Source organism: Nelumbo lutea, chromosome 1 (assembly GCF_056320005.1).
Source record: "Nelumbo lutea isolate HS-2025 chromosome 1, American lotus-T2T, whole genome shotgun sequence".
NCBI lineage: Eukaryota > Viridiplantae > Streptophyta > Magnoliopsida > Proteales > Nelumbonaceae > Nelumbo > Nelumbo lutea.
Window position 1 is genome coordinate 12471315 of NC_142684.1, and position 71693 is coordinate 12543007.

General features: G+C 38.4%; 3 protein-coding genes across 7 annotated transcripts; all 3 read left to right on the forward strand.

Moving 5' to 3' along the window:
* Positions 1 to 2711: 2711 nt before the first annotated feature.
* ACDO1 (Protein kinase superfamily protein) lies at positions 2712 to 38044 on the forward strand. Of its 2 annotated transcripts, none has more exons than XM_088965819.1 (14): positions 2712 to 3191; positions 3316 to 3522; positions 3626 to 3715; positions 4585 to 4731; positions 11116 to 11280; positions 11532 to 11672; positions 11852 to 12031; positions 22453 to 22648; positions 25600 to 25727; positions 27860 to 27931; positions 37014 to 37126; positions 37217 to 37367; positions 37455 to 37524; positions 37653 to 38044. In XM_088965819.1, exons 1-14 carry the CDS (start codon positions 2859 to 2861, stop codon positions 37715 to 37717), a joined length of 2058 nt encoding a protein of 685 aa, XP_088821945.1. In that variant the 5' UTR covers positions 2712 to 2858; the 3' UTR covers positions 37718 to 38044. The 2 variants fall into 2 exon arrangements, with proteins under 2 accessions (XP_088821945.1, XP_088821946.1); XM_088965820.1 differs by having other exon boundaries at positions 2768 to 3191; positions 22465 to 22648.
* A 12244-nt stretch (positions 38045 to 50288) lies between these two features.
* Positions 50289 to 58109, forward strand: LOC148873556 (ATP-dependent DNA helicase pfh1-like). Of its 4 annotated transcripts, none has more exons than XR_016105554.1 (3): positions 50289 to 52095; positions 57154 to 57213; positions 58047 to 58109. XR_016105554.1 is itself a non-coding variant. In XM_088966154.1 (2 exons), the coding sequence occupies exon 1, from the start codon at positions 50512 to 50514 to the stop codon at positions 52081 to 52083; it is 1572 nt and encodes a 523-aa protein (XP_088822280.1). In that variant the 5' UTR covers positions 50289 to 50511; the 3' UTR covers positions 52084 to 52095; positions 55508 to 57044. The 4 variants fall into 4 exon arrangements, 2 of the variants coding, with proteins under 2 accessions (XP_088822280.1, XP_088822279.1); XR_016105555.1 differs by having other exon boundaries at positions 57160 to 57213; XM_088966154.1 differs by lacking the exons at positions 57154 to 57213; positions 58047 to 58109 and adding an exon at positions 55508 to 57044.
* A 1864-nt stretch (positions 58110 to 59973) lies between these two features.
* On the forward strand, positions 59974 to 64966 carry LOC148873557 (uncharacterized). The gene is made up of 4 exons (XM_088984485.1): positions 59974 to 60004; positions 60120 to 60179; positions 61013 to 61071; positions 63109 to 64966. Exons 1-4 carry the CDS (start codon positions 59974 to 59976, stop codon positions 64690 to 64692), a joined length of 1734 nt encoding a protein of 577 aa, XP_088840611.1. The 3' UTR covers positions 64693 to 64966.
* The last annotated feature ends 6727 nt before the right edge of the window (positions 64967 to 71693 follow it).

Here is a 71693-nt window from a genome sequence, read left to right on the forward strand (position 1 = left end):
ATAAGACACCACCCACTCTAATCCAAAGACACATAGGGAGAAGTTGGTTAAAACATCACAACCTTGTACCTTGACCCCTTATCCAGATTTCAATGTGTTTTTGATGTAGTTGTATACATAACAGTTAACTAAAAGCTAACATGAAATAATTGGCATTTTCACCACTCAAACCCAATTAGACTCATAGTAAACCCATTTGGGGTGGATGAGCTTTCCCAACTAACTTGCTCCATCGACATCACTATCAAGAGGTAATTAACTAATAAGATTGTATGCAATGCAAATATGTTTGTTTTCAAATTGTTGTTGCCAAGGATGGGTCGAGGGCAACAAAGTAAATTTGCTCCCTTTAGCCGAGGGCTGGCAAGTCAGATGGATGATGTGTTCGGAGGCTGCAGTGTCCGATTTGAGGATCATAGAGCACGTCAGAGGCCCCAGGTGTTATCCCAGGGGTAGAGATTTCGACTGTCAAGTTAGTCAAGTGCGTAGCAAGGGGTAAGACGAGGCATGAGTAGAGAGAGCTCATACGAGATCACCATAGAACTTAGGGAGCTTAGAGCATAAGAAGCCAAGATAGTTTACCTAGGGAGTGACACAATTATTTATACTTGAGCCCGCTAGGGATTGGTTGGAGGTTGTTAGCAGTGGACGACCAGGATTGCATCCATCTGATGCCACATAGTGCCATCATAGCATGCCACATGCACCTACATCACAAATCATCATCATCATCCAAGCCTTATCCTAAGTGGGGGTTGATTACTTGAATAATATTTGGTCATTCCATTTTGTTAAATGTCACATCAATCAATGTTCTACCCCTTAGTCCTTTTAGCCCCTTCAACTTGCAGCAATGGTCTTATATACATGAAACCAAACTAGTTTAATCTATTTTCTCACATTTCTAACCCTATCACTATACACATTTATGCCATTTCTAACCCTATCACTATACACATTTATGCCACATTTGTTTTTAGGACATGTTACTGAATTACCAAACACTACGGATCCATAGAACATAGCCGGTCTTACATATTTGATATTCACCTATATATCTGAAAATGACTTGTCCATCCTTCTTTAATTATAGGTCTATGACCCACCTCATCCTTTGCTTGTTTCAATTTTCAAATGGGTAAATTTCTTAAACTATCCTTATGGTTTAGCTAATTGACTAAGTGTACCATTATTGTTTAAAAATTGACTAACATTACCCCTAATATTTTTGACAATTGACTAATACTTCCCTTACCTTAAATATACCATCACCTGATTGTTATAACTTCCAAATACCCAACTTACCCTTTTATGTCTCCAGCACCAGCACCAACATCTGCATCAATCATCAATGTAGATGCACGAGAATCGTTCGACGAGGAGGTCCTCTTGGAACTTGTTCAGACATTAACGATGCCACCGAAATTGACCATGGGCTTAGAGACATCAGAGATTTCAATTGGAGAGAAATATTCGACTTTGTTATGGGGTGAAATCTTTGGCTTTGTTCCAGAGTGAAATCTAAGATTTTAATTTGAGAGAAATCTTCGCTGGTGATTTCAACTTTTGCAAGAGCGGTCTTCACGAAACATATAATGCTCTTCACTCTCCCCTCTTATTCGACAACCAATAATACTGTGTTTTCCACAACCAATATTCGGTTCTATTACTGGTCACTTTTTGCAAGGCTTTTTTATATTACCCAATAATACTGTGTTTGTATCTCCTTTACATTTGGTAGCTTATTGGTCATGGCTTTTCTTGATACGAAGCTTTTATTGTTTTATTTTATTTTATTTTTCTGAAAAAGCAGAGAAGAAGAACGGTTGGTATGGAAGCTCTAGAAAGTAATTCTATAGTGTTTTTTTTACTCGATACTCAGTAATCAGCTACATTTGGTATTTTTTCATCTCTTGCTTGTTTTCAATATATAATTTGGATGTTAGGGATGACAGTGATGAGGAGGTACTACTTGCCCGCTGCCATTATACACAAGTAGAGGTCGACGACTGCATTTGGTTATTCAGAGACGACAGAGATACGTGGAATATTGGTTGCAGAAAGTGACCAGTAACTCTCCCCTTCGGAAACACGGTCCAAGTGACCAGTAACTCAGTAATCGCTGTCCTTTGTATGTTAACAGTCGCATGAATCTCGTTCGGTCTCATCTCTAAGGAAGTGGGATTGCTGGTTTTGATCTAACTAAGCGGGCAGCCACCAGTGACGCTACGACGGAGATTAACGAACAAGCCTTTCAAAGAGAGAAGATCGGCTTGACGGATTTGATGAAGGCCAGGATGGTGCTCAGAAATTGTAGCAGCCGTTGTCACCTACGAAGACGATGGTGCTTGGTCTATGTTTTCGGGCATTAAAACAAGAGAGAAAAAGGTAAATTTAGCTTTGGTCTTAAGTTAAAAGGGACATTTTAACCATTTCGTTCATATTTAAAGATGCTTTAAGATTTAATCAATTGTCAAAAAACAATAAGATGGTATTAAACAATTTTCAAACAGTAAGGAAACACTTAATCGATTAACTAAATCAGTAATTTAAGAAATTTACCCTTTTAAATCGATACGATAAAAACGAACAACAGCCATGGCAGGGAGCATACCTCGTATATTCATGCATTTGAATATACGACTGTGGGACACCAGCCAAGCCATGCCACGTAATCTAGAAAGCATTTGAGTAGCAGAGCATTCACATCCACACAACCAATAAGAAGAACAGACGTGTTCCCTCCCCCTTCCTTCTTCAGTATCACATATAATTTTCGTTGCTCGATCATTGCTGGCAAAGAGCATTAGCAGTCCAGTCCGTCTAGAAACTGGAGTAAAAATCCGGGTTTTACAGTTATGGATCTTGCTTGCAAGGTGGCTTGTGCTCGGCCGCCTCCGCCGGGTTCAGGCTGGCGTCACTCTGGTCCATCTCGGTCATCGAGTAATAAGCAACAGATTTCAGCGGCACTCAGAATCTCAAATCTTGCTTCATCTTCTTCTAGCACTGGCTTGCGGCAGAGAGCGGCGTCTGCTCCGTTGACGACTACGGCGACAAAGGGGGCTGACAATTCCAATGGTAGCTTACCGATACAGAACGGTGGATTGTCGGGGAAATCCAGTAGCGCCATGGAGCAGCTTGATATTGAAAGGGGTGTTTGTATTCCGTTCCGGAAGTACTCTCCTGAGATTGTATGTCCTCATTTCTTTATCTGTTTCAAAATAAGAATGTCGTGTGGAGTTTTATGAATGATCTCTCCTTTCGGTTCCCAGATTGAATTCTGATATGGTTGGCTCCGATATATCTGTTAATTAGGTCAGGAATACAGTTTTGGAATCTAGAGGGGCTATTCTGTCTCTGGTGGCTCGAGGGGTGGAGATAGTTTGGAACTTGGGGCTCTATTGGTCTGGCCTTACGTACGACTTCTTTGTAGGACGGGATGAAGAAGTGGTGCCTTACCGAGCCAGACAGCTTAGGAATCTCTTGTGTGATTTGGGGCCTTCCTTCATCAAAGCTGGGCAGGTTATTAATGTTTGCTTTGGTTCCATCCCTCTGTTGTCTAACTTCTCTCTCATGCTTCTGAAAAATTAATTGTTGATTGTGTGTTTTCCATCCTTTTTAATAGGTTCTGGCCAACAGACCGGATATTATTAGGGAAGATTACATGAATGAACTCTGCATTCTTCAAGATGACGTTCCTCCTTTCCCTAATCAGGTAAAATTATATTCTTATTCAGAGCAAATCATCTATGTTTCAGAGACGGAACGCTTTCTGATATTTATCTGCCCGCGGTCGTTGATGCCATAAAACAAATGTGTCTCAGAAACATTTGAGCAAATTTCTTTCTGGAGATGCAATCTGATTTTATCATTTATGTCTTGTTTTTCCATCATGCAACTTGAAGTGAGAATTTGGGTTTCCATCTGGGTCAATTCAATTTTAAGATGGGGTGGTTTATTTAGGGTTAAGAAACATCAACCAAGCTCAATACCAGGTTTAGGACATGGGTAACATAAGTCAGTATGGACTTTGATTATATGTATGTTTCTGTATTTTGAAAATAAATCTTTTTTGGAAGAATAGGAACATCAAAGAGGTTGGCAGTTGCGCTAGTGCAGAAGCCTTGTATTGAACCAAAGGAAGTGCAAGTTCAAATGATACTAATATCTCCCTTTTAAAAAATTTTCATTCCCATATATGGTGTATGAAATACTCCACATAGGCAAAGTTTTGACAAGACTTAATTGAAGAGAAATAAAACAGAAAAGGGGAAACCACACTTATACTTATATGCATCTATACAAGTAAAGCACCTAGGAATGTGAAAATTTAAGAACACCATCTTGGACATCTTTTTATTGCACAAATACATGAACCGGGGAATCTGCAAGGAGGTGTCTGCTTTTAGGATATTTTGGATTTGCTTCCCTAGCATCTCATATCATCTGAAGACTTCTAAGTTCCTCTTTAGGGAAACATCTCCATTTCATCAACTATTTTTTTTTGCAACTAACTGTGTTCTTATAATTTTGGCAGAATGAAAGCTTTACTTTGGGCAGTGAATTTGTTTGATGCTTTTATAGGTTGCCTTTGCCATTATTGAAGAGCAATTGGGCCAGCCTTTAGAAGCAGTATTCAGCAAAATTTCATCACAAACAATAGCAGCTGCAAGTTTGGGTCAAGTTTACCGTGCTACTCTACGTAAAACAGGGGAGGATGTTGCCATTAAGGTTGAGTGTATAATATATGGTGGTAACCTTCTTTCTTCTTTTCCTTTCTATCTTTTCTGCAATCATTTTCATTAAATACAAAAACTTATGCCTTTATATAGTCTCCATTTATTCAACATCTTAATTCTTGAGACAACAGTCTTTCCAAGATAACATTGTCATAATCCATACCTAGCTGAAGCTTACTGCTTTTACATGTGTGGAGGCACCATAAAACTGTAAAGCTTTCCATTTATCTGCAGTAGGAATAATGCCTAGTAAATCTGACACTATGAAAGAATCAAACTAGTTATGCATAAGGGACTTCAGTCTTGGTTAACCATGGCAATCTTAAAACACTTTCTTCCTGAAGGTGCCAGCTAGTCTGCTCCTAAAGTCTCTAGCTGGTTGTAGTGGAGACCTTGTATCAAGCCTTGCCTTCACTTGGGTTGGAGGGCCTAGGGGTTTTGGGGGGAGGGCTACCCTTGTTGTGTAGCTCATTACCGAAAAAAAAACTTGCTTCCCAAGCAACGAGACCCCTTCATTGGCTCATTTTGGTTATCACACTGTTTTGTGTCCTAGATGAGAACATTTAAGCTAAGCTGCATGCAATGCAGAGTTGTTTCCTGTATACTGTAGATAACAGAAATATTAAGGAACCTAAGAGTAGCTTTAATAGGTGATAAAATCTGAGAAAGTAGACTAAGGTTGTTTGCTCATGTGTGGGGAAGACTATCTACAGCACTAATGAGAAGTGATCTGTTACAAGTAGAAGGGTCTAAAAGAGCTAGGGCAGGCCAAAGAGGACATGCCATTGGGTTGAAGTGGTTGTAAATGATTTAAGGACTCATTGTTTAACAAAGGGCATGGCACTGAATGGAGCAAAATGGTAGAGCAGGAATCATATAGCTGATTCCATATAGTTGGGCCCAAGGTTTTAAAAGCTGACCCAGAAACAGAACTGCTTTGCAGTGGTCGCCGGCAAGTTGCGGTTGAAAGAATCTAAATTTTGATGGTAGCTGTGTGGGCAATCAGGGACTATCAGGCATTGATGGAGTAATAAGGGATGAGAGAGGAATTATACTCTCATTGTACCCAGATCCAATTGGGCAAGCTGATGTACTCAGATCAGAATTTTTGGCAACAGTTTATGGGTAGAGGTGTAAATCAGGCCGGGCCGCGGCCCGGCATGGCACGACAGCCCATAGGTCATGTCAGGCCCGACACGATGGTCCGTGCCGTGCTGAGCCTGGGGTTTGAAGTCCATCGGCCGGCATGATCAAGCGGGCCGTGCCGCCCGCGACTTGCGTGGTGACACGGCCCAGCCCATGACCCAGCCCGGCATGGCCCAACACGACCCATATATACTATATATATATATTATATTTATTTATATATATACATAATATTTATATATTTTATATATTTATATATATAATATATAATATATTATATAAATTATAATTATATAATAATATATAGTATATAGTATATTAATAAAATAAACAGAAATTTCAATTTTATTATACTAATTTATTTAATTATTGTATATATAAGCAATTGTATACATCAAAATTCATATAAAATTAAAAATTTAATTTTATTTTTTAAATAAATAGGCAAAAATAGCTTTGGCCCGGTCCATGGCCCGACTTGGGCCAAGGCTTGGCCCATGGGCCAGCCCGGCCCGCGGCATCGCACGGGCCCCCGCGGGCTTGGGCCGTGGGCCATGCCGGGCCAACCCCCAAAATTTTCACCGGGGAGGCGGCACGGCCCGTGATGGCCCGCGGGCCAGCATGGCACAGCTTGCACTTTGCACGGGCTGCCTGCTTTACACCTCTATTTCTGGGGTGGAGAAAGCAAAACAATTGGGTATTGAAAGACTGATTATTGAAGGGGACTTCAGAACAATTATGACTTGGCCGAAAAAGGTAGAAGGAATAACTTGGAATTTAAGGAATGATTATAGAAAGTTCAAATGGCTATCTAAAGAAATGATGGTTCAAGTCAATTGGGTTTGAAGATCTACAAACTGTTTGGTAGATGGGCTAGCTAAGCATGGGGTTCAGAAACAGTCTATGTATTCAGCTCACTTGTAATTTTCTGGGTTAAATATGTCCTCTTGAGTCTGTTATATCTTTTCACAACTTCTCGTTGTATTTTTATCTAATTTTAATGAAATTTGACCACCAGTTTCCAGGTCAAATGGATCAACCTGTTACAATATTAAATATTAAAATATAAAATTGACCACAACTTCTTGTTGCTGATCGAGTCGATGTTTTTTTTGGAAAATTCCAGGCTAGGTGGAAAACGGAACTGCTGAGGTGACAATATTAAATATAAAATTGACCTGGAAACCGGTTCCCAGGCTAGGTGGAAACTTCTAGGTTGAATGGATCAACCCGTTACAATATTAAATATTAAAATATAAAATTGACCTGGAAACTGGTTCCCAGGTTGAATGTTTCAGCTGTTCAACCGTCCGGGTCAGAAGTTTGCTGATTGAGTCAATGTTTTTTCGGAAAATTCCGGGCTAGGTGGAAAACGGAATGGCTAGGTGACCGTTTCATGGGTCAAACTGTTTGACTGCGTAGATCAATGATGTTTTGAAAACCATGGTTGGGACAAGGCTTAGTTCAGTTGGGTTTAGTAGCTTCAACCTGTATATAGTGTCAACAATAGTTATTTTCTTGTGCATTGATATTCAAACTAGGAATTATATTAGATATCAATCATATGGGTATTATTGCCAGTTACATGTGAACTGGAATTCCCTCCTGAATATAACATGGTTTATGTTCACTGGAATACTATTACAAGGTTGACCTCTATATGGTTGTTTCTAGAACATTGGAACTGATATCTAGAAGGCCTTTAAGCTATATAAGCCTGTATAATTAGGTCTGATGGTACTTGCATTTAGGAACATGCATGCTGAAGTGGGAATAGGAGATATAGTGGCTGACTGAGATGGTCCAGTAATACCAGTGTCACCTTCCAACTAGGTCAAAACAACTTTGACTGCAGCTAAAGCATCTAGAGAAGTGGATCTAGTTGTTGAAGAAGGTGGAGCATCTGTAGTAATGACCAGGTTGGCATTTCCCTTCTTATTTTTGAGCCTTGCTGGAATAAGGTGAAGATGTAGCCTCCAACAAGTGTTCCTAGTGTGCTTCAGCTTCTTATAGTAATTACATAACACCTCCCTCTTCTCTTCATTCTTCATATTCTTCTCCTTATTACCGCCAAGCTTAGGCTTTACAGCAACTAAGGTTGATTCCATGGGTGGAATCTGTAACATAACCTTCCTCCAACTTTTCTCACTGTGTAGGGAATAAGCCTGAGATAAAGTGAGTCTGTCTCTAGCAAATAGTTGCTTCTTACAATGTCATATTTCTAAATTTAGTCCAACAAGAAACTCAAATGTCCTATTTGTCTTAACCAACTTCCTATATGTTGTTGCATCCTTTTTCCTTTCTCACTCAATTGTCTCCAAATGATCAATTTCATGCCATAATGATTTCAAGGTAGAGGAGTAAAGAAATACTGGTTTCTCCTCCTGCTTAATATTATTCACTTGATTCTTCAACTCATAATCTCTAGCAACATTAAGAGGTTGAGAGTAAGACTCCTTCAGTAGAAATCTGCTGAATTAAAAAAAAAATGAAAGAAAAAAGTATTTTCTTGAAGAGAGAAGGAAGAGAGAAGAAGAAGAGAAGAAGAAATCTTGTAAAGAAAGAGAGCCAATGATCTGGCCGCCCTCTTCACTTAATATTTATTATTAGAAATATAAGAGGAGTACAAAGACTACTATGCCATTATAGGGAAAAGGCATATAAAAGACTCAAATAAATAATAAAATTTGGACTCTCACCACTGCTGTGGTCCCCACTTCCTATCTAACAATTAACATAAAACAGCTACTCTTAAAATAACACAAAACTGACTAATCTTCAACAAGAGTAAGTCTTCTTCATGTTCTCCCAAATCACCTTAGCAATTTTCATCCATAGTTTTTTTTTTTTTTGATCAATAACAAAAGATTTCATTAAATTGTATTAAGTATACAAAGGGAAGAGATAACCTCTCTTATCTCACCAACAAGAAACAAACAGAGTAAAAACATTATAGTTGAGCCCAAAACAAACTAACAAAGTACCCATTAGATAATTCCTACCGATATGTGGCTGCATAGAATTACATAGCCAAGTCATTACCAAATAGTTTTCTTGAACCCATTTGGCATGAGATGCATCCTTCCTTGGCTGGTTTCCTTGTGTCTCTAGTCACATATCCTAGTTTTCCCCTTCCTCCACTGGCCATCATGGCCGATCGAGACCATTCCAAATAATTCGTGCCATCAAGTTTAACAGTAGTGATCTGAAAATAGTTGTTTGACACATTTTTAGCCCCCATAGATCCTTCCCCATGTGATTTCATTTCATTCCCTACCATCTTCATGCTAAACACAACACTAAAGGTTCAAATTCCTAAAGGGAAAAGACCTAGAAACACACCTTACAAGGCTAAAAAAATTCTGTACAGTCACCAAACACCTGCAACAGTCCTCCAATAACTCTAAGAATCACAAAAAGGACTAAAAAGAAAGGACTGATCACTCTCCAGTGAAAAACCCTTAAATCAGCCCTGGAGAAAGATAATTTCTATCAGCCGTTCCCTCCAGTTAGTTCTAAAGAACTCCTGTAAGCTGTCGATTTGCAGAGAGATTAATTTTCTACCCAGAAAACATTGCGCGCCACTTCTAATTGAAGGTTTAACCCCTAAACCTTGAATCGTCTTGAATTCTCTGATTCTTCTTGGTCACCAGGCAATCTCCAAGACCACAAACACCTTGGGCAACAACTGCCAATTGGACTCTCCAATAACCTCCAAGAATCAGGCAACAACTGCTGAAAACTCCGGCCCTAGAAAGATCTCCTGTAGTTGGCTAGATCAAGTCCACATGAGACCCCTACTCAAACTTAGACCTAGTGTTTTAAAAGTGCAAGGCGCAAAAAAGTGCAAGGGGCAATTTGCACTTGGGGTGCAAGGCGAGGCATGTGCCTTTTCGAAGCAAGGCATAAAATACAAAAAATGCCAAAAAGATTCAAAAAGCCAAAAAATTCAAATGAAAATGCAAAAAAAAAACATAATATTGATAAAAATATAAGCTTAAATTAAAAAAAATATTATTTAAAACTTAAATGTATAAACATAACATGTAAGATGTATTCAAATGAAAATTTAAAAACAAAAGCAAACATATAAAACATTTTCAAGCATGTAAAACTCACAATTTCTTTTTTCCTCAATTGCATTACTTCAAATAGCTAATGTGAGGTAAAACATCTTGCATTCTTGATTCTACGAGCCACCTTTGGACCAAGCCCCTTGAGGCAAGCCCAAACAAGTCCATGTTAGGGTCTTAAATTCTTAATCTTTACACAAAAAAATGATTTTATAATTTTAATTACCTTTTAAGAAGATACTTTACTAGGATGAATGAACGAACAAAATTACCAAATAGGGGGTTTAAGATCCTGTCAGGGACTTGTTTGCGCTTGCCTCGAGGGGCTTGGTTTGTGGTCCAACCTGGTCCAGCCGCTAGGTTCGAAAAAGAACAAAAAGTGCAAAAAATAAAAAAGGCGCATGCCTAGGCTGAAGTGCACACACCAGGCACACTAGGCGCATGCCTTTTGAAAGTGCTGCACCTAGGGCCTAGGTGAGGCACATACCTTAAAATGCACCTCACCTGAGTGCCTAGGTGTGCCTTAGGCAGACCTTTAGATCACTGCTTAGACCTCAGGTTCCAGCAAGAAAAATAAAAGAAAAGAAGAAAAAGAGAGCAAAAGAAAGGGAGAAGAGAGAACTCAGAGAAGTGAAGAAACAAGGTGCGGATTTCTTATGTTCTGCCGCCCCATTCACTGCTATTTATACGAGTAAAAATAAACCAATGTACAATGACCATAATACCTGCGCGGCCTAAAGAATAAAAGAAAAACAGCAATAACAGTAGTAAAAAGCCACAAAAAACAATATGGGACCACTAAAAATTAATTCTGATCTGCTGTATCTCTACAGTAATAAATGATTTAAGCACTACTAATTTAACAATGGATATGACATTAAACAGAACGAAATGGCAAAACAGGATTCATGTAGCTGACCCCATATAGTTCGGATAAGGCTTGGTAGATGATGATGATTGTTTTATTTGTTTTTTTGTTCAACAAGAGAACAGTTGTTTTATTTCTTTTTATAAGGATATCAGTTCAAGTTACTCCTATTCTTTATATGTAGGCAGAGTTGTTTTTTATCTTTTGGTTTATGGGATTTAAAAACTTAGATTTTACAAGGATTCAAAAATAAAATTTTGATATTTCTATATCTCATGTTTATTTATAGGTCCAAAGGCCTGAGATAGAACCTATAATCTACCGAGATCTTTTCCTATTTCGTACTCTTGCGTCATTCTTGAATGGCATCAGTCTGCAGAAGCTGGGGTGCAATGCAGAGCTTATTGTTGATGAGTTCGGTGAGAAGCTTTTGGAGGAACTCGATTATACTCTGGTAATTCATAAACTTTTCAGTCTCTTGGAGTAACAGTAGTACAGTATTGTAGGAGAAGCTATTCATAATAGAAACTAAAGGATAGGACTGCTGCTGGATACATGTGTAAGGGCTACAGCTTTGGCTTGTTGTCCATGTATGCATTACATGCATGCCACTTATTAAGTATATATTCCTAATAACATGCTGATGAAAATGGTTCCATTGTTATTTTAATCACCTGATAGTATATTGTTTCTATTGTTAACCAGGAGGCTCGAAATATTGAGGATTTCATAGAGAACTTCAAAGATGATCTTACTGTCAAGATTCCTCGGGTTTATAAAAGTCTTTCAGGTCCACGTGTTATAGTAATGGAATGGATTGATGGTATTCGGTGTACTAACCCCCAGGTGAGTATGCCAATATAGGTTATGCCATCTTTCTGTGTGTGTGTGTGTGTTTTCTTTTCTTTTTCATTCCATATCTTCTTAATCAATGTGATCTGATATTTCTCCTTATGTATTGGACTTGACTTATATCTATGGATTACTAATTTACCTTTTTTTTTGTGTTTTCTTGGGTAATATAGGCTATTAAGGAAGCAGGCATTGATATAGATGGGTTTTTGACAGTTGGGGTTAGTGCTGCTTTACGCCAGTTGCTAGAGTTTGGGTTGTTTCATGGAGATCCACATCCTGGAAATATCTTTGCCATGCGTGATGGTCGTATTGCATATGTTGACTTTGGTAATGTTGCTGTTCTCAGTCAGGTAAATATACGGTTCAAAGATGGCCAAGATGCACACAGTAGATGAGGATCCCTCTTTTTTCCTCTGTTGAATATAGTGATAGATACTTGCATGTATACAACTGTGTTTATATTATTTATAAAAAAACTATGTTTATATTTATTTATTAAAACATATAGAGAAGTGCAAAAGCTTTTGCTTGATGCATAATTGGTTTTATGGTATCCATTTCGCTAGCACAAATATGCAGTGAAGACAGACAGTATCACACAACGTATTATGCTGTGCCAAAGGAGTACCAGATGGCATGCTTAAGTGTAGCTGTTATGAGGAAATGCTGGATTTATATATGGAGGATAGCTTTGTTTTATTATTTTTTATTTTTTATAAGATAAAGAATAATATTTCATTAATAATAAAAAAAAGCCCCTGCACAACAAGAGGCTGTGCAATGGGAGAGTACAAAAATGACTCTCTGAACTTTATATGATCATTACCAAAAACGGTTTTCATAAACAAAAAGGGACTTATAGTCTGTTCATATAGATTCTTTGTGTAGCACTAGGTCCACTACCCATGAATATAATTTCCCTACCATCTTTGAATACACTGATTCAGCTAGACCGTTCTTTTGAAACACTCTGTTGTTCCTTTCTTGCAAAATCATCCAAAAGAATGCTGCTGGAACTGTGTTCCATATAACTTTTCCTCTTTTGCTTAAACCTTCCAATCTCCATCCGTTTAAGAAGTCCTCAATGGATGCAGGAAAACACCCTTTGGTGGCAAATATCTTTATAACTATGAACCAATTAGTGTAAGCAAACACACTGAATAAAGATGTGATCAACCGACTTCCCATGCTCTTCACACAACTCACTATCTGCTCTATCCACTACCATCCCCCTTTTCAACAGGTTGTCCCTAGTTAATTTTATTTTTGAAGATAGGATTGCTATGAAATAAGGGGGGATCAACTGATTTGGTGTCCAAAGTTTAGAAGGCTTCTTCTAGATAGAGAGGTGGAGGAATGTTTGCACCTGCTGGAGAAATTAGAGGAAATGAAGTTATCGCGTCAAACAGGGATGAACTGTGGTGGAAGGAGTGTTCAAATGGGAAGTTCTCTGTCAAATCCTTTTACATGGCAATTGCTAAGGATGATTCAGATCAAGCTTAGATAGATGGTGTTTGGGGAAACCTAATCCCTCCAAGGTTTGAGGCTTTTGCATGGCTTGTGCCAATGGACAGTATTCTGACAGTGGATCATCTGAAGTCCAGAGGTTTTTGCATGGCCAATATGTTTTTTCTCTGCAAAGAACAGGAGGAAACTGTTACACATCTTTTTATTCATTATAAGGCTGGTGGCTTCTTGTGGAGTTTCTTCACCTCATTGTTTGGTGTTAGAGCTAGCCGAATAAGGGCAGATTAGTCATTTTATTTCTGTTAAGTTATGTGCTTATGTGGCAGTTTTAATAGAGACTTCCTGTCCCATACTTAAGTGGGGGGGGGGGGCAGTTTAGTCTTTGTACAACTAATTAGAGGCTAATTCATATTAGGGTTGACTGATAGGGTTTAAGCTATCAGATTCGACTGTACCTTTTCTTCTTTTTTTTCCTTTGGTTCGAACTGCTGAAGCCACTGAGATAACATGGTATCAGAGCAGGATGTTGCTCTTTAAATCTCTGCATGTGATTGCTGCTCCTTTCTGTTCGTGACTTCTTTTTCTTCTCTCTGGACTGCAAATGGAGAACACAGACTTGACCTAGGTGTGAGAACACTTCGGCCTCTCTTTCTCTGCTCAAAACTTGATTGCCTTTCAAGAGAATAACTCCAGAAATAAGTGGATGGTCGACTGAAGCTCTCCATCAAGGTTGGTTATCATTTTTTTTTGTGTTTTTGGTGTTTATGGGTTGGAAAACCCTAAAAAATCTGCTCGGACTGATCAGAACTTAAAGAAGTAGGTTATTTGTAGCCTTGGTTCTTGGCAAAAGGCCCAAGAACAGGCTGTGTATACAGTGACTGAATGGTGTAAGGGTTACTGTAGTGGTTGTAGCTGATGTCTTTGGACTGGTAGTGACCTTTAAAAAAAAAGGGTCAGACAGACCTGTACCATGTGGGATAGAGATGGTTGTGTGGTGATGCTTTTGATGCTCACCCTTTATTGAGCAGCCTCAAGAGGGCTTGTATGTGGTTAGTAAAATGCTGAATTACTGTAGTGGTGATTTATGGCTCTGTGTAATAAGTAGTGGTGTGAGCAAGAACAAAAGTTATATTTTTTGGGCTGGAAGGAATGGCCGAATTGCCTACATCAATTTTCTGGCTTGTTGGTGTTGTCTGAATGTTGGTTTACCTTTTGTTCTTAATCTGAATGGTAGTTTGTGCACAGTGGTGACTGATTGTGACTTGTTGTGAACCTATCACTGCTTAGTGTTGCCTTGGCTGCTGTAGTATTTGGTTGGTGACCGAGAGTTCAGCATTAGAGATAGCAGTGGGGGAGACATAATGGCAGCAACGGGAGGTGGTTCTAGTGATCAGAAACCGAGTGTGATGATCCCCTCCGATTATTTGGGTGTGCAGATGACCTCTATTAAACTTAATGGTGAGAATTGTGTGCCATGGGCCAAGTCAGTGGAAGTTTTCCTCAAGGTAAAGAGGAAAGTGAAACACGTGAAGGAAGATAAATCATCAGCTGACTCTCCAGGGTTTGATGAGTGGGAACAGGAAGATGCCCAAATCATGACATGGTTATGGAATAGTATGGAACCCAAAATAAGTGCCAACTTTATGTTCTTAGATACAACTAAGGACATATGGGAACATGCCAAGAAGCTTTATTCTGGGCAGGATAATACTACAAGGGTATATCAGCTCTATCAGGAGTATTTCGATTTGCAGCAAGGGAATAAAACCCTAGAAGAGTACTATGCCAGTATGAAGAACCTCAGAAATGAACTCAATGTCTATCATCCCCTCACTCCAGATGTTAAGGTTCAGCAACAACAGAGGGAACAACTACATGTCACTAGGTTCTTAGTGGGGTTGAAATCAGAATATGAACCAATTAGGGCGCAAATATTGAGAGGCTCTACACTTCCTACACTTGAGGAAGTTTTTGCACGGCTTAGTAGGATTTCTTTGGGATCTACAGAGAAATCTCACATAGTCTGACAGATCAGCATTTTTGATAGCCAGAGGAGGTGGACGTGGTACTAGAGGGGGAGGACATGCCTCCTGAGGAGGTCATGGTGGTTCCGTATTTGGCCGTGGTGGTGGTCATGACTTAGGGGGAGGTTGTGGTAAGGGAAAAAGCAACTCTATAGGGAAGTGTACCCATTGTGGCAGGGGCGGGCATTTGGTGAATTTCTGTATGATCTCCATGGCCCTCATTCTACATGGGCTAATCATGCAGTAGCTGGTGGGGTTGATGTCAGTGATAACCAATAGGCAGATCTAACACCTTCCACATTTACATCTGTTTCCGGGAAGGAGATGGTGAGTGTACCGTGCGGTGAGTATGAGAGGTTCTTCCAGGCTACTTCACACCATACTACAACCACCCTTGCCCGCTCAGGTATAACTTGTTTGGCATCCAAACCCTCTCCCTAGATTATTGACTCTGGAGCCTCTGATCACATGACCGGGACTCCAGTTGTGTTCTCTTCCCTCTTTGAAACTTCCACATCTCAAACTGGTACCCTTGCCAACGGTTCCTCTTTTCCCATCTATGGTGTTGGTAATGTTGACACGGCTTCTCTTTCTTTATCATCTGTTCTATATGTCCCTAAGTTTTCATTCAATCTTATGTTTGTTAGTAAATTAACCAAGACTCTTAATTGCTCTATTACATTTTTACCTTCCTTTTGTGTTTTTCTGGATTTCAAGACGGGGAAGAAGATTGGTGGGGGGCTTGAGGCTGGTGGATTTTATTACCTTGATGGTGGTGGATCGTCAGTTGCACTTTAGACTTCACTCACTCCTCTACAGTGGCATTGTCGACTGGGACATCCATCTCTCAAGGCACTCAAGATACTGGTTCCGTCTTTGAGTCATTTGTTGTTTTTACGATGTGAGTCGTGTCAGTATGGGAAACATCATCGGGTTCCCTTCAATCCTAGAGTTGATAGTCGTATGTTGAGTCCTTTTGCTTTGGTTCATTCAGATGTTTGGGCTCCGATTAAAATAGTCTTGTAATGTTTTCAAGTATTTTGTCACTTTTATTGATGATTGTTCAAGGATGACATGGATTTATTTAATGAAAGAAAGGAGTGAATTATTTTCCATTTTTCAAAAATTCCATGCTTAAATACGTACACAATTTGGTGTTCCAATCAAAGTTCTTCGTTCAGATAACGGTCGTAAATACTTTCTTACTTCCTTTCAACAATATTTAGAACAACATGGCATCATTCATCAAATTTCATGTGCATCCACTCCTCAACAAAATGGGGTGACTGAACTAAAGAACCGTCATTTCCTTGAAATTGCTTAGTCTATTCTTCATCATATGAGTGTTCCTAAACGATTTTGGAGTGATGTTGTACTTACTGCGTGTTTTCTTATTAATCGGGTGCCCTCCTTCAATCTTCATGGTCGGTCTCCATTTTCTGTTTTGTTCCCCACCTTGTCTCACTTTCCATTAATAGCCCGCATCTTTGGCTGTGTGTGCTTTGTTCACAATCTGAGTCCTGGGATAGACAAGCTGGATACACGCTCTATTAAGTGTGTCTTTCTTGGCTACTCTCAGACTCAAAAAGGGTATAAATGTTACAATCCCATTACTTGGAAGTGCTATGTCTGTCCTGATGTCACATTTTTTGAGTCAGTCCTTTCTTCTCGGGACCTGAAGCATTGGTGTCTCCACCTTTGCTTCCTCTTCCTCTTCTAGTCCGTGATCCCGTTCCGATTGTTCCAGTTGGGGTTGACCCTTCACCTCCTCCAGTGCAAATCCCTACTGAACGACCACCGATCTGGCACGCGTATACTCATCGATAGACACCGGCTCCTCCTCTAGCTTCTACCTTGTCTGCGGATCCTGTTGTTGCTCCTGTCCCAGAACCTTCCGGACTTGATCTTCCCATTGTTTTATAGAAAGGTAAACATAGTTGTACCCTCCATTCCATTTCCAATTTTGTTTCAGTCTCTTGCCTTTCTGCTTCACATCGCCAGTTTGTTTCACTGTTGTCATCTATTTCCTTACCTAAGAATGTCCAAGAGGCTCTTAGCTCACTTGGGTGGCGGCAGGCAATGGAGGAGGAACTCTCTGCCCTTCAGCATACTCAAACGTGGGAGCTCTCCACTCTTCCTCCCGATAAGCATGTTGTGGGTTGTAAATGGGTGTATACTGTTAAATACTTTCCGGATGGTAGTGTGGAGTGTCCAAAGGCCAGACTTATTGCTAAAGGTTATTCACAGTTGTATGGGGTGGACTATATGGAGACCTATCTAGTGGCTAAGATTGGCTCTGTCCGTGTCTTAATTTCCCTGGCAGTTATGTATGATTAGCCCTTGTTTCAACTTGACATTAAAAATGCATTCCTTTATGGTGACCTTATGGAGGAGGTATATATGGAGCAACCACCTGGGTTTGTTGCTCAGGGGGAGGATGGTAAGGTGTACAGATTGAAAAAGGCAATTTATGGGTTGAAACAATCGCCTCGTGCTTGGTTTGGGAAGTTTAGTGAAGTGATGAAGAATTTTGGAATGAAACAATGGCAGGTTGACCACTCGGTGTTCAACTATGATTCAGAAGCCGGAAAGATTTTATTAGTGGTTTATGTGGATGATATTGTCATAACTGGTATGACAACTTGGGGATCGATAAACTAAATGTCTTTCTGCAAAACCATTTTCAAACAAAAGACCTTGGGACATTGAAGTATTTCTTGGGTATAGAAATTGCTAGATCAAAACAAGGTGCAAACGTGTGCCAAAGAAAATATGTTCTTGATCTGCTGGATGAAACATGACTGTTAGGTGCAAAACCGGCTGAAACTCCCATGGAGCCAAATGCTAAGTTGAGCAGTGATACAGGGGAAATATTTGATGATCCTGGAAGGTTTAGACAGTTAGTGGGGATGCTGAATTATTTGACTATCATGATACGATACATATCCTTTGCAGTTAGTGTGGTGAGCCAATTTATGCAGAACCCTCGGATACCTCACTGGAATGCAGTTCTTAGAATTATAAGGTACTTGAAGGGAGCTCCAGGTCGTGGGTTATTGTACAACCCAGGAGAAAGACTTAAGGTAGTTGGGTATACAGATGCAAATTGGGCAGGCTCTGTGTCTGATAGAAGATCTATTACAGGTTACTGCACATTTCTTGGAGGAAATCTTGTGACATGGAAGAGTAAGAAGCAAACAGTTGTGGCAAGGAGCAGTGCTAAAGCCGAATACAGAGCCATGACACACATTACATGTGAATTAGTATGGCTGAGGAATCTCCTACAAGAAATCAGGTTCTCCATGGATAGACCTATGAAATTGTACTGTGACAATCAAGCTGCACTCCACATCTCATCTAACCCTGTTTTTCATGAGAGAACAAAGCACATAGAGATTGATTGCCATTTTGTGAGGGAGAAGGTCCTTACTGGAGAGATAAGCACAGAACATGTGGGCTTAGGTGATCAATGGGCAAATTTGTTTACAAAAGGCTTAAGCTCAGGGAGAGTGAACTATATATGTAAGAAGCTGGGATTATATGACATATATTCTCCAGCTTGAGGGGGAGTGTTAGAGCTAGCCGAATAAGGGTAGATTAGTCATTTTATTTCTGTTAAGTTATGTGCTTATGTGGCAGTTTTAATAGAGACTTCCTGTCTCATACTTAAGGGGGGGGGGCAGTTTAGTCTTTGTACAACTAATTAGAGGCTAATTCATATTAGGGTCGACTGATAGGGTTTAAGCTATCAGATTCGACTGTTCCTTTTCTTCTTCTTCTTCCTCTGGTTCGAACTGCTGAAGCCACTGAGATAACATTTGGATTTCCAAATTTTCAGCCAGGAAATGCTGCAGAAATTTTTTCTACTTGGCCAAAGTTAAGAGGAAGTAAGAAAGCAAGGATTCTCTGGAGCTGCTTACCATTTGCTATCTGCTGGAACATCTGGAAGGAGAGAAATAGAAGAGTTTTTGAAGATAAATACTGGAATATGGAAAAGATCGTGACGGCTATCAGTAATTCAGTTGCAGATTGGATTCTGATCTCTCCAGCTTTTAGCCAAGTTTCTAAAGAAGTTTTGGGTGACAGATTAGGGGAGATTTTGGAATATCAAATTTGTAACCTGGATGGCTTTTAGTTTGATGCTTTGTTTAGCTTTTGTTCTGTTTGTATGAGGGTGATGCCTAATCACCTATCATGATGTAACTTTGTCCTTTTTACCTTTAAAAAAAGTTTGTTTTTGAAGATAAATAAAAAATTTTATTAAAACAAGAAAAAAGGATACAAGGAAGGTGATAGGCAATCACCCAAAGGTGGTTGTTTGAAGTTAAAAATACTATTCAGATAAGCTGCCCAAACAAGGAAAGACTCTTTATGAAGGCATGCATCTACTCCACAACATCAATAGGAAAGCCATTAACCTTTTGCCTTTTCATTTGGTTATAAAACGATTTTGCTGAAAAACAACCAGGTTGTTATTTGTGTTGGTAACTTTTAATTGTTCCTTTTGGATACTTGTAGTTTTAGGTTGTTGGGTTTGCTGGAAAGTGTTAGTCTTTGTCCTTGTATCTGTCTGGATTTCACAGTCCATTGTTGATATATACCATTGTAATCGTATCCTTCTCTTTAGCTACAGATTTTGTGTATCTGATAAAACAGAAAAGGAAAATGTCCAAAGCACTAATCAACAGAGTCAAATTCTTAAGAAAACAACTCACTCAATTCAATATAAGTGAATAAAAATTATGGGACATATCTATCCCTTTTCACAGGGTTATTCTTTTGAAAATGATAACTGTATATTATGCATTAGATATAAGAAAAAATGTACGTGAGAAGATGTACAGGAGACTTGATGCTCTGTTAACTTTTCTACACCTGGAAGTTACCAAGGCAGTGAGTTGTCACTTCAAAAACATTCCTTTTGTTACACCTAACTTGGCTAGCTCTTCCGCAATATAGTTCAATTCCCTAGTGGTCAACCTAAACATAGTGTGTATGAAAACCACAATTTCCCTAGCTTCCCGTCAATTAATAAACCACCCTCCAGGGGCTGTTCCTGTGCTTCCCCATCCAATTGATAGTGTCTGCTGTGTCTCCTCCAATGGATAGACAAGAAACACATAGTTGTTTGGAAATCCTTGGACTACTTGATGCTCACAGTACTTCAGCCTTGGTGAAATCTGTGACACCAACAGATCCACTGAAAGCTCAAACAACCCACCAATCCTTGCTAAAGAAGGATCCTCCAATGCCTGTAGTCTCGGGGTTCCCAAGAGCACTCCTATCATAGTCTAATTTTATTCTCTTCTCAGATAGTGTTGGCCCGACTAGTGATCTGACCAGCTGGTGAGGAGTGCAGAATCTTCAATAGGTTCCTATTGAAATCTTCAAAAGATATATTGCCAAAAGCTTCTGAAGTAAGAACTTACAAATTAATCATATTTAGGATATGATTATTCAAATCTTAATATGAACTGGTTTTATTCTAAAAACTCTTCTGTTTCTGTCATCTGCACTTACTGTATGAGTAATTGATCTCCAATAAATCTTCCCTCTCCTGTATAATCCTCTCCCTTTCTATTGCCAAATAAGACCTACATTGTATTCCAGGGAAGCCCACTTATAGTCTATCAAATTGAGAAAGTAGTGCCAAAGCCTTTTAGTTTCCACACAATGCAGAAGAAGATGCACAGCCATTTCTCCATCTTGGAGGTATAGAATACATACATGAGGTGAAATCCATCCTTTCCCCAGCCTTTTCTTTTGATGTACATAATAGGTGCAGTACTTGGGAGATCCTGGACATGTATCCTTTCCAGTCAAGGTGATTTGGAATTCAAATACTCCATTGAAGCTGAACTTCTTGCTTTGGGCTGCAGTACTAGGGATATGCCTTATGAACGGAAATTTATTGAGGAGGGATATGCAAATTCAGGAGTTGAATTGCTGCCTGTGTGGGCAAGATGTTGAGACTGTTGACCGCCTTTGCATCCATTTCCCTGTAGCTGCAGAGTTGTGGTACCATTTTATTAGGGCAGCATAATTGTTTTGGACTATGCCTGGGTCTATAAAGGACCTGCTATTGGGATATGTCCTGTCAGGGTTAAGTAGGAGGGGGGAGTGCATTTGGAAGGCTATTTGGAAGTTGAAGGTGACTCACAGCTAGTAATTCATTGGACAAAGCAACTCAAAGAAGCACCTTGGAGATACAGACATGTGTTTAGGGAAATTGATGTAACCACAAAGAAATTAAACTCAAGCTTCAGCTGGGTAAGAAGAACTGCAAATGGGGTAGCTGATGCATTAGCTAAACAGGGAGTAGATAGGCCAAGTCTTTTCTGGGCAAACTTGTAAACGTTTTTGACTGAAGGGTGTTGGAATCTGCCAACAGTTGTAATAAGTTTAATCTTTAATTCTGAATGAAATCCTTTTGCTAATAAATAAATAAATAAATAATAAATAATAAATAATAAATACAGTGGGCAAGATTGAGTCCTGGATCTCTGTTGTAAAAGAGTTAAAGCACCAGGACACTGTTCTGCTGTTTAATTCAAGGGCTTGTGGGAAATCTGATGTATTTCTAGTTCCAGGTGGGACATCTTGGTTTCTCCTTGGCCTGTGTGCTTGTTGTATGTATTATATCCAGTTCTTTTCAACAATAAAGTTCACTTTACCTTTCTTAAAAGTAAAAAAAAAAAATCATTGAAGAGGTCAGTTCAGTTCAGGTTATTTTGGGGAGAGTAGAAATGGGGGAGTTTCAAATGGAGGAGATTCGGTATTAAATATAAATTAACGAAATTAATGGAAGAAGGGGAACCGAAATGATTCGGTTTGTATCGGCCTGTTTTGGGCTCGTATTGACCAATATAGATCCGAAACAGCCCGATATGGGCCTGTATCGGCTGATACATGTGAAAAGAAGCGGAACAAATGATTGTTACATGTTCTGTGTATCGGGTTCTTATCGGAATGGTACGTATCAGCCGACACGGCTCAATACATTGTGATATTTTAAACCTTGGATCAAACCTCCAAACTTAAATGCTGGTCAGAAAACAGAATTAAAATATTGTATTTCAAACAAGCAATCCCAACAATATGAGAAAAATCCTGGTGGTATCCTATTGATGTCAATGCTTCTTTTTGTGCTTGCTTCACTCTCTAGTTAAAGATTGTTCTGTACTATTACTAAAACTATAAAGAAAGCATTTTGTAAGGTTTGCTCGGTAGTTAATTTTAGCATTAACTTATCTGGTCACCCCCCCATTCTGATATTTCAGCAAAACAAGCAGATTTTGATTGATGCTGTTGTTCATGCTGTAAATGAGGACTATGTTGAGATGGCAAATGATTTCACCAGGCTCGGTTTCCTTGCTAGTGGAACCAATGTATCTCCCATTATTCCAGCTTTAGAAGCAATCTGGCAGAACTCAGCGGGAAAAGGATTATCAGATTTTAATTTTCGAAGTGTTACTGGTAAGCTTCACTCTGTTCTTTTCATTTTCTGTGAGACAAGGAAAAAAATGAAAATAAAGGATGAAATTCTTCTTCATTCTCTGCTATATAAAATTTATACTTTCCTCTTATTCTTTCATAAACATTTTTCTTTCTTGATTAGTGTATTCTTTCATAACTATCAATACAGTATTTTACATTTGGAACTTATACAGAAGGTTGTTTCCAATTTGCAAGATAATGTTATAGTATAATTTTCTTAAGATGGCAAACAATTGATGCCTTTGTGTAAAAAATATTCAAGTAACACACTTCTCCATTAGCTTCTCCAGAAAGCCTCTTCTGTTTCAAACATAATATCCCTTGGGCTGTAGAGCCTTATTATTCACCGCTTTCAGACTCTAAAATCCCAACTATTCAATTTGTTTTGGCCCACAAACCAGTTGTCACTTAACAAAATAAAGATTTTCTTTTGTATCCCCTACCTTCTTGTAAGAAGTCCTTTTGGATCTTCACCACCAATGATGAACATCCAGTAAAGAGTAATGCAATAAATTGATGGACTGGAAAGGGCACTTTCAATGGGAGTGATCCTCCCCTAAAAAATAAGTACCATTGTTGCTACCCCTGCTAGCCTCTTATCATTTATTTTATTTATAACAAGATCACATATTTTTGTCCTCCTAGAATCTGCTTCTATTAGCCAACCCAAATAGGAAAAGGGAAGATAGCCCACCATACCAAGCATCTGGCACATTACTCCATGATCCTCTCTTGTGATGTTCCCACCTCTATCAACACACTCTTCCTCATATTTATCTGAAGTTCTAGTGTCGCTTCTACGCCCCCCCCCCCCCCAATTGACTATCCTTATCACATGGTTTTGATTTACTTTTGGTTTGACAAGTACTGTTATGTTGTCTGAATTCTGAAAACTAAAGGTTAGAAATGGAATTATCTGCAAACCAAAGGTGAGAAATGGAATGTGCTCTACCTTCAACTCAAAAAGCTTCTTTCAGGCCCTGTTTCCTCTATCATCACAAATTATCAACTATGATGTGATCTTCACTGGTGAGAGGAAAAAAGGTGTTGGGAGGGGGTCCCCTTGCTTCAATCTCCTTAAACTAGAAAAAATATTGTAGGTGATCCATCTATCAATATAAAAAATTTCTATAGAAATGTGCCCCTTTTCCACTTTCTTTATCTCTCCTCAAATCATATTTTCTCCATGGTCTAATTAAAAATCTCATTTACATGATCGTAAACTCTTCAAAGTCACCAACCTTGCTTTGCCTTACCATGGAATCTATGCACTTGCTAGTGACAACACTCCATCAAAAGTTTGGCTCCCTAGCACATATGCTCCTTGGTTCCAGAACTTTCCAGCTTCACTTCATTGAGCTAGTTTTCTAGTATGTTTATCGTGATTTTGCGTTCACTTGTCACAAGAATTATCAGTCTAAGGTCCTACAATATCTATGCCCTAGCTATCTTTGGAACAAGGCAACAAACTATGATTTGAACATTTAAATCCCTGTTCCACCAGTCCATATGATGGAACTTTTCCACGACTCTCATCAAACCCCCTTTAATTATAATCAACTAGCCTTGAAGAAACTAGAAAGTCATCGTGAAACCATCTAGCCCTGATGCCTTATCATGGTACAATGATGGCCTTAACACACCCTCCTTAATTCCTCTCACTTCACTACGTTGTATTTCCTTACTGGTGGACTTCCATCCTACAGTTACCCAAGAAGGAATTACATGACCTTGAATAGGGATCTAACAGTGATAGAATCTTTTTTTTAAAGATAAATAAAAAAGAAAATTTATTAATTGATCGAAGTCGCGCAGTGAGCAGAGTGTGGGATCCTACAGTGATGCAGCTGTGCAGTGAGCAGAGCAAACTATTCTTTTGCCTTTTTCAGTGATAGAAGCTTTATAGAAGTACCACTATATTGAACAGCAATAATTTTGTATTTGGTCAAAGCTTGGTTAATTGATCAAAGTTGGCAGCTCTAATAGACCAATAGACTGGGGGAACAAATAGGATGGATGGATTGTTAGACTTGGATTGGACCAGATGGTTGGATTTTCAACTCAAGAACTAATGTGGCTTTCTGGTATTTAGAATGTTTTCAGTTCTCCCCCACCCCTCAAAAAAAAAAAAAAAAAAAAAAACCTACTGACCTGCTATTATTAACCTGGAGAAACTGGTGAAAACCAGCTCAGTTTTAGCAACAAACTGCTTTCCATAACCAGCCCAGATCATTGCTTCACCATAAGTCATAAAATGACCATAAAGAGAGTTGAACATATGTCCTTCTGTTTACAAAGAATGACATATTACTGTTAAGATATGATACCATTTGTGTTTATTTAATGTGTATATAATAACAATCAGAGCCCAGCTAAAACACATGCCAATTTATTTATTTATTTACGATGCCAGAAGGGTATGATACTGGAAGAACTTTGACCAATCAGAATCCCCCCATGAATTTTGATGAGTTCTAATTGGTCAATGGTTATTACTTCTCTGATACTGGTTGATTGGTTATCAGTTTTGTATATATATATATATATATATATATATATATATATATATGATGTCATGGGTTACTGGGTCAAGTCAGTGGTCAAACTGTTTGACCATTGAACTGGTGGCCTTTTCTAGTTTTGTGAAAGTCTGAGTCTGATGACATTGCAAGAAACCTCCTTGTTACTGTATGTGTGACTCTCACTGCATATGACTTGCGTTAAGATTCACCATTCTCCTACCTCTTCAAAAAATCATTGTGCTCTATCCACATATTTATAAAACAAAAAGAAAGAATATGGTTACTTTTTGTGGACATTTTTACTTGTGGTTCTACTTATGACTAAAATTAATATTTCCTTGTGTATAGTTAAATGACAATTTATGCTTTAACTCTCCTAACATAATGTACATGTATTAAATGATGCAGGGAAATTTAACCAAATGGTTTACCAGTACCCTATCCGGATCCCTGAGAGGTTCTCTCTTGTTATCCGTTCTTTATTAACTCAAGAGGGCATTTGTTTCACATTGAAGCCAGATTTTAAATTTCTGGAGGTGAAGACGGTTTCTTTTCTTTGATAATTACTGCTTTATAGTCAATAACAAGAAATTTCCATTAGTTTATAGAAGATGTGCACAAAGAAGAGGATTAGGTATATGTATTATTAGTAACAAAAGTTGCTTGTTTAGATGAAGACAGTATGCTTAGAAGCATATTTGATCTTATGAAGTGAATGTGTGGTTTATGTGTTTCTGAATATTTTTTTGATAAGCATTCATTATGAAAAAGAGGGGAAGGAAGAAAAATCAGCCATAGGGAATGTTCCTTATCTCAAAAAGGTCCCCAAAAACATGAGCTAATGGGCAGCCAAATCCATAATACATATTTTTGGATTGTTAACCATAAAATTTTATTAATATATGAAAAAGAATGGATTAAAATACAAGTCTGCTAAGCAAGATGATTACAAATTTACAATCCCTCGGGTGTTGAGGAAACACCGAGGCAGAAAAGTCAAAAGAAGCTTTCAAATTACAGTTATGTAATTCAAGTACATCCAAAAACTTGCTCCTAAATCTGAGCAACAAACTCAGGAATTACTCCCCAATACAAGGCTTTTCTGTTAACTCTCTGCCTGCCTAGTCTATCAAGTAAACCATTGATTGATCTATGGTTCCATGTAAATGTTGCCCCCAATTCCCTAGCCATTTGTAATCTCACCGTGTGTCTAAAAATCCATGAACTCTTGCTGTTGTTTTTGGTCCAGCCCCGAGTTGTTCTTGACATTCTCTCACTATATGGCTTAGTTGGTAGGACCTCTGACTTATTGTAGCAGAGACCAGGGATCAAATTCCACTGCCACCAGGGTTTTAGGGGGGGGGGGGGTTAAAGGGGTGGGGGATATGTAGCTAGGGGTGTCAACGGTATTTGAAAATCCGATTTCGAATTCGAGATTCGACATAATCGAATCGAATTTGGATGATTCAAATATCTAATCGGTCGAATTCGGATATGACTGGATTCGATTCGATAAATATCCGAATTTGACCGATTATTTAATTCTTATATATAATATATAAATATTTAAATGTTTTATATAATTTAAATACTTTATTTAAATAAAACATTTATTTTATATATTTATTAATTACCTAAAATAATTAATTAGTCAAATTCGAATTCAAATAGAATCGAATATTCAAATATTTAATCGGATTCGAATGCGAATATTAATTTTCTCTGTCCATCGGATATCGAATCGGATTCAAATTCGGATATTGCCTGATTCGATTCCAATTTGATCTGTTTACACCCCTATGTGTAGCCCCATGAAGCAAAAAAATAAAAATAAAAAACTAGCAATACAGCCAACAATTCAGCCTTTGCAGAACAAGTCCATAATAAATATTCAACCAAACATTGATCAGACATCCAAGACCGACTGTTTCTTAATGGGTAAGATCAACAAAAACACTACGAATCAATTCATGGAAATAAAAATAAAATACAAAGCCAGACAGAAACCTGAGTGGACTACACTGAACACCTGAGTGCAATACCCGAAGAACCAAACCCATTAAATGACAATTCAAATGCAAATGATCACACAACCTGACATTTCAAGTGAGACATCTCCTGCAAATAAGATTATTAAAGCGAAGCCTACAACCAAAATCAGTACATACTTCTCTTGCTGCAGCTGTAAATGCTCCTATGGATCAAGAAGAATATCTGCAAGCCACTTTTTGGTGTAATGGTAAAATCTCAGGCTGGCAAGCAAGAAAACACGAGTTTGAGTCTGAGAACGGCCACTTTGCACCTCAAAAAAGCCAAAAGTTAGGACTGTATCCAGTCTACCCCTCCCAAAACCTCAGATAGCTAGGAGGCTAGGTCAGCATTGGGTAATAGTCTTATCTGCTTGCCATGAAGAGATTGTAAACTATAAAAAGTTTTAAACTATTAAGAATTTATGCTTTATTAAGAGAATTACATTGTTGGGATGTCTTGTCAGAGAGATTGTTAACTTCATAACATGCCCACCTTTGCTATAAATTATTCTGTTCCTCCTGCATACATTCTAACATCAATAGATGATCTTTAATTTTCATCATTTAAAAGGAAAAATTCTTTTACCTGAATCTTGTTCAGCGATGATGATGATTAGAACTGTTTTTAGTCATTTTAGGTTGCCTATCCATATGTGGCAAAGCGTCTTTTGACAGATCCTAATCCTGCACTACGTGAACGGCTCATACAGGTCAGTTCTACTCCAGAAATTGTATGCTACTCATACTGAGCCTATTTTTCATATCTTTTTAGTAGTGAAAATTAGTTATTTAGACTCAGTTTAGAAAGAGTATAAATGCAAATACATACAAAATAATATAAAACATAAGGTTTTGCACTCTATATATTTGCATTTGTACTCATTCCAAACTGAGCCTTAGGTTTTGTATAATGTTTGACAATGAAGAGAAATTTTATGGTCCATAAGTGGTTAGGGTACAAGGAGGGAATGAAATGATTGTCCTCATTCATATTGTGCCTAGCCTGTAGGACTTTAGGGCCAGATTGGACCTAGATACTTGTCTAGATTTTTTGGGCCGGGTTGGACTTTAGCTAAAGGACAAGCCCTGTTGGGCCCATTTCTGGCACTACCTGGATTAATCTCATTTTTTTATAGTTTTTTGATCAGCAGCACAGAAAATCAAACTTTCATTAATATTTTAAAAGAAAAGGACTGCAACAAGAAGTTGTGAGAGACTAGCAAACCCATTACAAAACCAACCACCCAATACTGTATTGTAATTGTGCTAGCCCAGTACATATGTTGTCTTTGAACCCCTTGCTTAGTTAAATCATCTGCCAAGCTGTTAGCTGGTTCTCTAACCCATTTGAATTGCCTAAATTCATTTCTAAGCTGCCAAACTACCCCCTCACCTTTTCCAACCATCCCACTACAATACTACTATCTTCGAATCACCTTCAATGATCAAGCTACCAATTCCCATCTCTTTAGCTTTCTCAACCCCAAAATCTGCTGCTAGAAGTTTGCTCTTACCATATCACCTTGCACAATTGGGCCCGCATACAAGGCACAAGTAATACCACCCTCATCTCTAATCATCCCTCCAATTCCTGAGGGGCCTGGATTGCCCAAACTACTGCCATCAAAATTCAGTTTTATCTTTTTTTTTTTTGTATATTTGGATTAGACTCGTAATGTATGCATACATATTGGCATACATATGAAGCTTATATGAAAGACTATAGGATAGAATGTTCATTAAGTAGTACATATTTAAACATTTTTCTATCTATTTATGTACTAGATATGCATGTATAGGCCACATGGACACACTTGATACTTATGTAATGTTCATGGCATATACATGACTTAATACAGGTACATCCCTCTAGATACAAATTTATGAGTTATCACATGACATGTACACATCACATGAATACACAAATGATATAGCTAAGCATGCATATATAACATATTTCCTTGCATAAGCATTTATTGCACTATCAAATTGAAAATTAAGCAAAACCAAGGATTAATTTGGTGGCTAAGGGAAACTAATCTAAGTTTTAGGCTTTGACTTTGCAGTAGTACTCTTTATAAAATAATCACTTATTAGCCAAGCCTTAAGGGCCAATTTTCTGGCCTGATGAAATGCAGAGTTGGGCCAGTGGGATGGAGAATGATTTAATTCAAGAGGACATTCAAGGTTGGCCTGAGAGATTGTTGGGTAAAGGAAAGTATGGGCTACATTACAGGGCCAAGTATGGGAGTAAATCCCTTAGATCCAATATATGCTCCATGGCCATCTATAAGAAATATAGAAGAGTGCTTGAGGAAGGTTTTATGCAAGACAGATTTGAAATGAGTCACAAAACAATTGGGTATCTCTTCTTGGGACTCAAAAACTGAATCATCTACTTCAAGTTTAGACACTAGATTTTTCCTCCTCCTTCCATTAGCCAATTAATGAAAAAATTTGGTGTTTTTGTCACCTTTCTTGATCCATTTATATATCTAAATTTTTGCCTCCAAGAGACTTCCTCTCGCAAGAGGACCTCTTCTAAACCCCCCTTTAACTTCCATCTCAACTCCCTTTCCTGTAGATTCATTGTTCTTTGGGACTCCTTCATATACAATTCCCCTATCCGAGCCATCAGAGAAGATTTCACTTCTTCTATTCTCCCAATATTTCATTCTTTTAATTTTGCTCTAAGGCTTTTTAATTTTTTGTGAAACTTCACACTTTTCCACTTCACCCCACTTATTTCTACCCTCCACTAATCCTCTATGTTCAGAAAATCCGGGTGTGTTAACCACATGTTTTCAAATCTAAACTGTCGGGGTCCACACTTAAAGGTTTCCTGTCCTAGCTTAACGGGACAATGATCTGAAGTGACTCTAGGCAAAGCTCTGGAAATGAAATCTCTCCAATGACTTTCCCAACTTTCATTAAAGAGGAATCTATCTAACTTTGAGAAGGTTGGGGTTTCCTGGAAATTGGACCAAGTGTACTAAGCTTGCAAGAGAGAGAGAGAGAGAGAGAGTTCCTCTAATGCACAACTATTAATGAAATCATTGAACTTCCTTATACTAGTTGTGATGGTTTGTTGGAGATTGTTTGATTCATTGGTAAATTGAATTACATTGAAGTCCCCCCCTAAACACCAAGGACCATCCCACAATCCTTGAATCCCAACATGTTTTCTCAGAAATCATTCCTCTCTATAATTGCTTGGTCCATACACATTCGTTAACACCCATGTGAAGCCATCATCCACCCCTCTAAACTTTAGGGACATTGTGAGGTTTCCTATTTATTCCTCCACCACCTCCACTACTTCTCTCCAAAAAGTGACAATACCCCCCGAGGCCCCCCCAAGAAGGTGTAGAGACCTAATTAATTCCTCTAGATTTCCAAACACTTCTAGCCCATCTTCTACCAAGCTCCGCTAGTTTAATCTCTTGCAATATAACAATATCCGACTTTTCCCTTCTAAGGAGATCCTTAACTAATCTTCTCTTCCTTGCACTACCTAAACCTCTCACATTCCAACTGATGATTTTCATAGGAACATGGAATTTGGAACCCGCCTCAAGTTATAGGCCCTTAGGAATCTTCCTTCTCTTCCCCCTTCCACTAAATTCTAAGTCTCCCTCTTTGCCAGAAATCAATGTCGCCACCTCTGATCTTTTCTTCTTCCTTCGGCTTTGTATTAAACCAGAATTAATTGAGTTCACTCTTTTGACCTTTGAGATCTTCACATTTTCTGGGCTTTCTTCCAAAGAATCTTTGACATTCTGATGCTCCTCAAGGGGAACACAAATTTGTCCCCAAATTCTCTCTAATTCCTCCTCTTGCACTTTCCCAAGAGCCAGATATCGCAACCTTCAACCAGCTTCTCTGCTACCCCTTCCAGTAGATTGTGAGTCTCTATATTTCCCTCCAACAGTTCCTCTTTTCTGCTTAAACTCCTCAAAATACATGCATATTTGATCCCAAATATTCTCCAACTCTTGATTCTTTCTTTTCCTCGTATCCTCCTCCCATCTTTTACCCCCGCTATCTTCCCTCAATACCCTCTGATAGAATTCAGGTCTGCCTTAGAGTTCGGCCTGACTGAGTTCAGTTATGTAGAAGAAGAAAAGGTGATAGAGAGAGAGAGAGATAGAAAGAGAGAAGAGAGAATACTGGTTCGAACTGAAAGAGTCAACTTGACTTCTCCCAGTCGGCCAATAAGTATTTATATTATTATTAAAACATAACTGAAAAGACCTATGTGCCCTTACTTAAGTTAAGAGCCCCTTATTAAAACATAACTGAAAAGACCTTGATTAAAACATTAATCAAGGTATAAAGACAGAAATGCCCCTACGCTAACACCCTCCTTTCCAGGGCCACTCCTTCTGATTGAGGTGCTAGAGTACCTGTGCCAGACACAAGACCCACATCAGTACCATAAACCGAAAGACAGACATACCTGAGTTTGTTGGAGGAACAGACAGTAATGCTGGAGGACTAGAAGGGGGCGGGGGGGGAGGAGCAGGTCAGAGGCCATCCCTCCTTTGTTAACCAACTGTGGGGTAGTAAAAAAAGGCTCAACCAAATCCAAATTGGCCTTATCATCCAAATCCACCTTTGAGTGTTGTCTCCTCTCTGATGATTTTGTGTTCAGTGACCGAGAGAGTTCCTGTCCCTCTAGGCCTCTATCCGTTTTTAACTGCTCTAATGGACCAGGAACACTTGTTGGATTAGCTGTACCCTGACTCTCTTGTGTGAAATCTACTAATTGCCTGGCTTTCTTAGGTGGAGTTGGGTTCTGAGAGGGATTCTGGATGACTTCTGTCAACTTGTCTTCAAAGAAGAGTTGTTTGGTGTGGAGACTTTCAACGTCGAGAAGACTCTTAGATTGTCACTGTTCCGCACTACCAAGGCTTGAAGAGTCGTCGATTTTAATCCTTGCAACACAACTTTTGTTCAAATTTAGTTGCAAGTTTGAGGTCTGGTCAAACAATTTCACCACCAACTATAGATTCTTCATATTCCTAGCATCATCACCTTCACACAATATTATAATATCATCTACAAACATAAGATGGGTGATTGGAACATTTTTTTCCTCTACAAGCTGGACTGCTGGAAAAAATCCTTCACTCCATTGAGCAGAATGAATGATGACAAGATTGTAAACATCCATCTGTCCACTTACACAATTTGTCCCCAAATCTACAATTTTTCATCACCTCTATTAGGAATGACCAATCTACAAAATCATAGGCCATTCTCTATATCAAGCTTACACACAAAACCTTTATGCCTAGATCTTGTCAACTCCCCCAAACATTGGTTGGCAATTAGAATTTGGTTAGTAATTTGCTTCCCTTGGATAAATGCCCCTTCAAATTGACTAATGATGGAAGGAAGAAAAGTCAAAATTTTCAATAATTTGTAAATGCTGGTCACCAAGCTAATAGGTCTGAATTCTTTAGAGTGTGTGGCTTCCAACTTCTTCAGAATTAATGCTAGAAAGGTAGCATTAACGCTAGGGCTAATAAAATGTCTTTCAGCTAACTCAAGAAGTTCCAGTTGGAAAGAGGATTCTTGTAGGAGGAGATCTAAATGGTCATGTGAGAAAACTAAGTATAGGTTATTATAGGGTGCATGGTAGATTTCAGTTTGGGGAGGGGAATGAAACAAGAGATACAATTCTAGAATTTGTAACGGCTTATGATCTAGCAATAGTAAATACATACTTAGAAAAGGTGACGCTTTTCTAGTTGGAGGTTTAATATGGCAGAACAGGATTCATATAGCTGGCACCATATGGTTGGAACAAGGCTTACTTGAGTTGAGTTGAGATGAATATATCAAAAGGTGATGCTTTTCTAGTTGGAGAGGTGGAAAGATTGGGGAAGTTGTAATCGTTAAGAGTTGCTTGTCGCATCTGCCTACATATTGCCTATTGTTCTTTTTCTTTTTTGAAAACAGGTAAAGTATAATGTCATTAAAAGAAAGAAAAGAGAAAAAAAACACGTACAACAAGATGCTGTACACAGGGATTTACAAAACACTGCCCAAGCCGACCTATACCCCTCAGCCCTGCTTCACAAAAAGATATTCTCATGTACAAAAAAGTGTTGTAATTTCTATCTTTGAACAATTTGTTTACAGATAGCCAAGACATCAGATTGCCCACTATTCTCTGAAACACTGAGTCGGGAGATCTGCTCTTGTTCTTGAAAATTCTTGCATTTCTCTCTTGCCATAAACGCCAAAAAACAGCTGCAGATGCCATATTCCAAGCCAGTTTTCCTTTCAAGGATAAACCCCCTACGCTCAAACCTCTTACAAAATCCATAACTGATTCTGGACAGCAGCTTTTTATTTCAAACAGGTTCCAGATTTTGAACCACACTTCTTGGGCGAAACTACAGTGTACCAGCAGATGATTCACTGATTCCTCCCGAGCCTCACAGAAGACAGAGTTAGTGGATGCCAATTGCATCCCTTTTCTTACCAAATTGTCCCTGGTTAAGAGTCTATTCAGACAGGCCATCCAAACAAAGAAGGCCACCTTGGTGGGGACATTCTTACACCACACGACCTGTACTGGAATGTTCTGCTGCTCTTCCGATCTTGAGATAGCATAATAGAAGGATTTAACCAAAAAATTCCCAGATTTGTACCATTTCCATGCTCTTCTGTCAGCACTCCAAATGTCCACCTGAATATCATATAATCTTTGTAGTTACTCCACCATTGTCTCTATTCCCAATCATTCAAAAGTCTACTGAACTGAGGAACCCTCACCACACTGCCTGAACTGAGGAACCCTCACCACACTGCATTTTTGCACCTGCAAATTTTCTGCCACACTTGATTCTATGTTTACTGCCACCTCAAAAAGAGCAGGAAAACTCTCCTTCAGCAGTCTGTCTTCACACCACGTGTCTTCCCAGAATTTTACCCTGAGACCATCACTGATTTTAAATCTTACTCCTTTTAAAAAGGGGTCATGAGCTTTCTCAAAATCTGTCCATATTGAGCATCCATAATTTTGATTTAGGCTTCCTGGCTCCCAGCCTGAATTGCTGAAGCCGTACTTAGCTGCAATTACTCCTCTCTAGAGTCCTCCCTGATTGTTTCCAAATCTCCAATACCATTTGCCTAACAGAGAAATGTTGGTGTCCCTTACCCTACGCATACCCAAACCTCCTTTTTATTTTGATTTACAGACCTTGCTCCAATATTGCCTATTGCTCTTCTCTATTCCAGTTTCAGTGAAGAAGATCCAAAGCTATTTCCTATGGCTAGTTAAAGGTGGTAGTGAGATTTGTTGCATGCAGTCTTAAAGAAGATGTGAATTTTTGTACTTACAATATTCGGATTGGTGCCAAATGCTTCTGGGTAAAAGACACCTTAGTGAAGTCAATATTTGGATTAAGATAGTAGGTATGGAAGTCAAATTTTAAATTTGGACAATCTGGATGTGGGGTTTCTAACCCATGATACCAGGATACCTGTACAAAGGTGCCATACTGTGTTTGGTTACAGTGCAAATCTTGATCAGGTGCAAAACTTTTACCTGGTTCAGTTTTGATTTTTGTCTCTTTTGCACTCACTGGCAGTGCAAATTTCACATCCCAAAAACTGATCCAAAATTTGCACCATCTTCCTCCTACCTCAATTCTTTCTCATATAAAGTGGGGATCACATCATCTTGCATCCTACATTACTCCTAGACAGATAACCCACCTCCTACCTCCATTCTCTTTCATTTAAAGTGGAGCTCACTTCATTTTACTTCTCACAAACAAATAAGACAGTCAAATCTGAAGCAAAAGTAAACCAGAATTTACACAACCCTTTTCCACTCCCATGCATTTACACCAGTGCAAATGAAATTTGTACTGCAACCAAACACAGCTGAAAGGATTATGGAATATGGTGAGATACGACAGTGGGTTCATGTTTTTTGGGGGAAGCTTCATTATTGGTTGTTCTTGGATCAATACAATATAATCTCAGTAGAAAGGTTTGGACAACCTGTTTTGATATAAAAACTGTAAAAAAAGGATTGCAATTGGGTTGGCGGATACCCTAGCAAAACAGGGGGCAAATAGATCTACCTTGTACTGGGCAGAACTGTAACTGTTTGTAGATTGGGTTAATGCAGTGCTGCAACCTATAACTATTGTAATTCAATATTTCTCTGTTATTAATAAAAGTCTTATTTGCTGACAAAAAACTGTAAAAGAAAGAAGAAAAGAAAGAGGAGAAAAGGTTTCAGCTAAGAAAGAGAGAGGAGAGATAGAAGAGAATGGGAGAAGCTCAGAATTAGGTCTGGCTGCCCCTTTTATTAGATTATATACTCATAAAATAAAAGAGAGTACAAAGACAAGTATGCCCTTAGTAAGTCGGCTACTTGTGAGAACTTAAAAACACTCTTAACTTAAAACATAAGCTAATGGGCCTAAGGCCCAATAACTCCCTAACTATGCTATTTAAATAAAAGAACATGTTATATCAGCCCAAAGCTCAACACAAGTCTAACAAAAAATCCTAGGTTGATGGATTGTTTGGAGGAGTTAGACAATAAAAGTTGGATTCAGATTTAGAAGAAATCTCATAAACTAGTTGAAGGAGTTCTAGTTATTATTGTGGATAGTGTAGTGTCAGTTTAGAAAGTGGAGGGATCCAAAAGGACTGTCCTCAGTCAGGGTCTATTTTCTTATCTTTGGATGCTAGTAGTAGAAGGGTTCTTCTAGCTAAGATGATCTAGAGGGGCTGTATTCTTCTGAAATCTTTCTCTCTCTCTCTCTCTCTCTATTATGTGGCAGACTACATTAGATAGGATTTTTGTGTTAGATTACCTTACCAGTGGGCAGATAGCTTAACAATATATGCAAATTATTATATGAGCAGAAAGTGATAATCACTTGCTACTGCTAGTTTTTGTGGGGCCTCCTTAATTAAGGTGATTGAAGGGAGTGAATATGAGTTGGCAGAAAATTCTGTTGTCAAATTCATTCTTGAAAAAATGTTGCTTATCTAAATGTTAAAACATGTTCCTTCTTGAAAATATGCTAGGGTATATGGAACAAATAGGAGAGGAATCCTTGCATCTTTAGGAGCAAGGGTATTTCTTAAGAGTGATTGGACAAGAGGCTAAATGGTTCTGCTGCATTCATATCCCTATTTATAGGAGTTAAATATGTATATGTGTTTAGGCTGTTCTTGGATGGGAGTAGTTGCTTTTGCCTTGAGTTTCATTTTGTATGGGCCCGGTCTAGATTCCATTAATAGACGGTTCACTTTGTCATATGGGATTTTGGGCATCTCATCAATTAATATTTTTAAGGTAAAGACTTGATTGGTGTTTCCCAAGCAGTTCAAGCATCAAGATCTTTTGTATTAGAAATACTAGTATTTCAGAAGTAGGCTGGCTATGTGAGAAGGGGCAAGGTAAGATGTATTTGTATGGGTATTAGGAACAGAACTTATTAAACTTTTGCTGTTTTGTTTTATACTCCAGTATTCCCATTTTTCTAAATTTTTATAGTAGTCATCTCCTAGTCCTAGCACAGCAAAAATAGGTAGTCTACTTTTATTTGTATTTCTCAATACTTTGACCAAGGAGACATGTTAACTTCAATGGTTTTCTTTGGGAATGCTCTATCCCATATTTTGTTTACCATTCTGATCAGAGAAACAACGAAGTGTTAATACCCAAGACTTTGGGTAGATACCTAACCGCACTCTAGATTTATAGATCATTCTGGAAATGTTGACTACAATTTTCTTATTGTATAGGTTCTTTTTAAAGATGGAGTTTTTCAGTGGAAACGACTTGAGAACCTCATAATTCTAGCGAAGGAGAATGTGGTGAAAATGAGTAGCAACCCAGCAATGCTAGTGAAGAACAAGTCTGTGGTTTGGTTCACTTGATTATGCTTAATGTTTCACGCTGTTTAAGCCTTGTAGTAACATATATTCATATCCTTTTTTTTTTCCAGAACACAAAAGACTAAGGATTGGCAAGTTGAAAAGAAATTGGACCTTACTGATACCATCAAGGATGGAGCTCGCCTTTTCCTAATTGATGCAGGGATTCGCAGACAGCTTCTTCTTGCTCTAACTGAAGATTCCAAGATGCACATACAAGAGGTTTGTAGTGTCAAGCTTAGGAGAAAAATTAGAATAATTGGATCTAGCTTACTCATATTACTGAAATAATGATTTTTTTCCTCTTAGCTTGTTGACGTGTATAGACTGATTGAAGGTGATATAGATCTACCCTCGGTAGCTTTGGAGGTTATACAAGGTAAAACATTGCTTTCTTCCTCAATGTATCTGATTCCTTAAATTTCATGTTTCTAGGATCCAACATAAAGTAAAACACACATTCTGTTAAATCTGTTTGCTTATTGGATTGTATGGTGTGAGTTGCAGAGTTGCCAGCTTTTACACGGGATATGATGTTGTCATGGAGTGATTCTGTTTTATCAGACAGGTGATATGAAGCCTTCAAGTGTCTACCCTATGACTAGATCCTGAGTTTGTCAAGCATTACTTGTACTATAACTAAAGCACCATTATTATATAATTTTGTTTATAGAATCCTAACAAATGTTGTAATATTGGAATCACATCATTCTCTGTATAGCAATTATCATTAGGCATTTATAAACATGTGGAAAGAATAAATCAAGATGGAAAAAAAGGGAATTTCACCATGTATTGTGTATATTTGTATCATCATCAGCATATAGGTGGTTGGTATTTGGAAAAACAGAAGTGCCTTTACCACTTCAATTTACTGATATGACATCCTTTTTAAATCATATGCTTTTAAGCCCTCCTTGCCCGCTTCCATGTCCTTTAATTTTCCATCTTGTTGTTTTACAATGGTGTACCTGCACTTGTCCATTCCTTATCACTCTTGTAATTGAGCTAAATAGGTGTTCGATTTCCACTGGACTCAACTTGATCTGATGGTTTGGAGATTATTTGCATAAAAATCAACATGACTTGATGATGGTCTCCAAACACTTTGGGGGTACCTGAGGTGATTGTGTGTATCTAAAATTTTTGTCGCTTAAGGCTCAGTATGCAAAGAGTATAAATACAAATATGTACGGCTCAGTTTGGAAGGAGTACAGATACAAATTTGCAGAGTACAAAATTTTGTGTATTTGCTGTAAATACACAATAGCTCAAAATATAAGGTTTTGCACTGTACACATTTGTATTTGTACTCCTTCCAAACTGAGCCTACAGTATAAATATATACAAATTAATACAAAATACAAGGTTTTGCACTCTATATATTTGTATTCTTACTCCTTTCAAACTAAATACAAATATATGGTATAAATACATGCAAAATAATACAAAATACAAGGTTTTACACTATATATTTGTATTTGTACTCCAGCAAAAAAGCTCTATAAAGCAAGCAGAACTTTCTGATATGAATGAAAGATGTCTAAAGTTCAGGAATCCCATGGATACAAGGGAGCTGATGGCGGGAATCAAATGAACAATTGATGGTTAGGATTTTCTACAAAAAAAATAATAATAAAATTGGATGGAATAGCAAAAATTTATAAAGGACTTTTTACAAATGGCCACTATTCTTGCAACTAGACCTGTTCACAGGCTGGGCTTTGTCTCTTTATTAACAAAACGTACATGCCTGAGCTTGGGCCTGAATCTTATATAAAGCCCGAAGTCCGAACTGCACATAAAATATCCTATTTTTGGTGTAACTTAATAAACTAATCTATATAAATATATTAAGCTGAAATGTATACGTAAGAAGGCCTAAGGATGAGGGAAATGGAATATAACAATATTTTTTGCCTTTTTTTCATAGAATTTACAAGAATGCCACTCTACCAACTATCTTTTGCTTTTTTGTTTCATGCCACTCTCCCAACTTTCTCTTTTGCATTTTTTTCTTTCAAATTACAACAATGCCACTCTCTCCTACCAACTCTCTCTCTCTTGTTTTTTTTCTTTCAAATTACAAGATTGCCATTTTCTCTCCTAGCAACTCTCTCTCTCTCATTATAAATTACAAGAATGCCACTCTCTCTCCAATTGAGGGAGACCTTAGCTCGGCATTTCGACTGCTAGGGGACCTGTAATCAAAGCTAATCAAGTTCGAGCCGAGTTGAGCTCGAACTTCTGAGTTCAAGCTCAAGTCTCTAATTCGAATCGAGCTCGAGCTAGACACACCTTGACCACTGAGGGAGACCTTGGTCACTGAGGGAGATTTCAGCTCAGCACCTCGACAACTGAGGGAGATCTCAGCTCAACACCTTGTCAACTAAAGGAGACTTTAGCTCGACTCCTCACTTGCTAGGGAAACCTTAGCTCGACACTTCAGTAGTTAAGGGAGACCTCAGTTTGACACTTTTGCAATTGAGGGAGACCTCGACTTAGCACCTCGATTGCTTGAGAGATCTGCAATCAAAGGTAGACGAGCTCGAACTTCCGAGCCCAAGCTCAAGCTCAAGTCTCTAATTTGAATCGATCTCAATCTTGATAGTTTATGAGCAAGCCCCTACAACGTAGGGCCCCCTTTGCTAGTATTGTATTAATTTGGTAATAATTTAATAAATAAATATATACCATATATATTCATTATAAATAACTAATGTATATTTTTATTTAGGGTTCCACTATGATATGAAAAATATATGATATTTGAAAAACAACTGACCAATAAAGTGGAATCATAAATGTGGTAGCAAATAAGGTTTTTTTTTTTTAAATCAAAATTCATGGATGGGTTTTGATTGGTCAAAACTCTTTCCATACCATATCTTTCATGCATCATAGATTTACCCTTTAATTATATGTAATAGTATTGGGCCGAGCTTATTTAAGAAAACTTAAGCCTAAAAAATAATTGGGCTTCATATTTAAAGCCCAAGCCCAAGCCCGTGGGCGTAAAATTTTGTCCAACTTGAAAAATATCAGATTGGTCCATCAGACTACCTGGCCCATCAATAGCTCTACTTGCAACTCAAATGTCATAGTTCATCGCTCTTCATTGTTTCCTTCCTTCATACCATTATTCGTCTCCTCCCTTCATACCATTATTCATCTCCTTCCTCTTAACACCACCGACAATGGTTGCAAAGGAAAACTAAATAAAGCATTTATTTCTAAATAAAAAATAATGCAAAACTAATAGAAATACTTCTTCGATTAAGAACGGCGATTCGAAGGCAGTGTTGAGAATTATTGTCTACTACTTTATCTTCTATATTTCTTTTTTGAAAAGAAAAATAATTGTTCAATCTCTTCCAAATAGGAGAGACGACTAACCAGGTTTTACTTTCTAACCTTTTTCTTCAGCCCACCATGGGTAAAATGCCACTCATCAAAAAGATCATTTTAGGCAAGGTTTAATGTATTGACACGTATCGGCCCGTATTGACACGTATCAGCCCACCAGTTGGTACATAAATTGGGTAGTCCTAAAAAAGATGCAAAAAGTGTTGCACTATGTCAAGAAAACATGAAATACAACTCTATGGGGGTAAAAGGCGATGATTCAATACAAAAAAAATAAAAACCTCTAAACTGTCCCTTTAACATAGGGAGGTAATCAACCAATCTTCTAAGACTTGGAATGCTAGACTTCTAGCTGATTGGCTTCCCATTAATTTATCTAATGCTGTTATGGAAATTTATATTCCTCAATCTCATTCTGATGTCAAAGATGGGCTAATCTAGAAATGGGAGAGAAATGACATCTTCTTTGTGAGATCGACGTATCACATTGCTAAAGCAAAGACAGACAATAAGAAGAGGCAAATAGCTGGAGTAAGTGGGGCTGACTCCAAAGGCTAGGGGTTATGGAAAGAAATATGGAGCCTCCCGGTCCTTCCTAGAGTTGATCACTTTCTTTGGAAGATTGTTCATGCAAAACTTCCTGTCAACTTGAACCTTTGGAAGCGTGGGGTGATCCCCTCCAACCTGTGTTCCCACTATCAATTGCATATCGACATAGTAGAGCATTCTCTTCTTTAGTGTCATCTCTCCAGAACTTGCTGGTTCGGCTCGTAGTTGAGTTTCAAACTCCTAGAAACTAACGGAGGAACCTTTACACTGTTTGGTTTGAAGGAAAAAGTAGGGAAAGGAAAGGTAGGAAAGCCTTTACAAATCTTGTATGGGTTTCCCTACATTTTCCTTCAAACCAAACATAACCTTAGTGATTGGTGGTTGTTTTGCTTGTAGACCCTAGGTTTTTAAAGAAAGATGGAAAGACATTCTAAGCTCCATGGCTTCGTTAGTTTGGGTCATTTAAAAGTCAAAAAATATGATGAAATTTGAGTCCACAGTCCAAAGTCCAGTTTTAGTATTATCATTTTGATTGATCGAATGGTTGCGAAAATGTGGTGTCTTCCGAAAATCCAGCAGATCAAGAAACTAAATCTGGTTCTGGCATTTCGTCAATCTAGTTGCGAGCTTAACAAAAAATATGACATTTTGAATATAAACTGATAAAATGATTGCGCGAGTGTGGTGTCTTCCGAAAACCCAAATTTGGTTATGTGAGCGTGAGTTTGCATTCCTTGTTTGGAGACTTGGAGGAATTGCATTCTAATAAGAGCTTAAAGTACATATTGGATGTCAGAAAGAACTGACCTTTCTCTATCAAGCTTAAGATAGCTTGGGTTCAAAATATATTGGTTTGGATAAATTTAACAGCATAAACAAATTGAGTAGATGGAGGGAAGGATTTTAATAGCTGATAGCCTGATAGAAATGTTGGTGCACAACTTTTTGGAGGGTATTGAGCTACCAAAGCTTCATCGTCCATACGTTGGGATTGTTTGTTTTCCCATCCTATTTGCCATTAGTGTCCTACTCTGAAACCCTAAATACAACCAACACTCAGTTCCATTTCTAGTGACCCTTCTACTCTTCTGTTAACCAATTTAGCACCAATTCAGATCATACCAAAGGCACGAGATGACCAAACCAGAATAGAACTCACCTTCTGCATCTCTACCCTTCTCCCTCTATTTCAGATCACTTCACTGGCCTTCCAAGAAAACTGTTCTTCACCAGATCATCAAACATCCAATGGATCTTGGAACCATAAAATGTTGAGAATCGTTGAGGGATGCAGCAAATGAGACACAACCCTCCACTGCTCCAACAATGTCTATTTTGGTTCGATCAGTGTTTTTTAAGGGTAGTTTTGATATTTTAAAAAGTTTTAAGTAGCACGTCATTGCATGATATACATAATTGACGTACTATTAATGATATAGACTAAATTGATAGTTTTTGAAAGTTTTAAGGCTATGCTTGGTGATTAAGTGGTTTGAAAAATAAGTACTTGTCGTACAAGTGTTTATTCTAAGTACTTATTTGAACAAATACTTAATGTTGTTTGGCAATCCCTTTTCCAAACCACTTATAACCAGTAAATGTATACGTACATTTGCATGTGGCAGTGCTTTTGATGAAGGCAGATTTATTTTGTTTCATACTTCCATGCATTTGTTGTGTTTATTTAAGCCTTATCTATCTATTGATGATAAAGTGTGGGGGTCTCTTTTGATCCCTACACATTCTCATCCCAAAGACTCTTTTAATAGACCTTTTCTTATATGGTTATAAGTGGACAATTTCTGAACAGTTATAAATGGGTAATTTTTAAAGTGAGAATAAAGGACATATATGCCCTCTTTATACCCGATGTATACTTAGACAAAGGGGGTAGAAATGTCTAGTGAAAATTCCAAAAAGGGACATTTGCTCTTTTATAGGTACTATAAAAGATTATTTTTAGTATTTATTGGGGTGAGAATGTTTGGTGAACAACTTTTCCAATCTTATTTTAGTGGAAATAACATTTTAACCACTATTTCATGGGTGGTTCATAAAGGGCTCCAAGTTGCTCTTGGCTATTGGGAAGCTTTAATTATGCTTATTGTAAGCTACAACAAAAACCAGGACAATGTAGAGAAGATGCTGCCCTCCGATGGGATGTAAACAAAACCCACATACCGAACAGAACAAGAGCATGGTGGGGATGCTGAAACCCCAACCCAACTGATGTTGTCTTGATGTAAACAACCACAATTAAAGAGATGATAATAACAAATGAAGAAGTTAGTTCCTTTTCTTCCTTCTTAGTGGAGTCAAACTGGTCGATGCCAAATGGCTGCATCACCTGATTCCACCCCACCTATATTAATAAACCCAAAGCCATGAACAGGAAGCCGAGTTGGGCTGCCGTGGAACCGGAGCACTGAATCTTTTGTTGCATGTAGGGGTGGACGCAACGCCGGCACCACCGCTGTTGAAGTTATGGCCACCATACCCTATCTATCAATGATCATCATTTTAAAACGAATTCGATCGGAAGCTCTATACCTAAATAAACAGATATAAAGTTATCATTGTACGAGTCAAGATTACTTAATGAGTTAATAACTAGAGATTCAAGTATTTTCGAGTATTTTCAATCAGTGAAAAGTAACTGCCCCCAATGTCACACGTCCACCGTGTTCAGTGGGATAACCGAACCGTGGGTCCTTTTTGTGAATCGAACCAGTAGTACCGGTTTTTGGAAAACTGGTAACCAGAACTGAATTGAAACCAGTCGGTTAATCGACAATTTGGTTCATCGATTTTTTGGTTTTTATTTTATTTTATATATTTATTATGAAAATATATAAATATATAATAAAAATTTATAAATATGTATAATATTATATTTTAAATAATAAATAATATATTATAAATATATATTTATATATATAATGCATTTTTATTAATTAATAATATATATAATATATAATATACACAAATATATATAAAATATATAGAAAAACATGTATATCGGTCGGTTCGGTTAATTGCTGATTTTTTATATTCGTAAACCGAAACTGAATCGATTGATTCGGTTTAACCGATTTTTTTGTTCGGTTTTTCAGGTTTTTTGCTCACCCCTAGTGTTCCCGCTTGACGTGGGAATATAAGGTTGTTATTTCTGAAGACGTTGTAATGATTGTAATCCCCTTAAACTTTTATAAATATGCGTAGATCAAAATAAATGACATACTATTACAACTTAAACTGGTTTCTTCATATTTTTTTCAGGCATATAGTTTCCCCTTTAAGCAGTGTCACCACCATAGCTTGGGGTAACCCTAGCCTCTCTTCTCGGCAACGAGAACGAGAAGAGGTCCGTGACATGTTGGTATCAGAGTAGGCGGTCGCTCAGGACGACTAGATGGCAGGCATCGAAGAGCGTCTTAGCGGACTAGAGAGGACGCAAGAGACCATGCAAAGAACACATGAGGCCATACTTAAGCAACCGGCAGAGATCACCGAACAGATGAATCACCCTGGCTCCCATGCCGAATCTCCTGAGGACTCTAAGCTCGTGGGATGGGTGCCCATATGGGGAGGTAGGGAGAAGGGTCATCTCATACGGGAAGTGGAAAAGGGGGACAGTAGAAATTCTGGAAGGTGGACCTCCCTAAATTCAATGGGAATGGGTTAAAAGGGTGGCTTCTATTGGTGGGACAGTATCTGGACATTTAAGAGATTCCGGAGGAAAGATGGGCCACTGTGGCGAGCTTGGGGTTTAAAGGGAAGGTTGTTGAATGGTACAATTGGTTCAAAGAATACTAGCCGAACCCATCTTAGGCACAGTTGGTGACTGCAATGGAGGCTTGGTTTATCGACCCCCAAGGGAGTAATTATGCCGGACAATTGTCCAAATTGAATCAAGCTACCGCAGTACAAGATTATATGGAGGAGTTTTCAGTGGTTGTCTAGTCGCGTGAAGGGGCTGGTCGAAGACTATTTGGTGGGGTGTTTCGTATTTGGGCTGAAGACTGATATAAGGGCTAGAGTGGAGAAGCTAGAACCTAGACTTTAAGGCTTTTCGGCTTGCTTTACTGGAGGAGGAGGAGGAGTGGAATGCTCACAGAAGAGCGGTGCAGGATGAGTTACCTAGAAGTCATCACCGCTCAAAACACTTGCACTAAAGACTGTTACGGAAGGAAAGAAGCCTATTATGCCTGAGATCCGGAGGCTAGCTCCAGCTAAAGCCAAGGAGTGGTGGGAAAAGGGGTTATGTTTCAATTGTGATGAACAGTACATTCTAGGACATCGTTGCAAACATCAGAAGCTATTTTGGATCGTCGCCGACTCTGAAGACCCTGATGAAGAGAAGGACGAAGAAGGGCTGGAGACAGAGGCAGAGATCTCCCTACACGCCATCAATGGAATGGACAATCCTTAGACTATGCAACTCCAGGTGACTCTAGGCATTGTCCTTGACAACAAATCTCCCCAATGTTCTTCCTAATCAGTAGTAAAAAGAAATCTGTCTAATTTTGAATAGATTGGATCAGCTTGGAGGTTGGACCATGTAAAATGACTATGCGTCAGATTCAATTCTTTGAGCTCAAATACATTAATAAACTCATTGAATTTCCTCATGCTTGTGGTACTTCTTTGCCGCACCTTATTACACTCCTCAGTGAATCTAATTACATTAAAATTCCCTCCTAAGCACCAATGACCTTCCCATAATCCTCTTATATCTCCTAATTCTAACCATTAGGGCCATATACATTGGTTAAAACCCATTCAAAATCATCACCTACCTGTTTGATTTTGACAGAAACTGAAAAATTTCCAATCAATTCTTCAATTCCTTCAATAACTTCATTTTTCCACAGGGCCACCATTCCTCCAGAAGATCCCTATGAGGGGTTCATTGCCCAACTGATACCATTTGCTCTCCAAACACTTTTGGCCCACCTACTAGTAAACGTCATGAGCTTAGATTCTTGGATTCTCCTTTCTTAGCAACTCCTTTATTAACACCCTCTTTCTTGCATTCCCCAAACCTCGCACATTCCAACTCACACTCTTCATATTGCTTTCTTTATTTGTCCCTAATCTCCTTTCCTTCCCCTTTCCTTTCTTTCACTGACTTTTTCTCCCCTTCCACATCTAGTTTCAGCCTTTCAACTTTACTCATATTTATTTTTCTCACCTTCCCTTCCTCTTTTCTATTCTTCAAGTATATTTTCAGCTCATTTAGATTTTTTATTTTACAACTCAATTTTCCCACAAATTCAACCAATGACTTCTTTTGCTTCTTCCCTTTCGAATTCCTATAAATCCTTCTCTTCTGTCCCCTCACTTTTTCTATATTCCACCTCCTCTCCAGTAATTTTATACCCTTTATCCACTCTCATTTTCCTTTTTTTTTTTGTCTCTAGGGCTTCCCTTGTCAATACATTAAGCTCTTCCAATATCATGCTCCACACTTTCTCCCTTCTCTGCTCTTTCTCTTGTGTCTCAATTTCATCATGGGCAAACGACAATGAAGCAGCTCTGAAACATGGAGTACAAACAATAAAACTAGAGCTAGAGTTAGTACCAAAACCCAAAGGCACAACCATACCTGGAACTGAGTTTGAAGTAGGATTGACAAGGGTATGGAGTTCACAATTCACTCCTAGAATAGATTTTTGCAAGGAATTTCCTGAGCCTGATTCGCACTCATAGTTACTTCCAACACTTTGTCGTTTATCCTCCTCTGTTATATCTTTATTTGAAGTATGAGGATTGACTGATATTATCTTACTCGTTCCCTGCCCACTGTTCAAATTCTGACATGGTATTTCTCTTTTCGATACACAGTTTTCCCCTATATCCACTGTGCTCTGCTTCTCTCAGCATTCCACCATTATTAGGAGGTTTTGGGATAGAGGTTAACTCATTATGTTCCCCAACGAACAGATCGGCAGTTGCGCTAAGCAAATCCACCACTTCCTCTTTCTGCTTCGTGTCTTCCCTAGAGTTATCACTTTTCTGTATCTGAATCAAATTCATAGTCATCATTTGAGGATTCACAGTTAACCCAGCCAACATCCTCCTCTTCGTACTCTTCACTCCAACCTCTGGAATACCTAGGGTTTGGACGATCTTCTCGTAGATTTCCTTGGTTCACTTCAGAGTTGGAGATTGGGACCCACTGTAGATTTTGCTTCACCTCAGAACTGTTGCTTCAGTTGAAGCGTGAAGCATTTCGCTGGTTCTGTGAGGACGAAGATAGACCATACAAATGGTCTCCAGTCGCACCCAAGTGGACCCAACTCACATGACCTTTTGGAATCAAAATTTTGAATAAGTGCTTATTGTATAAGCACTTAAAAAAGTTGAAATTTTAGGCTTCTTCAATAAGCACTTATTTTGAGCTTATTTCCCAAACGCCAATAAGTGCTTCATGGTATGGTCCTGACCCAAAATAAGTTCTTATTCAAATAAGCACTTATTATTAAGCAAGCTTTAGTAATTAATGAGCTTCAAAGTTGATTGCATTGGGTAATTTTTTGTTATGAACATTCTTCAATCATATTTTTTTTGTCTAATCATGTAAAGCATGTTGGATTGCGAGTAGTTTATCAAATTGAGTAAGCTTCCACAACTTCAATCTTAATTGTTTGGTTCAATTTAGCTTGGTCCCCATCCTAATGATTAGCTTATAATCTTAATTGTTTGATTATAAGCTAGAGTTGGTTTATAAATTGATGAAGAATTGAGTTATAATAATAATAATAATAATAATAATAATAATAATAATAATAATAATAATAATAATAATAATAATATTATTATTATTATTATTATTATTATTATTATTATTATTATTTTGAATAAGGCAAGGTAAACTTATTAGAAAAGAAAACAAAGTACACAAAACGTATATGAAAAACAGAAAACAGAGACATAGCAGATCCCATAAGCCACTCCAACAAAACAAACTTTGAGCGGGCCTGAGATTGCAAGAACAAGACTTAACAAGGGCAACACCCAAACACAAAGACCTTGCCTATTCTACCTATAGAGGCCCAAAGCACCCCTTAAACCAAAAAAAAAAAAATCGCTAGCAGACCTAACTACTTTTGCCTCTACCTCTTCTACCTCTCCCTCTAATGCTACAAGTCCCATGGGAAGGAGGACAACAACTGACAGGTCATAATAGTCCATCAGCAGCTTGGACAAAGCAGATTCTGCAGTCCATTATTATTTTTGTGTATTATTTTTCATACTTGAAATTTGAAAATTACTTTATAATAGTTCAAATATATTCTTTTAGTAATACTATGATAAACGTACACGTGCAACATACGTGCACCCCACTAGTAGTTAAAAAAATTGCCAAATAGAGAGCTTTGATGCAATAGGACTGAAATAATTTGGAAAACGATCGACCCATCAGTGGTTTCTTGGCTGCCCGAGAAGTTGCTGATTACTCCTTTGATAGCTATCGCAGCTGTGCAAGTTCAACCTGCACAAATGGAGAAGGCAAGGATTTTCTTCATTCGTAGGGGTAGTTTGGGAATATTGATTTTTTTAGGGACCAGTTCGTTCCAATATTTTTGAAAAAACAATTATTAATTAGGGTAAATTACAAAGGCCCCCTTGTACTATGGGGTTAGCGACAAAATTGCCCCTGTACTTTTTTTTGCGACAAAGACCCCCCGAACTTTAGCTATTAAACAAAGACCCCCTTGGCCATTAAGTCAGATGATGCTAAACATTAAATTACCAAAATACCCCACTAACTTTTTCTATTTTATTTTTCTCGCCCTTTGTCTCTTAAAACCTATTTAACCTAGGAAATGGATATTTGGTCCTATAAAGTGATTTTGTTTGTTTTGATTGATAGTTATCTTCCCTTCCATGATCAAAACATCATGGCCATGTACAAGAAGATTTCAGCCACGATGTGAGGAGAAGAAATGATAAAATATATAAATCTGGTTTGGTGGGTCAATAATTGTTTTCCTTCTTTCACATACCATGATTATGGCCTTGATGTTGTCTATGGTTAAGTCTTCTAATTCATCATTTTTTCCATCTTCTTCATAAAAAGGGGTCCCCTTTATTCCGTTAATGTTCTCCATTGAATGTTTCAAAACCATTGTTTTTATGCCATTTCACCTAACTTCAATGAAGAATACAATGAACAGTATAAAAAGGGTAGTTTGGACATTTAAAAAATATTAAAAAGTCGGATGAAAATTTTTTCAAAGTTAACTGACAGAACATTAACAGAAAGGGGTCTTTGTCTAACGGCTAAAGTTTAGGGGGTCTTTATCGTAAAAAAAAGTATAGGGGAATTTTGTCACTGACCCATAATACAAGGGGGGTCTTGTAATTTACCCTATTAATTTTTTTTAAGGTAATTTACCCTATTGATTAAGCACTTGAAAAAACTGCTCAATGAAATGAAAATCTTGGCCTTACAATACCCACAAAAGAAGCCATGGCAACAATTGCTCCATCTAGAACATGGAGTAAACCTCTCTCTCCAGTCTCAATTGCTAAAAATTAAGTGGCAAGCACTGATGGTTATTATCTGCTGGGAGACTTGTTGTTTTTAATGGCTCACATAGAAGCCCTCAGCCTCAAGTAGTCATTCAGAAGAGTTTTCTGCTTTGGAATGAAGTCTGTATCTGTAATTTGAGTATGCCCTCTTGTCATGGGGTAGTTCTACAACGGAAGAAACCCGTGCGGCGTTTAGGCCAAGGTAGGCCAGGACAAGCCTTATGTGAGCTTAGAGGCTAGGAGTTGCCCGATGAGATGGCTTCCCCAAGGTCAGTAGCACTAGATCATGACCTTAAGTCGCATGGTCGGGGCACTTAGCTGGCTTTGACCGGTCCATGGGAGGTGCCGCTTATGTGCTAAAGGGGGAAGACCATGAAGTGAGGCGACTGTGCATCGAAGAGGTGACTTAGCACCGATGTGAAGGGTCTCCTGTATGTTGATGATGATGGGCACTTGCGTGCCATGTTGAAAGGCAACCGCTTGGGTTGGAACACACCTGTGTGCTAGGGGCAACGGGATAGCTCAATCAACTTGGGCAAGGGACTGGCGTGGTGAAGGGTCATGCTTGAACTAGACTTGCATGCCAAGCCTCCCTTGAATGTTACATAGGCTTGCATGCCAAGCCTCCCTTGAATGTTAGTAGCACAGTGCCGATCAAGACCGTCCCGCAATTGGTCAATGAATGCCAAGATTATGCCAACGTCGACCACCCCTACTCAAAGAGAATGTTATGCTTTTCATGTAAATATAACATCAATTCTCAAAAAAATCTTTCAGCCGAAAATGACCATCGTCCCGTAACGTAACCTCGCAAGGCGACCGTAACACTCTGCTCCATCCTCGCCGGCTAGAAGTAACAAGTTGGGAAGCCCCGACACTAGCTGGTGAAGATTAATTATGATGCAAATCCATGAAGAAGTTTCTCTTCTCCCTCGTGCATTCCTTCTTCAGGGCAGTGGAATTGGTCCCGACGCCAACTGCAACCCTCACATCTCACAGCCACAGCTCCTGCAACGGCATTCCATGGAGACAGTACTATCACACTACCACCAACTTCTTCCAACTTAACGCAATTCGAACTTACGCCACCACAAAGCACCGCTCCACTTCCAGTCGAAGGAGAAAACGCGCCGACGAAGGCAAGAGAAGTGCAGCAGCAGCAGTAGAAGAAGAAGAAGTGCCATGGACCGATCAACAATTAGAAGTACTTAAAGCTGTTGCCGAGGGGCAGTCCGTCTTCATCACTGGCTCCGCTGGAACGGGGAAAACCATCTTGCTCAGGCGCGTCGTCGAGGTCCTCAAGCAAATTCACAACCCTAAGCATGTCTTTGTCACCGCCTCCACGGGTGTCGCCGCGTGTGCCCTCAATGGCCATACCCTTCATTCATTTGCCGGGATTGGACGTAGGACCCAAGACCGGGAGGCCAAGCTCTTCAATGCTACATCCAACAAGGGGGCTTTCTACAGATGGAAGAGGGCTAAGGCATTGGTCATTGATGAGGTTAGTATGGTGGATGCTGACTTGTTTGATACATTAGGGTACATATCTGGAGAGATTCGATACGAAAAGAACTCCGAAATCTGGAGTGGGATACAGCTCATCGTCAGCGGTGACTTCTTCCAGCTTCCTCCTGTATGGAATCGTTTATCTTCATCTGAGTCTGGCAAGGAATTCGCGTTTGAGGCTGATTGGTGGAATGATAGCTTCGACCAGCAAATTGAGCTAACACAAGTTTTCCGGCAGTCTGACTTGAAACTGATTGAATTGCTTCAGGGGATAAGGAGAGGGGAAACTGATCCTGAAATATTGAGGCTTCTGTACTCTAGGACGGTGACAAGCGAGCCGGATTCCAAGGTTATTCGCCTCTTTCCAAGGAAGGATGATGTCAACAGAGTTAACCAAGAGAGGCTGAGAAGCTTGGGCCGGGAGACTATTACGTATACAGCGCTGGATGTTGGGCAGGAGCCTTGGAAGAGCGAACTCAAATTAGGGATTGCTCCGGACGAGGTGGAGCTCTGTGTGGGTGCAAGGGTAATGTTGACCAAGAACATTGCTCTGTCGGATGGGCTGGTTAATGGTGCCACTGGTACAATTACGGGTTTTATCAAGCCGAAGAGGACGGTGGTCATGGATATATGTTGCAGTCGGCTTTTACCTGTAGTCAAATTTGATTCGGGGCTAGAGATGGTGATAAAGCCTGAGACGTGGGATGTAATGGAGGGTGATGCCGTGGTTGCCACACGCAAGCAGGTTCCGCTCATGCTTGCATGGGCTCTCAGCATTCACAAGTGCCAGGGAATGACTCTAAACTGCCTTCATACTGATCTTTCCAGAGCTTTTGGCTGTGGGATGGTCTATGTAGCACTTTCCCGAGTCAGGAGCTTGGAGGGCCTTTACTTATCTGGTTTCAAACCCTCAAAGATTAAGGCACACCCAAAGGTCTTGGAGTTCTATCAGAGATTTTCTAATAGCCAAGACTGATCATCCTTTTATGTAAGCAACTCATTTAAAAGTTAATCACGAATTCTAATTTCCTCATTTACCAGAAAAAAAGAAGAATTCCAATTTCTACCTCAATGTTAAGTTCTAGATTTTTTTTTTTTAAGTTAATAATCTATAGTTCACTGTCAATTCTGTTGATTCTGATTGTTCCTTCGTTGATGTATATTGTACAAGCACTTTGCATCATATTCTGTTCCTATTCACATTTACTGAATATTAAAGTCCTTTTTAATCTTTTAAATTGCACAAGCATGTTTATATTGTACTAGAAATTCGTGTTAACAATATTTATGGTTTCCCATACCATTAAGTTACATCTCTTCCCGATTTTCTTATTTTCTTGTTATCAAGCATCATAAATTCATAGTAGTTATTATTATTGTTAGTGGTTTTGGCTCCTCAACATTAACCATGGCATCAAAGTACCAGGGCATTTAGATTTTGATGTAGAGATTGTAGACCTGCCTCTAGGAATTTGGCTTGCTGATAATTCCAAAGAGGAGATAATCTTTTGTTTCCTAATTTGGTTCTTGCATCATACCTTCTTGGTCTTAAAAAATTGTTCTCTTTGTTTCTTCTTTCAGTTGATGTATCCCCAAGTATGTTTGCTTTAAAAATTAAAATTAAACCTGAAGGAAGGAAAAAGTTCAAATTACATAAAAATCAATAATAAGATAGATAAGATAAACCAAGTTATTTGTGATATTGATAAACATTATATTTGCAGGTTGAGAAGTTAGATAACAAAATTATATAGTTTTTTTTTTTTAATTTTCTTCTCCTTCAATTACTTTACATTGAATTAATAATTGTTGTATGTTTCTCAGACACTTTCCAACTCAAATTGCGTAGTTATTCTTTGCATATTGTTTGGAAAATAACATTGAAGTATTTTTTGGGTAACATACCTTGTATTAATTTAGAATAAGATTGTACATCAATTTTTACATTTCACAGCTCCCATAAGATCCAATCCCTCTTATCCCATCATAATGCAATGAAGCCCACAAATGTTATTCCCTAGATACCCCCTTGTTTATCTTCAAAAAAAAAAAGGAGTATCAGCCAAACCATTTGTGGATTGGTTAACCCATCTGAAGGTGGCTCCTAGGCCTGTAAATGGAGTGGATTTGAACCAAATCAGGCTATGTCCAAATCAATTTTGATTACAAAATGCTGATTTTAATTTCTAATTCAATTTGGTATTCAATAGATATTTTAAGCAAATAACTGAATTCCAATTCAATTAAAATTCAGATATTCAATTCGACTCAAATTTGACCGATTACATTCCATATTCATATCAGCATTAAAAAAAACTAACAGGCTTTACTAAGAGAAGTGGAAGAAGCAATAACCATGTCTTGAAACACATAGATGGGAAGGAGGGAGATGAGAGATAGAAGAAACAACTATTTTAGAGCACAAGAGTGTGGACTATTTTAGAGCTAATGCTGGTACGTTGACAGAGTTGCAGAACTACAATAATTATGGGCCATGGTTTCCCAAGTTCATTTTCTTGAAAACACATATCCATGGCTTCCAAGATCTCTTACTTGATTCTTGAAACACATGGTCCATGGTTTCCCAAGTTTTCTTGAAGATATGCAAAGGCTTGTGTAATGAAAATTTCCAGAGTTATTGATAAAAAAAAAAAAAAAAAGATATGCAAAGGCTTGTGAGTTGCAGACTTGCAGGCTGAGAAAACATGGGGAGGAGAGATAGCGAGAGAGGGGGGTGAAAAGGCATCATTGAATTCAGGATAGAGATGGAAAGGGGTTATCGAGAAAAAGAGAGATGTTTCAGTAGGTTTCTTATTGAGTCCCTGTTTTGTCTTCTACAACAGTTGGGGGAAACTTGTAATTCAGACATAGGACATTTGTTTATGCTGTTATTGCATAGGATACTTGTTGGTATTTGGTAATTAATATATATTCTATTAATATTGTGATCGAATTCAGGATATTTATTGAATTGAATCAGCATACATTTGAAATTGATTCAATAAAATAATTGATATGAGATAAGTGTTCGAATTCGGCCATTAAGAAAATCAGTTTATCTGAATTTGATTCGATTCTGTCAGATCTCAAATATGAAATTGGATAATTGGATTCTGTTTACACCCCTACTGGCTTCTACCTCACTTACTAACTTTCTAATTTCCCTTATGTCTTGTCTGTACTCTGTACACCCAAGGCCTTTGGCTGTTATTATTATTATTAGTATTATTATTATTATTTTGATAATTAACAGAAATATTCATTAAAGAGAAAAAGATACATGAGAAGGGCTCAAGACAATGAGCATATGTGGAACTGCTTCAACCACATAAGCCTAAACACAAGCAAAATGGAGTAAAACCAGAAAAAAAAGATAATTCTTACACATTACAACCTGGCCCTGGGCATCCCCAGTTCAAACTATGTCTACCTATCCCATTTCTTTCCAACAAATCAGTTAGCATATTAACACTCCTAGGAACCCAGTTGAAAGGCATTCAAAGAGGCACCATATATCCGAACTGCCAAGGAATCAAGTCTTGAGAGTTCATCCACAGAATGATCGTTTGACAATCCCCCTCTATTACATTTGTCAAGCTCTGTTTTAAGCCCAATTTTAGTCCTTGAAGTGAGGCCATTAGTTCAGCTCTTAAAGAATTTCCATACCCAGCTGGACCAGAGTAACTGAGCATTATGTTGCCTCCAATAACTCTTGGCTATTATTAATCATCCATCTCACTACCAACATAGTCTCCTTCAACCTCTATCTAACCAAGATTCAGCTGCTTGGCTAGTCTTAATCCTTGCAACAGTGCTGAGATTTCTTCTGTCAGTGAGTTTCAATAACCTATAGGATTTGAGAATGGTTCCACTGTTGAGCCATTTCCCTCCCTAAAAACTCCCCTTGTGCCTGAAGGACCTGGATTTCCAAATGAGCTTCTGTCAAAATTCATTTTAATCCTATTACAGGCTTACAGCTGAAAGGAGCTCACTGTTCTTGTACTCTCACCTTCATAATGGATGAGGTTGCTATCATTTCCCACCCTCTAATGAAGTCATCCACATTATAGTCCTTGGTGTCTAAATTATGTGGAAACAACATTGACAAGGTGTTGGGGATGGAATTTACCTTAATAATTCAAGTATGGGGTACCCATTTTGAAGTGTCCAGGTAATGCAGATTTAGAGGAGTGAAACTTAATGTACGATGCACATCTCTATAGACTCACAAAACAGTAGAATTCCCATCATCCATAGACAACAGGATGGCTAGACTACCACATATGCGAGCATGAATGTGGTTACATTATTTTATTATGATCATCATGTTTAAGAACTTGTCAGTAAGAAATAATAAGGGAATTCAGAGATTTACTAATCATTCTGAATGGTGAAAACAGGATTCATGTAGCCGACCCATACAGCTGGGATAAGGTGAATACCGATGATGATGGATTTATTAATCAAACCCTTCAAATCAATCTTGTTTTCTTTCCTAAATTCCTGTTTGTTGGAAAACATTGATATTTGGATGTTTCAAGAGAACTAAGAAAAGAGTTTTCTTAACAAGAAGAGGATTAATGACAAAATTATGACAACTCTCTTACCAAGATCAAGTGAAGAAACCGTAATCAGTTCTAACATAATGATGGAAGGGGTACAAAGTATACCCGTTGAACCATTGCAGGTACTTTGAACTGCCATCCAAGCACAATAAGATCATTAGTGGGAAGTTGATATTATCAAGCAGGCATGAATTGCAAGGTATTTTTGTGGCTGTTACAGTTGCAACTCTAGGTGAGTTTGGTGGACTGAAACCAAGGGAACTATAATCAGAAAAAGTGAAAGCATTGCAGTTGGAGGGGGAATATTCGAGTTCTTGTGAGTGTTGGATTTCTAGAGAAAAACAGGTTCCTTCTGAAACTTAGGCGATTGTTTTGCAAGGTTCCCCTGTAGATACTTATGCCTTGAGTGACATAAGGTGGGTTTGTTCTATTGAGTTACCTGCCTTGGTCGATAACTCGATATGTAACACTTAAGATGAGTTGCTAATCCTATCATTTATATCCTTGTAATATGGACATAACTATATGTGTATTTTGTGTTTTGATGGCAGCTGCCAAGGTAACCCAGGGCCATCCGGAATTGGTGGGATTCTGAGAGACAAAGACAGCAATATGTTCTCTCTTTTTTCAGGACCAATGGGTGAAAGTGATTCTGTAAGGGCAGAGTTACTAGCAGCGTTACAAGGTATACAGATGGCTAGTCAAATTGGAGTGAACAATTTGTTAGTAGAAAGGGATTCCAAGGTAGTAGTGGGTTGGCTCAATAGCCCAGATACAGCTTGCTGGGGCTATAGGGACCTGTTAAAGAAAGTTAAATGAATGACAAGAAATATGACTGTCAGGTTTCAGTGGGTCAGCAGATCAGAAAATACAATGGCTGATTCTCTGGCCAAGCAAGGGGTGTCAAGGGGAGATCTGTTTTGGGCTACTTTGTAATTTGTGTTTCAGGCTTGGGCATGCCTAGTGTATATGATTCAGTCCTTGGGGGAGGTAACATCTCGTGCCTCTTCCTAGGCTGATTGTATTTTCTTTATTTGAATTAATAAAACTACTCTCATTTATAAAAAAAAATGTATATTGTGTTTTCTGTTATTCTGCTTGACCGTTTATGTGGATTCTACCAGTGAATGAAATTTTCAATTCCAGAAAGGTGAAGAAGAAGCTGACAGACTTTACTAAAGAGCTGTTTTTCTGGAGGCTGTAGAGAATAATTATGTTTATTGTACTATGGGGATATTTATGCCCTTCACTTGTAATGGGTAGTTATGTCTTTTTGATTCTTTTACTTATAGGGGATATATAGGTCTTTTAATAGTTTTTGTACCCAACTCTAAAATGATTGCATATTGTTCATCCCTTCATATCTGTGTGTGTGTGTGCGTGTGTGTATAGCTCTAAACTGAAGGATAGTTCTGCTACATTACAAATTTACACCTTGATTTCTACTGACATTGGCTTTTTTTTTTAATCTTTTGACTAAGTTCCAGGATTCTACACACTAATCAAGCATCTAAAAATCAGATTAAAAAAAACCAAATCAGGTACTGTTGTTTTATAATTATAATTATTTGATATATTTGTACATTGATAGAGTTTATTTCAGACTTTTTCCATCAATCTTTGCAACAGAGACATTCAAGAAAAAGGAGAGTACTCTGTTATGAACAATTTACAAAGGAGTAAAAACTAAAGATAGAGCATTGAAATGATGCTGATTTCTTATTTAGTTGATCTGTGTAGGATTCATTAGTTGATGCACAAATTACAACGAAGAATGTATAAAAAATGTGTGACCATAAATGACCTTATTTAAGGTCCGTATTTCTATCAAAGTTCTAGTGTGGGCCTTTGTGCAATGGTAGGGTTGCTTTGCTCCATTGCAACTTGGGTGACTAGGGTTCAAATCTTGGAAACAGCCTCTCTGTATGTGCAGGGGTAAGGCTGTGTACATCTGTCCCTCCCCAGATCCACATTGGTGGGAGCCTCGGGCACTGGTCTGTCCTTTATTTTTATTTCTATGACAATTCTCTATGAAATAAAAAGTGCGAACTAGCTCAGCTTGTAAAGCTGGTGAATGTAGTTCCTACTGAGTCATTACTGTGTTACCTCAAGTGATATAGAATTGTGGATATCCTCACTTTGTTGGGTTGCTATATAATGTGGATCTGGTAGCATGCTCTCATGTTATCCGTTCTAAAGCTTTTATGGTGATAATGTTAACCTTGCCATACCATTGAAGTGGAATGCCCCCTTGTAGATCTGAGGAAGAAACTATAAATCACTTGTTCCTTTTGAGGCCATGCATGCAACGAGTGTTGTTTGGTTCTGTTTTCAGCTAGAGAACTAATGACTAAAACATGAATTTCATCTGCAGGACCAACCGAACAAATCAACTGCATCAACTCAAGATGGGCAAGGCCGGTGGGTGGTAAGGTAAGCATGCCTAGTGTATATGATTCAGTCCTTGGGGGAGGTAACATCTCGTGCCTCTTCCTAGGCTGATTGTATTTTCTTTATTTGAATTAATAAAACTACTCTCATTTATAAAAAAAAATGTATATTGTGTTTTCTGTTATTCTGCTTGACCGTTTATGTGGATTCTACCAGTGAATGAAATTTTCAATTCCAGAAAGGTGAAGAAGAAGCTGACAGACTTTACTAAAGAGCTGTTTTTCTGGAGGCTGTAGAGAATAATTATGTTTATTGTACTATGGGGATATTTATGCCCTTCACTTGTAATGGGTAGTTATGTCTTTTTGATTCTTTTACTTATAGGGGATATATAGGTCTTTTAATAGTTTTTGTACCCAACTCTAAAATGATTGCATATTGTTCATCCCTTCATATCTGTGTGTGTGTGTGCGTGTGTGTATAGCTCTAAACTGAAGGATAGTTCTGCTACATTACAAATTTACACCTTGATTTCTACTGACATTGGCTTTTTTTTTTAATCTTTTGACTAAGTTCCAGGATTCTACACACTAATCAAGCATCTAAAAATCAGATTAAAAAAAACCAAATCAGGTACTGTTGTTTTATAATTATAATTATTTGATATATTTGTACATTGATAGAGTTTATTTCAGACTTTTTCCATCAATCTTTGCAACAGAGACATTCAAGAAAAAGGAGAGTACTCTGTTATGAACAATTTACAAAGGAGTAAAAACTAAAGATAGAGCATTGAAATGATGCTGATTTCTTATTTAGTTGATCTGTGTAGGATTCATTAGTTGATGCACAAATTACAACGAAGAATGTATAAAAAATGTGTGACCATAAATGACCTTATTTAAGGTCCGTATTTCTATCAAAGTTCTAGTGTGGGCCTTTGTGCAATGGTAGGGTTGCTTTGCTCCATTGCAACTTGGGTGACTAGGGTTCAAATCTTGGAAACAGCCTCTCTGTATGTGCAGGGGTAAGGCTGTGTACATCTGTCCCTCCCCAGATCCACATTGGTGGGAGCCTCGGGCACTGGTCTGTCCTTTATTTTTATTTCTATGACAATTCTCTATGAAATAAAAAGTGCGAACTAGCTCAGCTTGTAAAGCTGGTGAATGTAGTTCCTACTGAGTCATTACTGTGTTACCTCAAGTGATATAGAATTGTGGATATCCTCACTTTGTTGGGTTGCTATATAATGTGGATCTGGTAGCATGCTCTCATGTTATCCGTTCTAAAGCTTTTATGGTGATAATGTTAACCTTGCCATACCATTGAAGTGGAATGCCCCCTTGTAGATCTGAGGAAGAAACTATAAATCACTTGTTCCTTTTGAGGCCATGCATGCAACGAGTGTTGTTTGGTTCTGTTTTCAGCTAGAGAACTAATGACTAAAACATGAATTTCATCTGCAGGACCAACCGAACAAATCAACTGCATCAACTCAAGATGGGCAAGGCCGGTGGGTGGTAAGGTAAGCATGCCTAGTGTATATGATTCAGTCCTTGGGGGAGGTAACATCTCGTGCCTCTTCCTAGGCTGATTGTATTTTCTTTATTTGAATTAATAAAACTACTCTCATTTATAAAAAAAAATGTATATTGTGTTTTCTGTTATTCTGCTTGACCGTTTATGTGGATTCTACCAGTGAATGAAATTTTCAATTCCAGAAAGGTGAAGAAGAAGCTGACAGACTTTACTAAAGAGCTGTTTTTCTGGAGGCTGTAGAGAATAATTATGTTTATTGTACTATGGGGATATTTATGCCCTTCACTTGTAATGGGTAGTTATGTCTTTTTGATTCTTTTACTTATAGGGGATATATAGGTCTTTTAATAGTTTTTGTACCCAACTCTAAAATGATTGCATATTGTTCATCCCTTCATATCTGTGTGTGTGTGTGCGTGTGTGTATAGCTCTAAACTGAAGGATAGTTCTGCTACATTACAAATTTACACCTTGATTTCTACTGACATTGGCTTTTTTTTTTAATCTTTTGACTAAGTTCCAGGATTCTACACACTAATCAAGCATCTAAAAATCAGATTAAAAAAAACCAAATCAGGTACTGTTGTTTTATAATTATAATTATTTGATATATTTGTACATTGATAGAGTTTATTTCAGACTTTTTCCATCAATCTTTGCAACAGAGACATTCAAGAAAAAGGAGAGTACTCTGTTATGAACAATTTACAAAGGAGTAAAAACTAAAGATAGAGCATTGAAATGATGCTGATTTCTTATTTAGTTGATCTGTGTAGGATTCATTAGTTGATGCACAAATTACAACGAAGAATGTATAAAAAATGTGTGACCATAAATGACCTTATTTAAGGTCCGTATTTCTATCAAAGTTCTAGTGTGGGCCTTTGTGCAATGGTAGGGTTGCTTTGCTCCATTGCAACTTGGGTGACTAGGGTTCAAATCTTGGAAACAGCCTCTCTGTATGTGCAGGGGTAAGGCTGTGTACATCTGTCCCTCCCCAGATCCACATTGGTGGGAGCCTCGGGCACTGGTCTGTCCTTTATTTTTATTTCTATGACAATTCTCTATGAAATAAAAAGTGCGAACTAGCTCAGCTTGTAAAGCTGGTGAATGTAGTTCCTACTGAGTCATTACTGTGTTACCTCAAGTGATATAGAATTGTGGATATCCTCACTTTGTTGGGTTGCTATATAATGTGGATCTGGTAGCATGCTCTCATGTTATCCGTTCTAAAGCTTTTATGGTGATAATGTTAACCTTGCCATACCATTGAAGTGGAATGCCCCCTTGTAGATCTGAGGAAGAAACTATAAATCACTTGTTCCTTTTGAGGCCATGCATGCAACGAGTGTTGTTTGGTTCTGTTTTCAGCTAGAGAACTAATGACTAAAACATGAATTTCATCTGCAGGACCAACCGAACAAATCAACTGCATCAACTCAAGATGGGCAAGGCCGGTGGGTGGTAAGGTAATTCCTCTGTCCCCCCCCTCCCCCCCCCCCCCCCAAAAAAAAAAAAAAAAAAGAAAAGATCTAGTAAGAAATTGAGATTCATTCTCGAATGTCTGAATTCTCAATTGCTATTTAGTCCTTGTTAGGAGGTTCTGATTTCTGGGTTCTCCCCTCCCTTGGTGGCTTGGTGCAATGGATCTTTGATCACCGAGAGCAGGGCTCTCATCCAAAATTTTTCTAGCTGCTCCATCTACTCCTCCACAAGCTTGTAACGAAGTGGCTCATCTTTCTGTTAAAACCATCATTGGTCTTAAGTGAACCCCTGATTCCTGAAGCCCTGTATTGGGCTGATCGCTGATGTTGTCCCAAGGTTATACAGAGCTTTGTAAGCCATGAGGCTCATGATTTTCGATGAATAAGGCATAAAAAGTGGCAATTCCCAAGGATTTTTTTCAAGTTTTTGATAAAATAATCACATGCTAAACGTTAAACAGTGGAACTTGGGATCTGAAAATATTTACTGTACTCTTTGTAATGCAAAGAGTGGAATTTGATTTCCTTCCATGAAAGAGTATAAATACAAATACATACTTGTATTTGTACTCTTTCCAAACCGAGTCTTAAGAAATCTGAAGTGGGCCTCTAAGGCCTTTATTATTGTTGAAAAATTGGCATCGAGTGTTTGAAATTTACCCAAAAGAACCAACTCTCTTTGAAATGTATATAACAATTCCATAGGTCTAAATTGCCAAAGACTTTGTTTGGATGAACTTTTGCTAATTGCTATTGAGTTTTGGGCTACGGAACATAAATAGAGTTAAAAGTGCTTTAAACATTATAATTTCAAAGCAACAAAAGATATTTTCGTAAAGGTAAGGAAAAGACAGCATGTTGCATTGTTGTTTATTATTATTATTTTTTGGGTATTTGGAGTCACACACCACTTATAATCCCCCTTTTTCTCAAATCCGTGGGTTCCACGTCAATGTTGGAGCAAAGATTCAGCGAAATTCAAAATTGTTCTGATATTAAAAAGTTACATCTGAATCTGATTTTTGATCTGGTCGGATTTGAATTCATATCTTAATGGGTTTGGATTTAATCTGATTCTGTTTTAATTTTTTAAAATACAAAAAAAATTAATTACTTTTCAATTTTTATATATAATAAATTAATATAAATATTAACATACTAAATTTATTATATATAAATTTATATATAATATAAAAATATATTTTTTACAATTTTAAATATAATTATATAAATTTTATATATTAAAATCAATAAATATTATAATATAATTGGATTGGATGGAGTAAAATCCGAATCCAACCTAATTATTAATTGGATGCAGATCAAATTACAAAATATTCAAATCCGGGATAATTGGATGGGATGTTGGATCACCCACGAATCGAGTATCATTGATAGGTCTAGTCTAGACTTTTAGATGCACGTTACGGAGCTGAGTTATGCCTCATTGGTTGCCATGTATACAACATTTTAGTAGTTCCACGGTAAGATTAGTCTCATCTTGTAGGGATCTGCTACTGACAAAACACTCCCAACTGTCTCAATAGTCAATACATTGAGAACAAGTTTAGATCAGGTCACAATGATGAATTGCTATCACCTGTTACAAAAAGTGGGATTTGCCTTGTATGATATATGTGGTGTTTGATAGAGACCTGATCTGCTCCTCACACACAGGGCACTTCACACGCACATTCTATGCATTGGAACATCTTTTCTACTTATAAATTATTATTCATAGAAGATATTTTCAATGCACGGTGAATGTACTTGTGAGGCGCCCATGTGTGAGGAGCATATCCCGTTCCTGTCGGATAGTGTTGGAACCTATTTTGTTGTTAGGTGATCTGTTGGCAGGTTATCAGGACTTTGAGTCCGCCCAACGGAAACGGTCCCAACTCAAGTTCAAATGACTGGTTCGTTAGCAGTACGCCATTTCATTTTGAGAGCAACAATCAACAGAGAGTCAGAGAGGGAACGAAACGAGGAGCCTTATTGATGGTTTCTTGCATGTATACGCAGAAGTTCGTCCACTCCGTCGCCCGTTCCTTCTACAGGGCGGCGATATTGGCCCCAGCGCTCGTTACAACACCCACATCTCACAGCTACAGCAGCGGCATTGCATGGAGACTATACTATCACACCACCACCACCAACTTCGCCCAACTTAACGCCATTCCAACCAACGCTGCTCCAAAGCGCCGCTCCACCACTACCACTACCACCAGAAGAAGAAGAAAACGCGCCGAGGAGGCCAAGAGAAGAGCAGCTGCGGCGGCGGCAGTAGCAGCAACACCTGTAGAAGTGCCCTGGACCAATCAGCAATTACAAGTACTCAAAGCGGTCGCAGAGGGGAAGTCTGTCTTCATCACTGGCTCCGCCGGGACAGGGAAAACCATCTTGCTCAAGCGCGTCGTCGAGGTTCTCAAGCAACTTCATACCCGTAAGAGCGTCTTCGTCACCGCTTCTACTGGTGTCGCTGCTTGTGCTCTCAACGGCCAAACCCTTCATTCCTTCGCCGGCATTGGATTCGGGGACGGTGATCGGGAGAGCCTGCTCTTAACTGCTAAGTCCAAGTCTTCCTATAGATGGAAGAGGGCTAGGGCGTTGGTCATTGATGAAATTAGCATGGTAGATGCTGACTTGTTTGATACCCTAGAGTACATAGCTCGAGAGATTCGACGCAAGGAGAGTGGTCGGCCCTGGAGTGGGTTGCAGCTTATCGTTAGCGGTGACTTCTTCCAGCTTCCTCCTATAGGTAATCGTTTATCTTTGTCTGGGAAGGAATTTGCGTTTGAGGCTGATTGCTGGGATAGAAGCTTCGACCTGCAAATTGAACTTACTAAAGTTTTCAGGCAGTCCGACTTGAAACTGGTTGAATTGCTTCAAGGGATAAGGAGAGGGGACAACGATCCTGAAAGGTTGAAGCTTCTGCAGGATAGGACGGTGACAAGCGAGCCTGATTCCTCGGTTACTCGCCTCTTTCCAAGGAAGAATGATGTGAGCAGAGTGAATAAAGAGAGGCTGAGAAGCTTGGGCCGGGAGACTGTCACCTATACAGCGCTAGATGTTGGGCAGGAGCCTTGGAAGAGCCAACTCAAATTGGGGATTGCTCCTGATGAAGTGGAGCTCTGTGTGGGTGCAAGGGTTATGTTGCTCAAGAACATTGCTCAGTGGGATGGGCTAGTTAATGGTGCCACTGGTACAATTACTGGTTTTAAGCAGAGGGAGACGGTGGCCATTGATATATGTTGCAGCCAGCTGTTACCTAGTGTTCAATTTGATTCAGGACCAGAGATTGTTATATTGCCAGAGAAATGGAATGTAATGGAAGGTGATACTGTGTTTGCCACACGCAAGCAGATTCCGCTCATGCTTGCTTGGGCCCTCAGCATTCACAAGTGCCAGGGAATGACTCTAAACTGCCTTAATACCGATCTGTCCAGAGCTTTTGGTTGTGGGATGGTCTATGTAGCACTTTCCCGAGTCAGGAGCTTGGAGGGCCTTTACTTATCCGGTTTCAATCCTTCAAAGATTAAGGCACACCCAAAGGTCTTGGAGTTCTATCAAGGGCTTTACTATAGTCAAAACTTATCATCATTTTAGGTATGTAAATTGGTTAAAATTTTGATTACAAAGCCCAATTTCCTCCAACCTTTCTTTGATGATTGTATACTGTACAAGTGCCTTGCATTATGCTGTTTCTATTTTACTAGATGCTAAAGGGTCATTTCACTTTTTTAAAGTGCACAAATACGTTTTATTATTCCAGAAATTCATTTCACCAGTGTTTATGGTTAATCCTTTGTAATCTGTTGTGAGTTATATGTACTTCATATATAATAAGTAGGCTAGCCTGTTAGGGGCCCTTTATGCTTGTATCTTGATCTTATGGTTAATGAAATCTCTTTCAGTTTCTGATCAAATAAAAAAAGGGTAAAATACAAAAACATCCTCTGACATTTCTGACAATCATAAAAACCTCCCCTATATTTTCATTTTAAAAAATACCTCCCCTGAACTTTTGAGAAACTCAAGAAAAACCTCCCTTCCGTCACCTTCCCAGACAGAAAACATTAGACTGATGTAGCAGTTTCTTCCAAATACCTATTCTACCCTTTTATAAATTATTTTACATACAAAATTACTGAATAACCATGTTTTAATTCAACAAAAACATTAGAAGATGATCATTAAAAGGAGATTTTTGTCAAGTAAAAAACAGGGTTATTTCAGTAATTTTGTATGTATTTAAGGGTAAAATGGCTATTTTGAAGAAATTGGTGCATCAGTCTAACGTTTTCTGTCTAAGAAAGTGAAGGAAGGGAGGTTTTTGTCAAATTTCTCAAAAGTTCAGGGGAGGTATTTGTTAAAATTAAATTAGAGGGGAGGTTTTTTTGATTGTCAGAAACTTCAGGGGAGGTTTTTGTATTTTACCCTAAAAATACACAGAACAAAATTTTATTTATATAGTTTATTTTTATTTCCATTTTTCACTTTACATTGAGTTGATAAATGTTGCATTTTTGGACCATATTACACTAGATTTGCTTCCTATTTTTTGCATTTTGATTTGAAAATAATGTTGTCAAAATCTTACAATTAATGATGGCAATTCACTATTTGAATCTTGAATCCCAAAGGCTTTAATTTAAATCTTATACCTTTTTTTTTTGAAACGGTAAGGTAATTTTATTGAAGAAGATAGAAGGTACAACAGAAATCAATTATGGTTACTGTTTGAATCTTACAGTTTTATTCATGAATCTTATGATTTGTAGATTCATGCAATTTGGAACAATTCAATTACGTCCTAGTTCTTTACTTTCTCTTCTTTACAGCTGTGTTTTTCCTGTCAAGGATGACCTTCTACCATTCTAAATAATCTAATGGATAAAAATAAGTAAATAATCAAAGGAACGGACCGCATGTCACAAACTTATAGGGATATGCCGGGTCTATCAATAACTGAGATACCAGACCAGAATGCTAATTAACTGATCACTGAGAAGAACAGGTCCATAAGAGGCAAAAATGGCAGATGGCAGTAAATATAATTGAAAAGAAATTCTACTGAATATTCAGAAGTGATCAGCAAAATATAAAACCAGATTCTGCATGCCACAAATAAAGGGGCAAACCACATACAAGAGAAATCAGTCCAAAAGAGTCATGCAACCAAATGGACTCAACAGATCCCATTTTGAGTTTCTGTCAACTTTTATAAGAGAAAAATCTTGAAAGTTATAAAGGACTCCTAATTATTATCTCTCTTTGTGAAGAGTGTGCTGGCCACTCTACCTATCTATTATCTTTCTTTGTTAAAAAACCAGCTGGAGTTGCACAGAAAATGGAAAAAAGTTCAAAAAGATTCTTGTGGAATAAAACGGAAGGAAGAACCTTTGTTTGGTGAAGTAAGACCGAGTTTGTAGGCAGGATAAAAATCTTAAATAGGGCACTTTTGTGAAAATGGTGTGAAAATTTGAGAGAAAAAATGAATTGATTGTATTATCTTGGAAGAAGCATATATACAACTTTATATAGAATTACAGAGCTAATTTACAGGGTGATAAAATAGGAAACTAACTTTTCCTAAAAAACTAATTTCTATATCAGTGGGATTCTCCAATTAATATCCCATGATTCTAGGAAATTAAGTTTCCTAAACTGATGGACCTAAAATTATAGAGAATCAATCAGAGAGTCAATCTTTTACTTTCCAACACTCCCCCTCAAGCTGGTGAATATGCATCTTTCATTCCCAGCTTGGAGATAAGTCCTTGGAATGCCACACTGCAAAGCCCTTTTGTCAGCACATCTGCCAGTTGACCATTCGTTGAGACGTATGGAGTGCAAATTAATCTGCTATCCAGCTTTTCCTTTATGAAATGCTTATCTATCTCAATGTGCTTTGTCCTGTCATGTTGGACGGGATTGTGAGCAATGTTAATAGCTGACTTGTTGTCACAGAATAATCTCATTGGACCTTCCCATCTGATCTTTAGGTCTTCCAAAATTATCTTGAGCCATAGTAATTCACATACTCCCTGAGCCATTGCCCTGAATTCTGCCTCCGCACTTGATCTAGCTACCACATTTTGCTTTTTACTCCTCCATGTCACAAGATTTCCTCCAAGGAAAGTACAGTAACCTGTAGTGGACCGCCTATCCATGGGAGAGCCTACATAATCTGCATCGGTGTATGCCTCTAGGGTTAATCCAGTGTTTCTTTTAAACAAGATTCCTTTGCTAGGATTAGCCTTTAGGTAATGTAGTATCCTATAGACCGCCTGTAGGTGAACGTCTTTCGGGTTGTGCATAGACTGGCTAGCCACACTCACGACATATGCTATGTCTGGCCTCATGTGGGCAAGATATATAAGTTTTCCTACTAATCTTTGGTACATTTCCCTATTCACGCCTGGATCTTCATTTGCTTCTCCCAATTTGTGATTTGACTCAATCGGTGTGGAGGATGGTTTGCATGCTAACTTTCCTGTCTCTCTTAAAAGATCTGTTACATATTTCTGTTGTGAGATAAAGATGCCTTCTCTGGAATGAGCTACTTCAATCCCTAGAAAATACTTAAATCTCCCAAGTTCTTTTATTTCGAATTCTCTGACTAGGCATCTTCTCAAGGCTTCCTTCTCCTTTTCATCATTTCCTGTCACAATCATGTCATCGACATATACCAGAAGAGCCGTGACTCCCCCTGCATCCCAATGCTTTATAAAGAGTGTATGATCTCCCTGACTTTGTTTGTATCCAATGGCAAGCATAACTTTAGTAAATCTTCCAAACCACGCCCTAGCTGATTGCTTGAGACCATATAGTGCTTTCTTCAACCTGCAAACTTTATTTCCTTTTATATTTCCTTTGAAGCCTGGAGGAATATCCATGTATATCTCCTTCTCTAAATTACCGTGAAGAAAAGCATTCTTTACATCAAATTGCTCCAAGTACCAGTCGAAGTTAGCTGCTAGTGACAACAAAATTCTTACCATATTCATCTTAGCCACTTGAGCGAATGTCTCCTGATAGTCAACACCATAGGTTTGTGTATATCCTTTTGCCACGAGTCTTGCCTTGTATCTTTCTAGAGAGCCGTCTGACTTGTGCTTTATTGTGAAAACCCACTTGCAGCCCACGGGTTTTTTTCCTGGTGGTAGGTCAACAATTTCCCATGTTTGATTCTTATCTAGAGCCTGCATCTCTTCTTTCATAGCATATTTCCATTTCTCATCAGATAATGCCTCAGATAAAGTATTAGGAATATGAATGGTGTTTAGACTAACTAGGAAACTCCTATGTGATGGTGAGAATTTTTTAAAGGACACAAAATTTGCTAAGGGATATAAGGGATGTTTAGTGCATTCTCTTGTGCCTTTCCTAAGGGCAATAGGAAGAACTTGGTCAGATGCTAATTCAGAAGAAATTTCTGGAACTGTATTTACCTCATTCTCAGGATTAGGAGTTGAATCTTGAACCTGCACAAGATTAGGATCCTGGTTTTCTCTTCTTGAATATACCTGTAATCTCATAGAGTCACAAAGTTCATCATTCTCTGTCATGGGTCTGGTATGAATGGGTGAAGAAGTTGGTTTGGTTTGAGGTGGTTTGATAGGTGCAGATACGGATTGAATTGGTATAGATGCTGAGTTTGGGTGTTGAGAAACTGTAAGTAGACCAAGCGGGAACAAATCTCTATCCTTATCTTCAATGAATGACAAGGACTCCCCCTGAAGATAAGGTTGAGTGAAATATGGTGTTTTTTCTTCAAAAGTGACATCAATAGAGACAAAGAATTTTTTAGTAGGTGGGTGGTAACACTTATAACCCTTTTGGGTGGACGAATAACCCACAAAAATACACTTGACGACTCTTGGATCTAACTTCCCTCTATTATGGGTATGAACATGGACAAAAGCAGTGCATCCAAAGATTCTTGGGGTGAGATTATTTGTTGTACGTAGATCGGGATAAAATTGAGAAAGTGTTTCCATTGGTGTTTTAAATCCCAACACCCTCGAAGGTAATCGATTTATAATGTATGCGTTTGTAAGCACAGCTTCCCCCCAATAGGTTTTTGGAACATGCTGGTGGAAAAGTAAGGCTCGGGTTGCAGCTAGTAGATGACCATTCTTCCTTTCTACTACTCCGTTTTGTTGTGGAGTATTAATGCAGGAGGATTCATGGATAATCCCTTCTTTTTGAAAATATGGGGATAAAGTTTGGTTGAAATAATCCCGTGCATTATCCGATCTAAATCTTTTGATTTTGACCCCAAACTGATTTTGGATCATGTTATGGAAATTTGGGAGTACTGTACTTACATCTTATTTAGATTTAAGAAGAAAGATCCAAGAGACCCTAGTGCAATCATCAATAAAAGAGACAAACCATCGTGAGCCAGACACATTTGGAATTGTGGAGGGCCCCATATATCACTATGGATCAAAAAGAATGGGACTGAACTTCTCTTGTTACTAATTGGAAAGGGCACACGCTTGTGTTTTGCAAATTCACGCAGATCACAATGAAAATATTCAACACTCAATCCTTTAAACAAGGAGGGAATAGTTTTCAGAATTCCAAAAGATGGAAGTCCTAGTCTAAAATGATGAAGCCAAATGGTGTCTTTGTTGGATGATGAAAGGAGTGACAGAGATAACTTATCCTGGACAATATTTGATTCGCATGATTCTTCAAGATAGTAGAGTCCATTCTTCTCCTTAGCAAGTCCAATCCTCTTCCCTGAATCCTGGTCCTGAAATATAAGTAAGAAGGATAGAAAAGCACATTACAGTTCATGTCATGGGTGAGTTTTTGGATGGATATCAGGTTAGTGGACAATTTTGGAACATGAAGGACACTTTTTAGTGTAAGTGATGGATTAATATGGATATCCCCAAGGCTAGCTACGGTAGTAAGGGAACCATCTGCAATGGCTATTTTTCGATTGCTTGGGCAGGGGGTATAAGTGCTAAAATGTAGTGAGGAGTGAGTCATGTGATCTGTGGCTCTTGAGTCAATAACCCATAAATCCCTAATAGGTTCATCTGAGACATTTAGTCCGTGAGGAATAGAAAACTTACCTGAGATTGCAAGAGAGCCTATACCACTAGGTTTCTCCAACGATCCCAGAAGCCCCCTTAACTTTTTGATCTCCTCCTTATTGAACTCGGTCTTGTCTGGAGGCTTTTCTTGGCTCGGCTGATTTGTGGTGAAGTTAGCTTGACTTCGACTCTTTTGTTGTCTTCCTCGGTAGCCCCATTCCCTATTCGATGGTTTACCATTCAACTTCCAACACTTCTCTTTGGTGTGCCTTGGTTTCTTGCAATAGGTACACTAAAGAGACTCCTTGTTGTCCCGTGCAGAGGACAAATCTGTCTTCATTCATTCCAGTATTTTCGGTTGTTCCATCCTTGTAGTCATGGTTGAACCTTCTAGTACTTGGGGTTCAAGCATAACCCCCCTACGGCTTTCTTCAGCACGAATCAGAGAAATAGTCTCATTTAGAGATGTTACCTCTTCTTTGCCCAGAATCTGGACCCTAACTTGATCAAATTCTGCATTGAGTCCTGCAAGAAAATCCTAAACGCGATCTTTTTCGATAAACTCTTTAGGATTGCTGCATCCGCTGCACATTTAGTCTCAATGCACCGATAATGATCGTGTTTTTGCCACAGGTTCTGCAGTAAATTTGCATACTCGGTAACTCTCTTGCTGCCTTGTTTAGTTGCTCCAGTCTTGACTTTGATTTCGTACACTTGTGCTGCATCACGTGCTTTTGAATATGTTTGTCGGATGGCATCCCATATCTCTTTGGCTGTGGATAAAAACATACACGTGTCGCTGATTTCAGGGTTCATTGAATTCCATAACCATGACATGATCATGGAGTCAGCTTCGTCCCATGCATCAAATCTTGGATCTCCTTCCTTCGGTCCCGTCCCTAAGAGATGGCTAAGCTTTCATTTTCCCTTTAAATATGTTCGAACAAACTGAGACCACTTCAAATAATTTTTCCCGTTCAACCTATATGCTGCCTGAATGTTTTGCAGATCGCTAGATGCTTGATGTGAGGAAACTTCTTCCAATTGTGCAGTGGTATTTGATACAGTGGCTTCTGACATATGGGCGGGCTTCAAGAAAGAGAGAAAAACAGACAATGAAGGTCTGAAAAACTAAGGGTTGGCGATGAAGGCCTAAAGAATATTTCAGCCAATGTAAAAAAAAAGGTAACTGTAATGCTCCACCAAACTGAAGAGTGGATTGAAACCACTCAAAATCAAAACTGATCCAAACCAAACCAAAGGGATTCAGTAAATCTGCTCTGGGCAACACCAGATCTAAGATTTCAGACTGATCTGATGTCTCTACAAAGAGATCCAAGAAAAAAGGATGAATCTGATGGCGCAGCAGTCCAGAAGAAGCAAAAATGTAGAGTTCAGATCTGTAGCCGATCTCGAAGAAGAATCAAGGACACTCAAGAACCTCCCAAATACTGTTAGAGAGTTCTTGAACCAGCAGCAGAGATGACCAAAGAGATACTATGTGTGGGTTAAGTTGTGACCAGCTCTGATACCATGTGAAAATTTGAGAGA

Coding starts and splice junctions, on each gene's coding strand:
- LOC148873556 (XM_088966154.1), top strand. CDS start 50,512: ATGAAGAAGTTTCTCTTCTCCCTCGTGCATTCCTTCTTCAGGGCAGTG.
- ACDO1 (XM_088965819.1), top strand. CDS start 2,859: ATGGATCTTGCTTGCAAGGTGGCTTGTGCTCGGCCGCCTCCGCCGGGT. Junction 4,732..11,115: donor GGGAGGATGTTGCCATTAAG/GTTGAGTGTATA, acceptor GTTTATTTATAG/GTCCAAAGGCCTGAGATAGA. Junction 11,673..11,851: donor TTCGGTGTACTAACCCCCAG/GTGAGTATGCCA, acceptor TGGGTAATATAG/GCTATTAAGGAAGCAGGCAT.
- LOC148873557 (XM_088984485.1), top strand. CDS start 59,974: ATGATTGCATATTGTTCATCCCTTCATATCT. Junction 60,005..60,119: donor TTGTTCATCCCTTCATATCT/GTGTGTGTGTGT, acceptor CTTTTGACTAAG/TTCCAGGATTCTACACACTA. Junction 60,180..61,012: donor ATTAAAAAAAACCAAATCAG/GTACTGTTGTTT, acceptor TTTCATCTGCAG/GACCAACCGAACAAATCAAC.